This window comes from Mytilus trossulus, chromosome 9 (genome assembly GCF_036588685.1).
Source record: "Mytilus trossulus isolate FHL-02 chromosome 9, PNRI_Mtr1.1.1.hap1, whole genome shotgun sequence".
Classification (NCBI taxonomy): Eukaryota; Metazoa; Mollusca; class Bivalvia; order Mytilida; family Mytilidae; genus Mytilus; species Mytilus trossulus.
Genome location: NC_086381.1, coordinates 69,290,566 through 69,362,654, shown reverse-complemented (window position 1 = coordinate 69,362,654; position 72,089 = coordinate 69,290,566).

The following is a 72,089-nucleotide window of genomic DNA, read 5'->3' as shown; positions in this document are numbered from 1 at the left end:
TGTGACCTATAGACATAGTGTCAGAGTCAATCTATCACAGTCAGAGGATTTATCCTGTAACAAAAATGGTACTGTGGCCTATAGACATGGTGTCATAGTCAATCTATCACCATCAGAAAATTTATCCTGTAACAAAAATGGCACTGTGGCCTATACATGTGGTGTCAGAGTCAATCTATCACAGTCAGGTGATTTATTCTGTAGCAATAATGGTACTGTGGCCTATAGATATAGTGTCAGAGTCAATTTATCACAGTCAGATGATTAATCCCGTAATAATAATGATACTGTGACCTATAGACATCGTGTAAGAGTCAATCTATCACAGTCCGATGAATTATCCTGTAACAATAATGATATCTTGACCAAAAGAAATGGCGTCAGAGTAAACATATCACAATACTGTGAGCTATAGACATAGTGTCAGAATCAATCTATCACAGCCAGATGATTTATCCTGTAACAATAAGATACTTTGACGTATAGACATAGTATCAGAGTCCATCTATCACAGTCAGATGATTTAACCTGTAACAAAAATGGTACTGTGGCCTATAGACGTGGTGTCTGAGTCAATCTATCACTGTCAGTTGATTTATCCCGTAATAATAATGATACTGTGACCTATAGACATGGTTTCAGGGTGAATCTATCACAGTCAGATTATTTATCGCGTAACAATAATGATACTGTGACCAATATACATGGTGTTAGAGTCAATCTATCACAGTTAGATGATTTATCCTGTAACAATAATGATACCTTGACCAATAGAAATGGCGTCAGAGTAAATCTATCACAGTCAGATGATTTATCCTGTACCACTAGTTGTACTGTGGCCAATAGACATAGTGTCAGAGTCAATCTATCACAGTCAGATGATTTATCCCGTAACAATAATGATACTGTGACCTATAAAGATGGTGTCAGAGTCAATCTATCACTGTCAGATGATTTATCCCGTAATAATAATGATACTGTGACCTATAGACATTGTGTCAGAGTCAATCTATCACAGTCAGATTATTTATCCCGTAACAATAATGATACTCTGACCTATGGACATGGTGTCAGAGTCAATCTATCACAGTCAGATGATTTATCCTGTAACAATAATGATACCTTGACCAATAGAAATGGCGTCAGAGTAAATCTATCACAGTCAGATGATTTATCCTGTACCACTAGTTGTACTGTGGCCAATAGACACAGTGTCAGAGTCAATCTATCACAGTCATATGATTTATCTTGTAACAATAATGATACTGTCACCTATAGACATGATGTCAGAAACAATCTATCACAGCCAGATGATTTATCCTATAACAATAATGATACTGTGACCAATAGAAATGGTGTCAGAGTCAATCTATCACAGTCAGATGATTTATCCCGTAATAATAACGATACTGTGACCTATAGACATGGTGTCAGAGTCAATCTATCACAGTCAGATGATTTATCCTGTAACAATAATGATAATGTGACATATAGACATAGTGTCAGAATCAATCTATCACAGTCAGATGATTTATCCTATAACAATAATGATACTGTGATCTGTAGACATATTGTCAGAATCAATCTATCACAGTCCGATGATTTATCCTGTAACAATAGTGATACCTTGACCAAAAGAAATGGTGTCAGAGTCAATCTATCACAGTCAGATGATTTATCCCGTAATAATAATGACACTGTGACCTATAGACATGGTGTCAGAGTCGATCTATCAGTCAGATTATTTATCCCGTAACAATAATGATACTGTGACCTATAGACATGGTGTCAGAGTCAATCTATCACAGTCAGATGATTTATCCTATAACAATAATGATACCTTGACCAATAGAAATGGCGTCAGAGTAAATATGTCACAGTCAGATGATTTATCCTGTACCACTAGTGGTACTTTGGCCAATAGACATAGTGTCAGAGTCAATCTATCACAGTCAGATGATTTATCCCGTAACAATAATGATACTGTGACCTATAAACATGGTGTCAGAGTCAATCTATCACTGTCATATGATTTATCCCGTAATAATAATCATACTGTGACCTATAGACATTGTGTCAGAGTCAATCTATCACAGTCAGATTATTTATCCCGTAACAATAATGATACTCTGACCTATGGACATGGTGTCAGAGTCAGTCTATCACAGTCAGATGATTTATCCTGTAACAATAATGATACCTTGACCAATAGAAATGGCGTCAGAGTAAATCTATCACAGTAAGATGATTTATCCTGTACCACTAGTTGTACTGTGGCCAATAGACACAGTGTCAGAGTCAATCTATCACAGTCATATGATTTATCTTGTAACAATAATGATACTGTCACCTATAGACATGATGTCAGAAACTATCTATCACAGTCAGATGATTTATCCTATAACAATAATGATACTGTGACCAATAGAAATGGTGTCAGAGTCAATCTATCACAGTCAGATGATTTATCCCGTAATAATAACGATACTGTGACCTATAGACATGGTGTCAGAGTCAATATATCACAGTCAGATTATTTATCCCGTAACAATAATGATACTGTGACCTATAGACATGGTGTCAGAGTCAATCTATCACAGTCAGATGATTTATCCTGTAAAAATAATGATACTGTGACCTATAGACATAGTGTCAGAATCAATCTATCACAGTCAGATGATTTATCCTGTAACAATAATGATACTTTGACCTATAGACATAGTGTCAGAGTCAATCTATCACAGTCAGAGGATTTATCCTGTAACAAAAATGGTACTGTGGCCTATAGACATGGTGTCATAGTCAATCTATCACCATCAGAAAATTTATCCTGTAACAAAAATGGCACTGTGGCCTATACACGTGGTGTCAGAGTCAATCTATCACAGTCAGGTGATTTATTCTGTAGCAATAATGGTCTGTGGCCTATAGATATAGTGTCAGAGTCAATTTATCACAGACAGATGATTAATCCCGTAATAATAATGATACTGTGACCTATAGACATGGTGTAAGAGTCAATCTATCACAGTCAGATGATTTATCCCGTAACAATAATGATACTGTGACCTATAGACATGGTGTCAGAGTCAATCTATCACAGTCCGATGAATTATCCTGTAACAATAATGATACCTTGACCAAAAGAAATGGCGTCAGAGTAAACATATCACAATACTGTGCGCTATAGACATAGTGTCAGAATCAATCTATCACAGCCAGATGATTTATCCTGTAACAATAAGGATAATGTGACCTATAGACACAGTGTCAGAGTCAATCTATAACAGTCAGATGATTTATCCTGTAACAATAAGATACTTTGACGTATAGACATAGTGTCAGAGTCCATCTATCACAGTCAGATGATTTATCCTGTAACAAAAATGGTTCTGTGGCCTATAGACATCGTGCCATAGTCAATCTATCACTGTCAGATGATTTATCCTGTAACAAAAATGGCACTGTGGCCTATAGACGTGGTGTCAGAGTCAATCTATCACTGTCAGGTGATTTATCCCGTAATAATAATGATACTGTGACCTATAGACATTGTGTCAGAGTGAATCTATCACAGTCAGATTATTTATCGCGTAACAATAATGATACTGTGACCTATAGACATGGTGTCAGAGTCAATCTATCACAGTCAGATGATTTATCCTGTAACAATAATGATACCTTGACCAATAGAAAATGGCGTCAGAGTAAATCTATCACAGTCAGATGATTTATCCTGTACCACTAGTGGTACTGTGGCCAATAGACATAGTGTCAGAGTCATCCCATGACAGTCAGATGATTTATCCTGTAACAATAATGATACCGTCACCTATAAACATGATGTCAGAGTCAATCTATCACAGTCAGATGATTTATCCCGTAACAATAATGATACTGTGAACTATAGACATGGTGTCAGAGTCAATCTATCACAGTCAGATGATTTTTCCTGTAACAATAATGATACCTTGACCAAAAGAAATGGCGTCAGAGTAAATCTATCACAGTCAGATGATTTATCCTGTACTACTAGTGGTACTGTGGCCAATAGACATAGTGTCAGAGTCAATCTATCACAGTCAGATGATTTATCCTATAACAATAATGATACCTTGACCAATAGAAATGGCGTCAGAGTAAATATGTCACAGTCAGATGATTTATCCTGTACCACTAGTGGTACTTTGGCCAATAGACATAGTGTCAGAGTCAATCTATCACAGTCAGATGATTTATCCCTTAACAATAATGATACTGTGACCTATAAACATGGTGTCAGAGTCAATCTATCACTGTCATATGATTTATCCCGTAATAATAATCATACTGTGACCTATAGACATTTTGTCAGAGTCAATCTATCACAGTCAGATTATTTATCCCGTAACAATAATGATACTCTGACCTATGGACATGGTGTCAGAGTCAGTCTATCACAGTCAGATGATTTATCCTGTAACAATAATGATACCTTGACCAATAGAAATGGCGTCAGAGTAAATCTATCACAGTAAGATGATTTATCCTGTACCACTAGTTGTACTGTGGCCAATAGACACAGTGTCAGAGTCAATCTCTCACAGTCATATGATTTATCTTGTAACAATAATGATACTGTCACCTATAGACATGATGTCAGAAACTATCTATCACAGTCAGATGATTTATCCTATAACAATAATGATACTGTGACCAATAGAAATGGTGTCAGAGTCAATCTATCACAGTCAGATGATTTATCCCGTAATAATAACGATACTGTGACCTATAGACATGGTGTCAGAGTCAATATATCACAGTCAGATTATTTATCCCGTAACAATAATGATACTGTGACCTATAGACATGGTGTCAGAGTCAATCTATCACAGTCAGATGATTTATCCTGTAAAAATAATGATACTGTGACCTATAGACATAGTGTCAGAATCAATCTATCACAGTCAGATGATTTATCCTGTAACAATAATGATACTTTGACCTATAGACATGGTGTCAGAGTCAATCTATCACAGTCAGATGATTTTTCCTGTAACAATAATGATACCTTGACCAAAAGAAATGGCGTCAGAGTAAATCTATCACAGTCAGATGATTTATCCTGTACTACTAGTGGTACTGTGGCCAATAGACATAGTGTCAGAGTCAATCTATCACAGTCAGATGATTTATCCTATAACAATAATGATACCTTGACCAATAGAAATGGCGTCAGAGTAAATATGTCACAGTCAGATGATTTATCCTGTACCACTAGTGGTACTTTGGCCAATAGACATAGTGTCAGAGTCAATCTATCACAGTCAGATGATTTATCCCTTAACAATAATGATACTGTGACCTATAAACATGGTGTCAGAGTCAATCTATCACTGTCATATGATTTATCCCGTAATAATACTCATACTGTGACCTATAGACATTTTGTCAGAGTCAATCTATCACAGTCAGATTATTTATCCCGTAACAATAATGATACTCTGACCTATGGACATGGTGTCAGAGTCAGTCTATCACAGTCAGATGATTTATCCTGTAACAATAATGATACCTTGACCAATAGAAATGGCGTCAGAGTAAATCTATCACAGTAAGATGATTTATCCTGTACCACTAGTTGTACTGTGGCCAATAGACACAGTGTCAGAGTCAATCTCTCACAGTCATATGATTTATCTTGTAACAATAATGATACTGTCACCTATAGACATGATGTCAGAAACTATCTATCACAGTCAGATGATTTATCCTATAACAATAATGATACTGTGACCAATAGAAATGGTGTCAGAGTCAATCTATCACAGTCAGATGATTTATCCCGTAATAATAACGATACTGTGACCTATAGACATGGTGTCAGAGTCAATATATCACAGTCAGATTATTTATCCCGTAACAATAATGATACTGTGACCTATAGACATGGTGTCAGAGTCAATCTATCACAGTCAGATGATTTATCCTGTAAAAATAATGATACTGTGACCTATAGACATAGTGTCAGAATCAATCTATCACAGTCAGATGATTTATCCTGTAACAATAATGATACTTTGACCTATAGACATAGTGTCAGAGTCAATCTATCACAGTCAGAGGATTTATCCTGTAACAAAAATGGTACTGTGGCCTATAGACATGGTGTCATAGTCAATCTATCACCATCAGAAAATTTATCCTGTAACAAAAATGGCACTGTGGCCTATACACGTGGTGTCAGAGTCAATCTATCACAGTCAGGTGATTTATTCTGTAGCAATAATGGTACTGTGGCCTATAGATATAGTGTCAGAGTCAATTTATCACAGACAGATGATTAATCCCGTAATAATAATGATACTGTGACCTATAGACATGGTGTAAGAGTCAATCTATCACAGTCAGATGATTTATCCCGTAACAATAATGATACTGTGACCTATAGACATGGTGTCAGAGTCAATCTATCACAGTCCGATGAATTATCCTGTAACAATAATGATACCTTGACCAAAAGAAATGGCGTCAGAGTAAACATATCACAATACTGTGCGCTATAGACATAGTGTCAGAATCAATCTATCACAGCCAGATGATTTATCCTGTAACAATAAGGATAATGTGACCTATAGACACAGTGTCAGAGTCAATCTATAACAGTCAGATGATTTATCCTGTAACAATAAGATACTTTGACGTATAGACATAGTGTCAGAGTCCATCTATCACAGTCAGATGATTTATCCTGTAACAAAAATGGTACTGTGGCCTATAGACATCGTGCCATAGTCAATCTATCACAGTCAGATGATTTATCCTGTAACAAAAATGGCACTGTGGCCTATAGACGTGGTGTCAGAGTCAATCTATCACTGTCAGGTGATTTATCCCGTAATAATAATGATACTGTGACCTATAGACATTGTGTCAGAGTGAATCTATCACAGTCAGATTATTTATCGCGTAACAATAATGATACTGTGACCTATAGACATGGTGTCAGAGTCAATCTATCACAGTCAGATGATTTATCCTGTAACAATAATGATACCTTGACCAATAGAAAATGGCGTCAGAGTAAATCTATCACAGTCAGATGATTTATCCTGTACCACTAGTGGTACTGTGGCCAATAGACATAGTGTCAGAGTCATCCCATGACAGTCAGATGATTTATCCTGTAACAATAATGATACCGTCACCTATAAACATGATGTCAGAGTCAATCTATCACAGTCAGATGATTTATCCCGTAACAATAATGATACTGTGACCTATAGACATGGTGTCAGAGTCAATCTATCACAGTCAGATGATTTATCCTGTAAAAATAATGATACTGTGACCTATAGACATAGTGTCAGAATCAATCTATCACAGTCAGATGATTTATCCTGTAACAATAATGATACTTTGACCTATAGACATAGTGTCAGAGTCAATCTATCACAGTCAGAGGATTTATCCTGTAACAAAAATGGTACTGTGGCCTATAGACATGGTGTCATAGTCAATCTATCACCATCAGAAAATTTATCCTGTAACAAAAATGGCACTGTGGCCTATACACGTGGTGTCAGAGTCAATCTATCACAGTCAGGTGATTTATTCTGTAGCAATAATGGTACTGTGGCCTATAGATATAGTGTCAGAGTCAATTTATCACAGACAGATGATTAATCCCGTAATAATAATGATACTGTGACCTATAGACATGGTGTAAGAGTCAATCTATCACAGTCAGATGATTTATCCCGTAACAATAATGATACTGTGACCTATAGACATGGTGTCAGAGTCAATCTATCACAGTCCGATGAATTATCCTGTAACAATAATGATACCTTGACCAAAAGAAATGGCGTCAGAGTAAACATATCACAATACTGTGCGCTATAGACATAGTGTCAGAATCAATCTATCACAGCCAGATGATTTATCCTGTAACAATAAGGATAATGTGACCTATAGACACAGTGTCAGAGTCAATCTATAACAGTCAGATGATTTATCCTGTAACAATAAGATACTTTGACGTATAGACATAGTGTCAGAGTCCATCTATCACAGTCAGATGATTTATCCTGTAACAAAAATGGTACTGTGGCCTATAGACATCGTGCCATAGTCAATCTATCACAGTCAGATGATTTATCCTGTAACAAAAATGGCACTGTGGCCTATAGACGTGGTGTCAGAGTCAATCTATCACTGTCAGGTGATTTATCCCGTAATAATAATGATACTGTGACCTATAGACATTGTGTCAGAGTGAATCTATCACAGTCAGATTATTTATCGCGTAACAATAATGATACTGTGACCTATAGACATGGTGTCAGAGTCAATCTATCACAGTCAGATGATTTATCCTGTAACAATAATGATACCTTGACCAATAGAAAATGGCGTCAGAGTAAATCTATCACAGTCAGATGATTTATCCTGTACCACTAGTGGTACTGTGGCCAATAGACATAGTGTCAGAGTCATCCCATGACAGTCAGATGATTTATCCTGTAACAATAATGATACCGTCACCTATAAACATGATGTCAGAGTCAATCTATCACAGTCAGATGATTTATCCCGTAACAATAATGATACTGTGAACTATAGACATGGTGTCAGAGTCAATCTATCACAGTCAGATGATTTTTCCTGTAACAATAATGATACCTTGACCAAAAGAAATGGCGTCAGAGTAAATCTATCACAGTCAGATGATTTATCCTGTACTACTAGTGGTACTGTGGCCAATAGACATAGTGTCAGAGTCAATCTATCACAGTCAGATGATTTATCCTGTAACAATCAGGATACTGTGGCCTATAAACATGGTGTCATAGTCAATCTATCACAGTCAGATGATTTATCCTGTAACAAAAATGGCACTGTTGCCTACAGACGTGGTGTCAGAGTCAATCTATCACAATCAGGTGATTTATCCTGTAGCAATAATGCTACTGTGGCCTATAGACATAGTGTCAGTGTCAATTTATCACAGTCATATGATTTATCCCGTAATAATAATGATACTGTGGCCTATAGACATGGTGTAAGAGTCAATCTATGACAGTCAGATGATTTATCCCGTAACAATAATGATACTGTGACCTATAAACATGGTGTCAGAGTCAATCTATCACTGTCAGATTATTTATCCCGTAATAATAATGATACTCTGACCTATAGACATGGTGTCAGAGTCAATCTATCACAGTCAGTTTATTTATCCCGTAACAATAATGATACTCTGACCTATGGACGTGGTGTCAGAGTCAATCTGTCACAGTCAGATGATTTATCCTGTAACAATAATGATACCTTGACCAATAGAAATGGCGTCAGAGTAAATCTATCTCAGTCCGATGATTTATCCTGTACCACTAGTGGTACTGTTGCCAATAGACATAGTGTCAGAGTCAATCTATCACAGTCATATGATTTATCCTGTAACAATAATGATACTGTCACCTATAGACATAATGTCAGAGACAATCTATCACAGCCAGATGATTTATCCTGTAACAATAAGGATAATGTGACCTATAGACACAGTGTCAGAGTCAATCTATAACAGTCAGATGATTTATCCTGTAACAATAAGATACTTTGACGTATAGACATAGTGTCAGAGTCCATCTATCACAGTCAGATGATTTATCCTGTAACAAAAATGGTACTGTGGCCTATAGACATCGTGCCATAGTCAATCTATCACAGTCAGATGATTTATCCTGTAACAAAAATGGCACTGTGGCCTATAGACGTGGTGTCAGAGTCAATCTATCACTGTCAGGTGATTTATCCCGTAATAATAATGATACTGTGACCTATAGACATTGTGTCAGAGTGAATCTATCACAGTCAGATTATTTATCGCGTAACAATAATGATACTGTGACCTATAGACATGGTGTCAGAGTCAATCTATCACAGTCAGATGATTTATCCTGTAACAATAATGATACCTTGACCAATAGAAAATGGCGTCAGAGTAAATCTATCACAGTCAGATGATTTATCCTGTACCACTAGTGGTACTGTGGCCAATAGACATAGTGTCAGAGTCATCCCATGACAGTCAGATGATTTATCCTGTAACAATAATGATACCGTCACCTATAAACATGATGTCAGAGTCAATCTATCACAGTCAGATGATTTATCCCGTAACAATAATGATACTGTGACCTATAGACATGGTGTCAGAGTCAATCTATCACAGTCAGATGATTTATCCTGTAAAAATAATGATACTGTGACCTATAGACATAGTGTCAGAATCAATCTATCACAGTCAGATGATTTATCCTGTAACAATAATGATACTTTGACCTATAGACATAGTGTCAGAGTCAATCTATCACAGTCAGAGGATTTATCCTGTAACAAAAATGGTACTGTGGCCTATAGACATGGTGTCATAGTCAATCTATCACCATCAGAAAATTTATCCTGTAACAAAAATGGCACTGTGGCCTATACACGTGGTGTCAGAGTCAATCTATCACAGTCAGGTGATTTATTCTGTAGCAATAATGGTACTGTGGCCTATAGATATAGTGTCAGAGTCAATTTATCACAGACAGATGATTAATCCCGTAATAATAATGATACTGTGACCTATAGACATGGTGTAAGAGTCAATCTATCACAGTCAGATGATTTATCCCGTAACAATAATGATACTGTGACCTATAGACATGGTGTCAGAGTCAATCTATCACAGTCCGATGAATTATCCTGTAACAATAATGATACCTTGACCAAAAGAAATGGCGTCAGAGTAAACATATCACAATACTGTGCGCTATAGACATAGTGTCAGAATCAATCTATCACAGCCAGATGATTTATCCTGTAACAATAAGGATAATGTGACCTATAGACACAGTGTCAGAGTCAATCTATAACAGTCAGATGATTTATCCTGTAACAATAAGATACTTTGACGTATAGACATAGTGTCAGAGTCCATCTATCACAGTCAGATGATTTATCCTGTAACAAAAATGGTACTGTGGCCTATAGACATCGTGCCATAGTCAATCTATCACAGTCAGATGATTTATCCTGTAACAAAAATGGCACTGTGGCCTATAGACGTGGTGTCAGAGTCAATCTATCACTGTCAGGTGATTTATCCCGTAATAATAATGATACTGTGACCTATAGACATTGTGTCAGAGTGAATCTATCACAGTCAGATTATTTATCGCGTAACAATAATGATACTGTGACCTATAGACATGGTGTCAGAGTCAATCTATCACAGTCAGATGATTTATCCTGTAACAATAATGATACCTTGACCAATAGAAAATGGCGTCAGAGTAAATCTATCACAGTCAGATGATTTATCCTGTACCACTAGTGGTACTGTGGCCAATAGACATAGTGTCAGAGTCATCCCATGACAGTCAGATGATTTATCCTGTAACAATAATGATACCGTCACCTATAAACATGATGTCAGAGTCAATCTATCACAGTCAGATGATTTATCCCGTAACAATAATGATACTGTGAACTATAGACATGGTGTCAGAGTCAATCTATCACAGTCAGATGATTTTTCCTGTAACAATAATGATACCTTGACCAAAAGAAATGGCGTCAGAGTAAATCTATCACAGTCAGATGATTTATCCTGTACTACTAGTGGTACTGTGGCCAATAGACATAGTGTCAGAGTCAATCTATCACAGTCAGATGATTTATCCTGTAACAATCAGGATACTGTGGCCTATAAACATGGTGTCATAGTCAATCTATCACAGTCAGATGATTTATCCTGTAACAAAAATGGCACTGTTGCCTACAGACGTGGTGTCAGAGTCAATCTATCACAATCAGGTGATTTATCCTGTAGCAATAATGCTACTGTGGCCTATAGACATAGTGTCAGTGTCAATTTATCACAGTCATATGATTTATCCCGTAATAATAATGATACTGTGGCCTATAGACATGGTGTAAGAGTCAATCTATGACAGTCAGATGATTTATCCCGTAACAATAATGATACTGTGACCTATAAACATGGTGTCAGAGTCAATCTATCACTGTCAGATTATTTATCCCGTAATAATAATGATACTCTGACCTATAGACATGGTGTCAGAGTCAATCTATCACAGTCAGTTTATTTATCCCGTAACAATAATGATACTCTGACCTATGGACGTGGTGTCAGAGTCAATCTGTCACAGTCAGATGATTTGTCCTGTAACAATAATGATACCTTGACCAATAGAAATGGCGTCAGAGTAAATCTATCTCAGTCCGATGATTTATCCTGTACCACTAGTGGTACTGTTGCCAATAGACATAGTGTCAGAGTCAATCTATCACAGTCATATGATTTATCCTGTAACAATAATGATACTGTCACCTATAGACATAATGTCAGAGACAATCTATCACAGCCAGATGATTTATCCTGTAACAATAATGATACTGTGGCCTATAGACATAGTGTCAGAGTCAATCTATCACAGTCAAATGATATATCCTGTAACAATAATGATACTGTGACCTATAAACATGGTGTCAGAGTCAATCTATCACAGTCAGATGATTTATCTTGTAACAATAATGATACTGTCACCTATGGACATGATGTCAGAGTTAATCTATCACAGTCAGATGATTTATCCTATAACAATAATGATACTGTGACCAATAGAAATGGTGTCAGAGTCAATCTATCACAGTCAGATGATTTATCCCGTAATAATAACGATACTGTGACCTATAGACATGGTGTCACAGTCAATCTATCACAGTCAGATTATTTATCCCGTAACAATAATGATACTATGACCTATAGACATGGTGTCAGAGTCAATCTATCACAAGTCAGATGATTTATCCTGTAACAATAATGATACTGTGACCTATAGACATAGTGTCAGAATCAATCTATCACAGTCAGATGATTTATCCTGTAACAATAATGATACTTTGACCTATAGACATAGTGTTAGAGTCAATCTATCACAGTCAGATGATTTATCCTGTAACAAAAACGGTACTGTGGCCTATAGACATGGTGTCATAGTCAATCTATCACAGTCAGATGATTTATCCTGTTACAAAAATGGCACTGTGGCATATAGACGTGGTGTCAGAGTCAATCTATCACAGTCAGGTGATTTATTCTCTAGCAATACTGGTATTGTGGCCTATAGACATAGTGTCAGAATCAATTTATCATACAGATGATTTATCCCGTAATAATAATGATACTGTGACCTATAGACATCGTGTAAGAGTCAATCTATCACAGTCAGATGATTTATCCCGTAACAATAATGATACTGTGACCTATAGACATGGTGTCAGAGACAATCTATCACAGTCCGATGAATTATCCTGTAACAATAATGATATCTTGACCAAAAGAAATGGCGTCAGAGTAAACATATCACAATACTGTGAGCTATAGACATAGTGTCAGAATCAATCTATCACAGCAAGATGATTTATCCTGTAACAATAAGATACTTTGACGTATAGACATAGTATCAGAGTCCATCTATCACAGTCAGATGATTTATCCTGTAACAAAATTGGTACTGTGGCCTATAGACGTGGTGTCTGAGTCAATCTATCACTGTCAGTTGATTTATCCCGTAATAATAATGATACTGTGACCTATAGACATGGTTTCAGAGTGAATCTATCACAGTCAGATTATTTATCGCGTAACAATAATGATACTGTGACCAATAGACATGGTGTTAGAGTCAATGTATCACAGTTAGATGATTTATCCTGTAACAATAATGATACCTTGACCAATAGAAATGGCGTCAGAGTAAATCTATCACAGTCAGATGATTTATCCTGTACCACTAGTTGTACTGTGGCCAATAGACATAGTGTCAGAGTCAATCTATCACAGTCAGATGATTTATCCTGTAACAATAATGATACTGTCACCTATAGACATGATGTCAGAGTCAATCTATCACAGTCAGATGATTTATCCCGTAACAATAATGATACTGTGACCTATAGACATGTTGTCAGAGTCAATCTATCACAGTCAGATGATTTTTCCTGTAACCATTATGATACCTTGACCAAAAGAAATGGCGTCAGAGTAAATCTATCACAGTCAGATGATTTATCCTGTACCACTAGTGGTACTGTGGCCAATAGACATAGTGTCAGAGTCAATCTATCACAGTCAGATGATATATCCTGTAATAATAATGATACTGTGACTTATAAACATGGTGTCAGAGTAAATCTATCACAGTCAGATGATTTATCTTGTAACAATAATGATACTGTCACCTATAGACATGATGTCAGAGACAATCTATCACAGTCAGATGGTTTATCCTATAACAATAATGATACTGTGAGCTATAGACATAGTGTCAGAATCAATCTATCACAGCAAGATGATTTATCCTGTAACAATAAGATACTTTGACGTATAGACATAGTATCAGAGTCCATCTATCACAGTCAGATGATTTATCCTGTAACAAAAATGGTACTGTGGCCTATAGACGTGGTGTCAGAGTCAATCTATCACTGTCAGGTGATTTATCCCGTAACAATAATGATACTGTGACCTATAGACATGGTGTCAGAGTGAATCTATCACAGTCAGATTATTTATCGCGTGACAATAATGATACTGTGACCTATAGACATGGTGTCAGAGTCAATCTATCACAGTCAGATGATTTATCCTGTAACAATAATGATACCTTGACCAATAGAAATGGCGTCAGAGTAAATCTATCACAGTCAAATGATTTATCCTGTACCACTAGTTGTACTGTGGCCAATAGACATAGTATCAGAGTCAATCCATCACAGTCAGATGATTTATCCTGTAACAATAATGATACTGTCACCTATAGACATGATGTCAGAGTCAATATATCACAGTCATATGATTTATCCTGTAACAATAATGATACTGTGAATTATAGACATGATGTCAGAGTCAATCTATCACAGTCAGATGATTTATCTCGTACCAATAATGATACTGTGAACTATAGACATGGTGTCAGAGTCAATCTATCACAATCAGATGATTTTTCCTGTAACCATTATGATACCTTGACCAAAAGAAATGGATTCAGAGTAAATCTATCACAGTCAGATGATTTATCCTGTACCACTAGTGGTACTGTGGCCAATAGACATAGTGTCAGAGTCAATCTATCACAGTCAGATGATATATCCTGTAATAATAATGATACTGTGACTTATAAACATGGTGTCAGAAATAATCTATCACAGTCAGATGATTTATCTTGTAACAATAATGATACTGTCACCTATAGACATGATGTCAGAGACAATCTATCACAGTCAGATGGTTAATCCTATAGCATTAATGATACTGTGACCTGTAGACATAGTGTCACTGTGGCCTAAAGACGTGGTGTCAAAGTCAATCTATATCTGTCAGTTGATTTATCCCGTAATAATAATGATACTGTGACCTATAGACATGGTGTCAGAGTCAATCTATCACAGTCAGATTATTTATCCGTAACAATAATGATACTGTGACCTATAGACATGGTGTCAGAGTCAATCTATCACAGTCAGATGATTTATCCTGTAACAATAATGATACCATGACCAATAGAAATGGCGTCAGAGTAAATCTATCACAGTCAGATGATTTATCCTGTACCACTAGTGGTACTGTGGTCAATAGACATAGTGTCAGAGTCAATCCATCACAGTCAGATGATTTATCCTGTAACAATAATGATACTGTCACCTATAGACATGATGTCAGAGTCAATCTATCACAGTCAGTTGATTTATCCCGTAACAATAATGATACTGTGACCTATAGAAATGGTGTCAGAGTCAATCTATCACAGTCAGATGATTTTTCCTGTAACAATAATGATACCTTGACCAAAAGAAATGGCGTCAGAGTAAATCTATCACAGTCAGATGATTTATCCTGTACCACTAGTGGTACTGTGGCCAATAGACATAGTGTCAGAGTCAATCCATCACAGTCAGATGATTTATCCTGTAACAATAATGATACTGTCACCTATAGACATGATGTCAGAGTCAATCTATCACAGTCAGATTATTTATCCCGTAACAATAATGATACTGTGACCTATAGACATGGTGTCAGAGTCAATCTATCACAGTCAGATGATTTATCCTGTAACAAAAATGATACCTTGATCGATAGAAATGGTGTCACAGTCAATCTATCACAGTCAGATGATTTATCCCGTAATAATAATGATACTGTGACCTAAAGACATGGTGTCAGAGTCAATCTATCACAGTCAGATTGTTTATCCCGTAACAATAATGATACACTGACCTATAGACATGGTGTCAGAGTCAATTTATCACAGTCAGATGATTTCTCCTGTAACAATGATGATACTGTGACCTATAGACAAATTGTCAGAATCAATCTATCACAGTCAGATGATTTATCCTGTAACAATGATGATACTGTGACATATAGACATAGTGTAAGAATCAATCTATCACAGTCAGATGATTTATCCTGTAACAATAATGATACTTTGACCTATAGACATATTGTCAGAGTCAATCTATCACAGTCAGATGATTTATCCTTTATAAAAAATGGTACTGTGGCCTATAGACATGGTGTCATAGTCAATCTATCACAGTCAGATGATTTATCCTGTTACAAAAATGGCACTGTGGCCTATAGACGTGGTGTCAGAGTCAATCTATCACAGTCAGGTGATTTATTCTGTAGCAATAATGGTACTGTGGCCTATAGACATGGTGTCAGAGTCAATTTATCACAGTCAGATGATTTATCCCATAATAATAATGATACTGTGACCTATAGACATGGTGTAAGAGTCAATCTATCACAGTAAGATGATTTATCCAGTAACAATAATGATACTGTGACCTATAGACATGGTGTCAGAGTAAATCTATCACAGTCAGATGATTTTTCCTGTAACAATAATGACACCTTGACCAAAAGAAATGGCGTCAGAGTAAATATATCACAGTCAGATGATTTATCCTGTACCACTAGTGGTACTGTTGTCAATAGACATAGTGTCAGAGTCAATCTATTACAGTCAGATGATATCTCCTGTAACAATAATGATACTGTGACCTATAGACATGATGTCAGAGTTAATCTCTCACAGTCAGATGATTTATCCTGTAACAAAAATGTCAATGTGGCCTATAGACGTGGTGTCAGAGTCGATCTATCACAGTCAAGTGATTTATTCTGTAGCAATAATGGTACTGTGGCCTATAGACATAGTGTCAGAGTAAATTTATCACAGTGAAATGATTTATCCCGTAATAATAATGATACTGTCACCTATAGACATGGTGTAAGAGTCAATCTATCACAGTCAGATGATTTATCCCGTAATAATAATGATACTTTGACCTATAGACATGGTGTCAGAGTCAATCTATCACAGTCAGAATATTTATCCCGTAACAATAATGATACTATGACCTATAGACATGGTGTCAGAGTCAATCTATCACAGTCAGAATATTTATCCCGTAACAATAATGATACTATGACCTATAGACATGGTGTCAGAGTCAATCTATCACAGTCAGATGATTTATCCTGTAACAATAATGATACCTTCACCAATAGAAATGGATTCAGAGTCAATCTATCACAGTCAGATTATTTATCCCGTAACAATAATGATACTGTGACCTATAGACATGGTGTCAGAGTCAATTTATCAGAGTCAGATGATTTATCCTGTAACAATGATGATACTGTGACCTATAGACATAGTGTCAGAATCAATCTATCACAGTCAGATGATTTATCCTGTAACAATGATGATACTGTGAGTTATAGACATAGTGTAAGAATTAGTCTATCACAGTCAGATGATTTATCCTGTAACAATAATGATACTTTGACCTATAGACATATTGTCAGAGTCTATCTATCACACTCAGATGATTTATCCTTTATGAAAAATGGTACTGTGGCCTATAGACATGGTGTCATAGTCAATCTATCACAGTCGGGTGATTTATTCTGTAGCAATAATGGTACTGTGACCTATAGACATAGTGTCAGAGTCAATTTATCACAGTCAGATGATTTATCCCGTAATAATAATGATACTGTGACCTATAGACATGGTGTAAGAGTCAATCTATCACAGTCAGATGATTTATCCCGGAAAAATAATGATACTGTGACCTATAGACATGTTGTCTGAGTCAATCTATCACAGTCCGATGATTTATCCTGTAACAATAATGATACTGTGACCTATAGACATGATGTCAGAGTCAATCTATCACAGTCATATGATTTATCCTGTAACAATAATGATACTGTGAATTATAGACATGATGTCAGAGTCAATTTATCACAGTCAGATGATTTATCCCGTAATAATAATGATACTGTGACCTATAGACATGGTGTAAGAGTCAATCTATCACAGTCAGATGATTTATCCCGTAACAATAATGATACTGTGACCTATAGACATGGTGTCAGAGTCAATCTATCACAGTCAGATGAGTTTTCCTGTAACAATAATGATACCTTGACCAAAAGAAATGGCGTCAGAGTAAATATATCACAGTCAGATGATTTATCCTGTACCACTAGTGGTACTGTTGTCAATAGACATAGTGTCAGAGTCAATCTATTACAGTCAGATGATATCTCCTGTAACAATAATGATACTGTGACTATAGACATGATGTCAGAGATAATCTATCACAGTCAGATGATTTATCCTGTAACAAAAATGGCACTGTGGCCTATAGACGTGGTGTCGGAGTCGATCTATCACAGTCAAGTGATTTTTTTCCTTTAGCAATAATGGTACTGTGGCCTATAGACATAGTGTCAGAGTAAATTTATCACAGTGAAATGATTTATCCCGTAATAATAATGATACTGTCACCTATAGACATGGTGTAAGAGTCAATCTATCACAGTCAGATGATTTATCCCGTAACAATAATGATACTGTCACCTATACACATGATGTCAGAGACAATCTATCACAGTCAGATGATTTATCCTATAACAATAATGATACTGTGACCAATAGAAATGGTGTCAGAGTCAATCTATCACAGTCAGTTGATTTATCCCGTAACAATAATGATACTGTGACCTATAGACATGGTTTTAGAGTCAATCTATCACAGTCAGATGATTTTTCCTGTAAAAATAATGATACCTTGACCAAAAGAAATGGCGTCAGAGTAAATCTATCACAGTCAGATGATTTATCCTGTACCACTAGTGGTACTGTAGCCAATAGACATAGTGTCAGAGTCAATCCATCACAGTCAGATGATTTATCCTGTAACAATAATGATACTGTCACCTATAGACATGATGTCAGAGTCAATCTATCACAGTCAGATTATTTATCCCGTAACAATAATGATACTGTGACCTATAGACATGGTGTCAGAGTCAATCTATCACAGTCAGATGATTTATCCTGTAACAAAAATGATACCTTGATCGATAGAAATGGTGTCACAGTCAATCTATCACAGTCAGATGATTTATCCCGTAATAATAATGATACTGTGACCTAAAGACATGGTGTCAGAGTCAATCTATCACAGTCAGATTGTTTATCCCGTAACAATAATGATACACTGACCTATAGACATGGTGTCAGAGTCAATTTATCACAGTCAGATGATTTCTCCTGTAACAATGATGATACTGTGACCTATAGACAAATTGTCAGAATCAATCTATCACAGTCAGATGATTTATCCTGTAACAATGATGATACTGTGACATATAGACATAGTGTAAGAATCAATCTATCACAGTCAGATGATTTATCCTGTAACAATAATGATACTTTGACCTATAGACATATTGTCAGAGTCAATCTATCACAGTCAGATGATTTATCCTTTATAAAAAATGGTACTGTGGCCTATAGACATGGTGTCATAGTCAATCTATCACAGTCAGATGATTTATCCTGTTACAAAAATGGCACTGTGGCCTATAGACGTGGTGTCAGAGTCAATCTATCACAGTCAGGTGATTTATTCTGTAGCAATAATGGTACTGTGGCCTATAGACATGGTGTCAGAGTCAATTTATCACAGTCAGATGATTTATCCCATAATAATAATGATACTGTGACCTATAGACATGGTGTAAGAGTCAATCTATCACAGTAAGATGATTTATCCAGTAACAATAATGATACTGTGACCTATAGACATGGTGTCAGAGTAAATCTATCACAGTCAGATGATTTTTCCTGTAACAATAATGACACCTTGACCAAAAGAAATGGCGTCAGAGTAAATATATCACAGTCAGATGATTTGTCCTGTACCACTAGTGGTACTGTTGTCAATAGACATAGTGTCAGAGTCAATCTATTACAGTCAGATGATATCTCCTGTAACAATAATGATACTGTGACCTATAGACATGATGTCAGAGTTAATCTCTCACAGTCAGATGATTTATCCTGTAACAAAAATGTCAATGTGGCCTATAGACGTGGTGTCAGAGTCGATCTATCACAGTCAAGTGATTTATTCTGTAGCAATAATGGTACTGTGGCCTATAGACATAGTGTCAGAGTAAATTTATCACAGTGAAATGATTTATCCCGTAATAATAATGATACTGTCACCTATAGACATGGTGTAAGAGTCAATCTATCACAGTCAGATGATTTATCCCGTAATAATAATGATACTTTGACCTATAGACATGGTGTCAGAGTCAATCTATCACAGTCAGAATATTTATCCCGTAACAATAATGATACTATGACCTATAGACATGGTGTCAGAGTCAATCTATCACAGTCAGAATATTTATCCCGTAACAATAATGATACTATGACCTATAGACATGGTGTCAGAGTCAATCTATCACAGTCAGATGATTTATCCTGTAACAATAATGATACCTTCACCAATAGAAATGGATTCAGAGTCAATCTATCACAGTCAGATTATTTATCCCGTAACAATAATGATACTGTGACCTATAGACATGGTGTCAGAGTCAATTTATCAGAGTCAGATGATTTATCCTGTAACAATGATGATACTCTGACCTATAGACATAGTGTCAGAATCAATCTATCACAGTCAGATGATTTATCCTGTAACAATGATGATACTGTAAGTTATAGACATAGTGTAAGAATCAATCTATCACAGTCAGATGATTTATCCTGTAACAATAATGATACTTTGACCTATAGACATATTGTCAGAGTCTATCTATCACAGTCGGGTGATTTATTCTGTAGCAATAATGGTACTGTGACCTATAGACATAGTGTCAGAATCAATCTATCACAGTCAGATGATTTATCCTGTAACAATGATGATACTGTGAGTTATAGACATAGTGTAAGAATTAGTCTATCACAGTCAGATGATTTATCCTGTAACAATAATGATACTTTGACCTATAGACATATTGTCAGAGTCTATCTATCACACTCAGATGATTTATCCTTTATGAAAAATGGTACTGTGGCCTATAGACATGGTGTCATAGTCAATCTATCACAGTCGGGTGATTTATTCTGTAGCAATAATGGTACTGTGACCTATAGACATAGTGTCAGAGTCAATTTATCACAGTCAGATGATTTATCCCGTAATAATAATGATACTGTGACCTATAGACATGGTGTAAGAGTCAATCTATCACAGTCAGATGATTTATCCCGGAAAAATAATGATACTGTGACCTATAGACATGTTGTCTGAGTCAATCTATCACAGTCCGATGATTTATCCTGTAACAATAATGATACTGTGACCTATAGACATGATGTCAGAGTCAATCTATCACAGTCATATGATTTATCCTGTAACAATAATGATACTGTGAATTATAGACATGATGTCAGAGTCAATTTATCACAGTCAGATGATTTATCCCGTAATAATAATGATACTGTGACCTATAGACATGGTGTAAGAGTCAATCTATCACAGTCAGATGATTTATCCCGTAACAATAATGATACTGTGACCTATAGACATGGTGTCAGAGTCAATCTATCACAGTCAGATGAGTTTTCCTGTAACAATAATGATACCTTGACCAAAAGAAATGGCGTCAGAGTAAATATATCACAGTCAGATGATTTATCCTGTACCACTAGTGGTACTGTTGTCAATAGACATAGTGTCAGAGTCAATCTATTACAGTCAGATGATATCTCCTGTAACAATAATGATACTGTGACTATAGACATGATGTCAGAGATAATCTATCACAGTCAGATGATTTATCCTGTAACAAAAATGGCACTGTGGCCTATAGACGTGGTGTCGGAGTCGATCTATCACAGTCAAGTGATTTTTTCCTTTAGCAATAATGGTACTGTGGCCTATAGACATAGTGTCAGAGTAAATTTATCACAGTGAAATGATTTATCCCGTAATAATAATGATACTGTCACCTATAGACATGGTGTAAGAGTCAATCTATCACAGTCAGATGATTTATCCCGTAACAATAATGATACTGTCACCTATACACATGATGTCAGAGACAATCTATCACAGTCAGATGATTTATCCTATAACAATAATGATACTGTGACCAATAGAAATGGTGTCAGAGTCAATCTATCACAGTCAGTTGATTTATCCCGTAACAATAATGATACTGTGACCTATAGACATGGTTTTAGAGTCAATCTATCACAGTCAGATGATTTTTCCTGTAAAAATAATGATACCTTGACCAAAAGAAATGGCGTCAGAGTAAATCTATCACAGTCAGATGATTTATCCTGTACCACTAGTGGTACTGTAGCCAATAGACATAGTGTCAGAGTCAATCCATCACAGTCAGATGATTTATCCTGTAACAATAATGATACTGTCACCTATAGACATGATGTCAGAGTCAATCTATCACAGTCAGATTATTTATCCCGTAACAATAATGATACTGTGACCTATAGACATGGTGTCAGAGTCAATCTATCACAGTCAGATGATTTATCCTGTAACAAAAATGATACCTTGATCGATAGAAATGGTGTCACAGTCAATCTATCACAGTCAGATGATTTATCCCGTAATAATAATGATACTGTGACCTAAAGACATGGTGTCAGAGTCAATCTATCACAGTCAGATTGTTTATCCCGTAACAATAATGATACACTGACCTATAGACATGGTGTCAGAGTCAATTTATCACAGTCAGATGATTTCTCCTGTAACAATGATGATACTGTGACCTATAGACAAATTGTCAGAATCAATCTATCACAGTCAGATGATTTATCCTGTAACAATGATGATACTGTGACATATAGACATAGTGTAAGAATCAATCTATCACAGTCAGATGATTTATCCTGTAACAATAATGATACTTTGACCTATAGACATATTGTCAGAGTCAATCTATCACAGTCAGATGATTTATCCTTTATAAAAAATGGTACTGTGGCCTATAGACATGGTGTCATAGTCAATCTATCACAGTCAGATGATTTATCCTGTTACAAAAATGGCACTGTGGCCTATAGACGTGGTGTCAGAGTCAATCTATCACAGTCAGGTGATTTATTCTGTAGCAATAATGGTACTGTGGCCTATAGACATGGTGTCAGAGTCAATTTATCACAGTCAGATGATTTATCCCATAATAATAATGATACTGTGACCTATAGACATGGTGTAAGAGTCAATCTATCACAGTAAGATGATTTATCCAGTAACAATAATGATACTGTGACCTATAGACATGGTGTCAGAGTAAATCTATCACAGTCAGATGATTTTTCCTGTAACAATAATGACACCTTGACCAAAAGAAATGGCGTCAGAGTAAATATATCACAGTCAGATGATTTGTCCTGTACCACTAGTGGTACTGTTGTCAATAGACATAGTGTCAGAGTCAATCTATTACAGTCAGATGATATCTCCTGTAACAATAATGATACTGTGACCTATAGACATGATGTCAGAGTTAATCTCTCACAGTCAGATGATTTATCCTGTAACAAAAATGTCAATGTGGCCTATAGACGTGGTGTCAGAGTCGATCTATCACAGTCAAGTGATTTATTCTGTAGCAATAATGGTACTGTGGCCTATAGACATAGTGTCAGAGTAAATTTATCACAGTGAAATGATTTATCCCGTAATAATAATGATACTGTCACCTATAGACATGGTGTAAGAGTCAATCTATCACAGTCAGATGATTTATCCCGTAATAATAATGATACTTTGACCTATAGACATGGTGTCAGAGTCAATCTATCACAGTCAGAATATTTATCCCGTAACAATAATGATACTATGACCTATAGACATGGTGTCAGAGTCAATCTATCACAGTCAGAATATTTATCCCGTAACAATAATGATACTATGACCTATAGACATGGTGTCAGAGTCAATCTATCACAGTCAGATGATTTATCCTGTAACAATAATGATACCTTCACCAATAGAAATGGATTCAGAGTCAATCTATCACAGTCAGATTATTTATCCCGTAACAATAATGATACTGTGACCTATAGACATGGTGTCAGAGTCAATTTATCAGAGTCAGATGATTTATCCTGTAACAATGATGATACTCTGACCTATAGACATAGTGTCAGAATCAATCTATCACAGTCAGATGATTTATCCTGTAACAATGATGATACTGTAAGTTATAGACATAGTGTAAGAATCAATCTATCACAGTCAGATGATTTATCCTGTAACAATAATGATACTTTGACCTATAGACATATTGTCAGAGTCTATCTATCACAGTCGGGTGATTTATTCTGTAGCAATAATGGTACTGTGACCTATAGACATAGTGTCAGAGTCAATTTATCACAGTCAGATGATTTATCCCGTAATAATAATGATACTGTGACCTATAGACATGGTGTAAGAGTCAATCTATCACAGTCAGATGATTTATCCCGGAAAAATAATGATACTGTGACCTATAGACATGTTGTCTGAGTCAATCTATCACAGTCCGATGATTTATCCTGTAACAATAATGATACTGTGACCTATAGACATGATGTCAGAGTCAATCTATCACAGTCATATGATTTATCCTGTAACAATAATGATACTGTGAATTATAGACATGATGTCAGAGTCAATTTATCACAGTCAGATGATTTATCCCGTAATAATAATGATACTGTGACCTATAGACATGGTGTAAGAGTCAATCTATCACAGTCAGATGATTTATCCCGTAACAATAATGATACTGTGACCTATAGACATGGTGTCAGAGTCAATCTATCACAGTCAGATGAGTTTTCCTGTAACAATAATGATACCTTGACCAAAAGAAATGGCGTCAGAGTAAATATATCACAGTCAGATGATTTATCCTGTACCACTGGTGGTACTGTTGTCAATAGACATAGTGTCAGAGTCAATCTATTACAGTCAGATGATATCTCCTGTAACAATAATGATACTGTGACTATAGACATGATGTCAGAGATAATCTATCACAGTCAGATGATTTATCCTGTAACAAAAATGGCACTGTGGCCTATAGACGTGGTGTCGGAGTCGATCTATCACAGTCAAGTGATTTTTTCCTTTAGCAATAATGGTACTGTGGCCTATACACATGATGTCAGAGACAATCTATCACAGTCAGATGATTTATCCTATAACAATAATGATACTGTGACCAATAGAAATGGTGTCAGAGTCAATATATCACAGTCAGATGATTTATCCCGGAAAAATAATGATACTGTGACCTATAGACATGTTGTCTGAGTCAATCTATCACAGTGAAATGATTTATCCCGTAATAATAATGATACTGTCACCTATAGACATGGTTTTAGAGTCAATCTATCACAGTCAGATGATTTTTCCTGTAAAAATAATGATACCTTGACCAAAAGAAATGGCGTCAGAGTAAATCTATCACAGTCAGATGATTTATCCTGTACCACTAGTGGTACTGTAGCCAATAGACATAGTGTCAGAGTCAATCCATCACAGTCAGATGATTTATCCTGTAACAATAATGATACTGTCACCTATAGACATGGTGTCAGAGTCAATTTATCAGAGTCAGATGATTTATCCTGTAACAATGATGATACTGTGACCTATAGACATAGTGTCAGAATCAATCTATCACAGTCAGATGATTTATCCTGTAACAATGATGATACTGTGAGTTATAGACATAGTGTAAGAATTAGTCTATCACAGTCAGATGATTTATCCTGTAACAATAATGATACTTTGACCTATAGACATATTGTCAGAGTCTATCTATCACAGTCAGATAATTTATCCTTTATGAAAAATGGTACTGTGGCCTATAGACATGGTGTCATAGTCAATCTATCACAGTCGGGTGATTTATTCTGTAGCAATAATGGTACTGTGACCTATAGACATAGTGTCAGAGTCAATTTATCACAGTCAGATGATTTATCCCGTAATAATAATGATACTGTGACCTATAGACATGGTGTAAGAGTCAATCTATCACAGTCAGATGAATTATCCCGGAAAAATAATGATACTGTGACCTATAGACATGTTGTCTGAGTCAATCTATCACAGTCCGATGATTTATCCTGTAACAATAATGATACTGTGACCTATAGACATGATGTCAGAGTCAATCTATCACAGTCATATGATTTATCCTGTAACAATAATGATACTGTGAATTATAGACATGATGTCAGAGTCAATTTATCACAGTCAGATGATTTATCCCGTAATAATAATGATACTGTGACCTATAGACATGGTGTAAGAGTCAATCTATCACAGTCAGATGATTTATCCCGTAACAATAATGATACTGTGACCTATAGACATGGTGTCAGAGTCAATCTATCACAGTCAGATGAGTTTTCCTGTAACAATAATGATACCTTGACCAAAAGAAATGGCGTCAGAGTAAATATATCACAGTCAGATGATTTATCCTGTACCACTAGTGGTACTGTTGTCAATAGACATAGTGTCAGAGTCAATCTATTACAGTCAGATGATATCTCCTGTAACAATAATGATACTGTGACTATAGACATGATGTCAGAGATAATCTATCACAGTCAGATGATTTATCCTGTAACAAAAATGGCACTGTGGCCTATAGACGTGGTGTCGGAGTCGATCTATCACAGTCAAGTGATTTTTTCCTTTAGCAATAATGGTACTGTGGCCTATAGACATAGTGTCAGAGTAAATTTATCACAGTGAAATGATTTATCCCGTAATAATAATGATACTGTCACCTATAGACATGGTGTAAGAGTCAATCTATCACAGTCAGATGATTTATCCCGTAACAATAATGATACTGTCACCTATACACATGATGTCAGAGACAATCTATCACAGTCAGATGATTTATCCTATAACAATAATGATACTGTGACCAATAGAAATGGTGTCAGAGTCAATCTATCACAGTCAGATGATTTATCCCGTAATAATAACGATACTGTGACCTATAGACATGGTGTCAGAGTCAATATATCACAGTCAGATTATTTATCCCGTAACAATAATGATACTGTGACCTATAGACATGGTGTTAGAGTCAATCTATCACAGTCAGATGATTTATCCTGTAAAAATAATGATACTGTGACCTATAGACATAGTGTCAGAATCAATCTATCACAGTCAGATGATTTATCCTGTAACAATAATGATACTTTGACCTATAGACATAGTGTCAGAGTCAATCTATCATAGTCAGAGGATTTATCCTGTAACAAAAATGGTACTGTGGCCTATAGACATGGTGTCATAGTCAATCTATCACCATCAGAAAATTTATCCTGTAACAAAAATGGCACTGTGGCCTATACACGTGGTGTCAGAGTCAATCTATCACAGTCAGGTGATTTATTCTGTAGCAATAATGGTACTGTGGCCTATAGATATAGTGTCAGAGTCAATTTATCACAGACAGATGATTAATCCCGTAATAATAATGATACTGTGACCTATAGACATGGTGTAAGAGTCAATCTATCACAGTCAGATGATTTATCCCGTAACAATAATGATACTGTGACCTATAGACATGGTGTCAGAGTCAATCTATCACAGTCCGATGAATTATCCTGTAACAATAATGATACCTTGACCAAAAGAAATGGCGTCAGAGTAAACATATCACAATACTGTGAGCTATAGACATAGTGTCAGAATCAATCTATCACAGCCAGATGATTTATCCTGTTACAATAAGGATAATGTGACCTATAGACACAGTGTCAGAGTCAATCTATAACAGTCAGATGATTTATCCTGTAACAATAAGATACTTTGACGTATAGACATAGTGTCAGAGTCCATCTATCACAGTCAGATGATTTATCCTGTAACAAAAATGGTACTGTGGCCTATAGACATCGTGCCATAGTCAATCTATCACAGTCAGATGATTTATCCTGTAACAAAAATGGCACTGTGGCCTATAGACGTGGTGTCAGAGTCAATATATCACTGTCAGGTGATTTATCCCGTAATAATAATGATACTGTGACCTATAGACATTGTGTCAGAGTGAATCTATCACAGTCAGATTATTTATCGCGTAACAATAATGATACTGTGACCTACAGACATGGTGTCAGAGTCAATCTATCACAGTCAGATGATTTATCCTGTAACAATAATGATACCTTGACCAATAGAAAATGGCGTCAGAGTAAATCTATCACAGTCAGATGATTTATCCTGTACCACTAGTGGTACTGTGGACAATAGACATAGTGTCAGAGTCATCCCATGACAGTCAGATGATTTATCCTGTAACAATAATGATACCGTCACCTATAAACATGATGTCAGAGTCAATCTATCACAGTCAGATGATTTATTCCGTAACAATAATTATACTGTGAACTATAGACATGGTGTCAGAGTCAATCTATCACAGTCAGATGATTTTTCCTGTAACAATAATGATACCTTGACCAAAAGAAATGGCGTCAGAGTAAATCTATCACAGTCAGATGATTTATCCTGTACCACTAGTGGTACTGTGGCCAATAGACATAGTGTCAGAGTCAATCTATCACAGTCAGATGATTTATCCTGTAACAATCAGGATACTGTGGCCTATAAACATGGTGTCATAGTCAATCTATCACAGTCAGATGATTTATCCTGTAACAAAAATGGCACTGTTGCCTACAGACGTGGTGTCAGAGTCAATCTATCACAATCAGGTGATTTATCCTGTAGAAATAATGCTACTGTGGCCTATAGACATAGTGTCAGTGTCATTTTATCACAGTCAGATGATTTATCCCGTAATAATAATGATACTGTGGCCTATAGACAAGGTGTAAGAGTCAATCTATGACAGTCAGATGATTTATCCCGTAACAATAATGATACTGTGACCTATAAACATGGTGTCAGAGTCAATCTATCACTGTCAGATGATTTATCCCGTAATAATAATGATACTCTGACCTATAGACATGGTGTCAGAGTCAATCTATCACAGTCAGTTTATTTATCCCGTAACAATAATGATACTCTGACCTATGGACATGGTGTCAGAGTCAATCTGTCACAGTCAGATGATTTATCCTGTAACAATAATGATACCTTGACCAATAGAAATGGCGTCAGAGTAAATCTATCTCAGTCAGATGATTTATCCTGTACCACTAGTGGTACTGTGGCCAATAGACATAGTGTCAGAGTCAATCTATCACAGTCATATGATTTATCCTGTAACAATAATGATACTGTCACCTATAGACATAATGTCAGAGACAATCTATCACAGTCAGATGATTTATCCTGTAACAATAATGATACTGTGGCCTATAGACATAGTGTCAGAGTCAATCTATCACAGTCAAATGATATATTCTGTAACAATAATGATACTGTGACCTATAAACATGGTGTCAGAGTCAATCTATCACAGTCAGATGATTTATCTTGTAACAATAATGATACTGTCACCTATGGACATGATGTCAGAGTTAATCTATCACAGTCAGATGATTTATCCTATAACAATAATGATACTGTGACCAATAGAAATGGTGTCAGAGTCAATCTATCACAGTCAGATGATTTATCCCGTAATAATAACGATACTGTGACCTATAGACATGGTGTCACAGTCAATCTATCACAGTCAGATTATTTATCCCGTAACAATAATGATACTATGACCTATAGACATGATGTCAGGGTCAATCTATCACAAGTCAGATGATTTATCCTGTAACAATAATGATACTGTGACCTATAGACATAGTGTCAGAATCAATCTATCACAGTCAGATAATTTATCCTGTAACAATAATGATACTTTGACCTATAGACATAGTGTTAGAGTCAATCTATCACAGTCAGATGATTTATCCTGTAACAAAAACGGTACTGTGGCCTATAGACATGGTGTCATAGTCAATCTATCACAGTCAGATGATTTATCCTGTTACAAAAATGGCACTGTGGCATATAGACGTGGTGTCAGAGTCAATCTATCACAGTCAGGTGATTTATTCTCTAGCAATACTGGTACTGTGGCCTATAGACATAGTGTCAGAATCAATTTATCACAGTCAGACGATTTATCCCGTAATAATAATGATACTGTGACCTATAGACATCGTGTAAGAGTCAATCTATCACAGTCAGATGATTTATCCCGTAACAATAATGATACTGTGACCTATAGACATGGTGTCAGAGACAATCTATCACAGTCCGATGAATTATCCTGTAACAATAATGATATCTTGACCAAAAGAAATGGCGTCAGAGTAAACATATCACAATACTGTGAGCTATAGACATAGTGTCAGAATCAATCTATCACAGCCAGATGATTTATCCTGTAACAATAAGATACTTTGACGTATAGACATAGTATCAGAGTCCATCTATCACAGTCAGATGATTTATCCTGTAACAAAAATGGTACTGTGGCCTATAGACGTGGTGTCTGAGTCAATCTATCACTGTCAGTTGATTTATCCCGTAATAATAATGATACTGTGACCTATAGACATGGTTGCAGAGTGAATCTATCACAGTCAGATTATTTATCGCGTAACATTAATGATACTGTGACCAATAGACATGGTGTTAGAGTCAATCTATCACAGTTAGATGATTTATCCTGTAACAATAATGATACCTTGACCAATAGAAATGGCGTCAGAGTAAATCTATCACAGTCAGATGATTTATCCTGTACCACTAGTTGTACTGTGGCCAATAGACATAGTGTCAGAGTCAATCTATCACAGTCAGATGATTTATCCTGTAACCATTATGATACCTTGACCAAAAGAAATGGCGTCAGAGTAAATCTATCACAGTCAGATGATTTATCCTGTACCACTAGTGGTACTGTGGCCAATAGACACAGTGTCAGAGTCAATCTATCACAGTCAGATGATATATCCTGTAATAATAATGATACTGTGACTTATAAACATGGTGTCAGAGTTAATCTATCACAGTCAGATGATTTATCTTGTAACAATAATAATACTGTCACCTATAGACATGATGTCAGAGACAATCTATCACAGTCAGATGGTTTATCCTGTAACAATAATGATACTGTGAGCTATAGACATAGTGTCAGAATCAATCTATCACAGCAAGATGATTTATCCTGTAACAATAAGATACTTTGACGTATAGACATAGTATCAGAGTCCATCTATCACAGTCAGATGATTTATCCTGTAACAAAAATGGTACTGTGGCCTATAGACGTGGTGTCAGAGTCAATCTATCACTGTCAGGTGATTTATCCCGTAACAATAATGATACTGTGACCTATAGACATGGTGTCAGAGTGAATCTATCACAGTCAGATTATTTATCGCGTAACAATAATGATACTGTGACCTATAGACATGGTGTCAGAGTCAATCTATCACAGTCAGATGATTTATCATGTAACAATAATGATACCTTGACCAATAGAAATGGCGTCAGAGTAAATCTATCACAGTCAAATGATTTATCCTGTACCACTAGTTGTACTGTGGCCAATAGACATAGTATCAGAGTCAATCCATCACAGTCAGATGATTTATCCTGTAACAATAATGATACTGTCACCTATAGACATGATGTCAGAGTCAATATATCACAGTCATATGATTTATCCTGTAACAATAATGATACTGTGAATTATAGACATGATGTCAGAGTCAATCTATCACAGTCAGATGATTTATCTCGTACCAATAATGATACTGTGAACTATAGACATGGTGTCAGAGTCAATCTATCACAATCAGATGATTTTTCCTGTAACCATTATGATACCTTGACCAAAAGAAATGGATTCAAAGTAAATCTATCACAGTCAGATGATTTATCCTGTACCACTAGTGGTACTGTGGCCAATAGACATAGTGTCAGAGTCAATCTATCACAGTCAGATGATATATCCTGTAATAATAATGATACTGTGACTTATAAACATGGTGTCAGAATTAATCTATCACAGTCAGATGATTTATCTTGTAACAATAATGATACTGTCACCTATAGACATGATGTCAGAGACAATCTATCACAGTCAGATGGTTAATCCTATAGCATTAATGATACTGTGACCTGTAGACATAGTGTCACTGTGGCCTAAAGACGTGGTGTCAAAGTCAATCTATATCTGTCAGTTGATTTATCCCGTAATAATAATGATACTGTGACCTATAGACATGGTGTCAGAGTCAATCTATCACAGTCAGATTATTTATCCGTAACAATAATGATACTGTGACCTATAGACATGGTGTCAGAGTCAATCTATCACAGTCAGATGATTTATCCTGTAACAATAATGATACCATGACAAATAGAAATGGCGTCAGAGTAAATCTATCACAGTCAGATGATTTATCCTGTACCACTAGTGGTACTGTGGTCAATAGACATAGTGTCAGAGTCAATCCATCACAGTCAGATGATTTATCCTGTAACAATAATGATACTGTCACCTATAGACATGATGTCAGAGTCAATCTATCACAGTCAGGTGATTTATCCCGTAACAATAATGATACTGTGACCTATAGACATGGTGTCAGAGTCAATCTATCACAGTCATATGATTTTTCCTGTAACAATAATGATACCTTGACCAAAAGAAATGGCGTCAGAGTAAATCTATCACAGTCAGATGATTTATCCTGTACCACTAGTGGTACTGTGGCCAATAGACATAGTGTCAGAGTCAATCCATCACAGTCAGATGATTTATCCTGTAACAATAATGATACTGTCACCTATAGACATGATGTCAGAGTCAATCTATCACAGTCAGATTATTTATCCCGTAACAATAATGATACTGTGACCTATAGACATGGTGTCAGAGTCAATCTATCACAGTCAGATGATTTATCCTGTAACAAAAATGATACCTTGACCGATAGAAATGGTGTCACAGTCAATCTATCACAGTCAGATGATTTATCCCGTAATAATAATGATACTGTGACCTAAAGACATGGTGTCAGAGTCAATCTATCACAGTCAGATTATTTATCCCGTAACAATAATGATACACTGACCTATAGACATGGTGTCAGAGTCAATTTATCACAGTCAGATGATTTCTCCTGTAACAATGATGATACTGTGACCTATAGACAAATTGTCAGAATCAATCTATCACAGTCAGATGATTTATCCTGTAACAATGATGATACTGTGACATATAGACATAGTGTAAGAATCAATCTATCACAGTCAGATGATTTATCCTGTAACAATAATGATACTTTGACCTATAGACATATTGTCAGAGTCAATCTATCACAGTCAGATGATTTATCCTTTATAAAAAATGGTACTGTGGCCTATAGACATGGTGTCATAGTCAATCTATCACAGTCAGATGATTTATCCTGTTACAAAAATGGCACTGTGGCCTATAGACGTGGTGTCAGAGTCAATCTATCACAGTCAGGTGATTTATTCTGTAGCAATAATGGTACTGTGGCCTATAGACATGGTGTCAGAGTCAATTTATCACAGTCAGATGATTTATCCCGTAATAATAATGATACTGTGACCTATAGACATGGTGTAAGAGTCAATCTATCACAGCCAGATGATTTATACAGTAACAATAATGATACTGTGACCTATGGACATGGTGTCAGAGTAAATCTATCACAGTCAGATGATTTTTCCTGTAACAATAATGATACCTTGACCAAAAGAAATGGCGTCAGAGTAAATATATCACAGTCAGATGATTTATCCTGTACCACTAGTGGTACTGTTGTCAATAGACATAGTGTCAGAGTCAATCTATTACAGTCAGATGATATCTCCTGTAACAATAATGATACTGTGACCTATAGACATGATGTCAGAGTCTATCTATCACAGTCAGATGATTTATCCTGTAACAAAAATGTCAATGTGCCCTATAGACGTGGTGTCAGAGTCGATCTATCACAGTCAAGTGATTTACTCTGTAGGAATAATGGTACTGTGGCCTATAGACATAGTGTCAGAGTAAATTTATCACAGTGAAATGATTTATCCCGTAATAATAATGATACTGTCACCTATAGACATGGTGTAAGAGTCAATCTATCACAGTCAGATGATTTATCCCGTAATAATAATGATACTTTGACCTATAGACATGGTGTCAGAGTCAATCTATCACAGTCAGAATATTTATCCCGTAACAATAATGATACTATGACCTATAGACATGGTGTCAGAGTCAATCTATCACAGTCAGAATATTTATCCCGTAACAATAATGATACTATGACCTATAGACATGGTGTCAGAGTCAATCTATCACAGTCAGATGATTTATCCTGTAACAATAATGATACCTTCACCAATAGAAATGGATTCAGAGTCAATCTATCACAGTCAGATTATTTATCCCGTAACAATAATGATACTGTGACCTATAGAAGGCGAAGTCAATAATAAAAGTAGTTTCTTCATCGGAGTTATTTCTTTCCAATATTCTATTTAATTATTAGTATTGTATCAAAAAAGGACAATAATATGTTTTTCATTTGTCACTTGTTATTTAAGGTAACTTTGTGTCTTTATTTTTCGAACACCACTTTCATATGACCTTTCTTCTTAAAAGGGTAAGGCGTAAGGCAAATTTCTTGATTCATTATTCCGCTTTTAAGATGGTGAGTTTTCCTTTATTAGCAATCTCTGCATGTCTTTCATTACTGATTGGATATGCCTTGTTATTCAAATAAACATTTTTGTGTAAATAACTAAAGAACAATCTATGCTTCAATATGAAAATATATGCTAGTGCGTATAAGCAATTAATTATCTATATACTACACTATTATATTAGTAAAATCCTTATCATTAATGGCAGCATTATGCTTTATATGAATGAAGGTTAAAATTCATGCAACTAAAATTGATAAACATAAGTTGGTCTTTGCCTTAAGGTTGATAATTTTTTGATAAATAAAAGGGACCTTTGGGTGAATAAAATAAGTAAATATGGGACCTTTGGGCGAATTCAAAAATAAAAAATAGTTTCTTCATCGGAACTATTTCTTTCCAATATTCTATTTAATTATTAGTATTGTTTCAAAAATGGACAATAATATGTTCTTCATTTGTCACTTGTTATTTAAGGTAACGTTGTGTCTTTATTTTTCGAACACCACCTTCATATTTTCTTTCTTTTTTAAAAGGGTAAGGCGTAATGCAAATTTCTTGATTCATTGTTCCGCTTTCAAGATGGTGAGTTTTCCTTTATTAGCAAATTCTCCAGGTCTTCCATTTCTGATCGGATATGCCTTTGTATTTAAATAAAAACATTTTGGTGTAAACAACTTAAGAACAATCTGTGCTTAAATATGAAAATATATTCTAGTGCGTATAAGAAATTAATTATCTATATACCACACTATAATATTAGTAAAATGCTTATCATTAATGACAGCATTATGCTTTATATGAAAGAAGGTTAAAATTCATGCAACTAAAATTGATAAACATAAGTTGGTCTTTGCCTTAAGGTTGATAATTTTTTAATAAATAAAAGGGACCTTTGGGTGAATAAAATAAGTAAATATTAGACCTTTGGGCGAATTCAAAAATAAAAAATCGTTTCTTCATCGGAGTTATTTTTTTTCAATATTCTATTTAATTATTAGTATTGTATCAAAAAAGGACAATAATATGTTCTTCATTTGTCACATGTTATTTAAGGTAACTTTGTGTCTTTATTTTTCGAACACCACTTTCATATGACCTTTCTTCTTAAAAGGGTAAGGCGTAAAGCAAATTTCTTGATTGATTGTTCCGCTTTCAAGATGGTGAGTTTTCCTTTATTAGGAAACTCTGCATGTCTTTCATTACTGATTAGATATGCCTTGTTATTCAAATAAACATTTTTGTGTAAATAACTAAAGAACAATATATGCTTTAATATGAAAATATATTCTAGTGCGTATAAGCAATTAATCATCTATATACTACACTATTATATTAGTAAAATCCTTATCATTAATGGCAGCATTATGCTTTATATGATAGAAGGTTAAAATGCATGCAACTAAAATTGATAAACCTAAGTTGGTCTTTGCCTTAAGGTTGATAATTTTTGATAAATAAAAGGGACCTTTGGGTGAATAAAATAAGTAAATATGGGTCCTTTGGGCGAATTCAAAAATAAAAAATAGTTTCTTCATCGGAACTATTTCTTTCCAATATTCTATTTAATTATTAGTATTGTTTCAAAAATGGACAAATATATGTTTTTCATTTGTCACTTGTTAGTTAAGGTAACTTTGTGTCTTTATTTTTCGAACACCACTTTCATATGACCTTTCTTCTTAAAAGGGTAAGGCGTAAAGCAAATTTCTTGATTGATTGTTCCGCTTTCAAGATGGTGAGTTTTCCTTTATTAGGAAACTCTGCATGTCTTTCATTACTGATTGGATATGCCTTGTTATTCAAATAAACATTTTTGTGTAAATAACTAAAGAACAATCTATGCTTCAATATGAAAATATATTCTAGTGCGTATAAGCAATTAATTATCTATATACTACACTATTATATTAGTAAAATCCTTATCATTAATGGCAGCATTATGCTTTATATGAAAGAAGGTTAAAATTCATGCAACTAAAATTGATAAACCTAAGTTGGTCTTTGCCTTAAGGTTGATAATTTTTGATAAATAAAAGGGACCTTTGGGTGTATAAAATAAGTAAATATGGGACCTTTGGGCGAATTCAAAAATAAAAAATAGTTTCTTCATCGGAACTATTTCTTTCCAATATTCTATTTAATTATTAGTATTGTTTCAAAAATGGACAAATATATGTTCTTCATTTGTCACTTGTTATTTAAGGTAACGTTGTGTCTTTATTTTTCGAACACCACCTTCATGTTTTCTTTCTTTTTTAAAAGGGTAAAGCGTAATGCAAATTTCTTGTTTCATTATTCCGCTTTCAAGATGGTGAGTTTTCCTTTATTAGCAAATTCTCCAGGTCTTCCATTTCTGATCGGATATGCCTTTGTATTTAATTAAAAACATTTTGGTGTAAACAATTAAGAACAATCTGTGCTTCAATATAAAAATATATTATAGTGCGTATAAGCAATTAATTATCTATATACTACACTATAATATTAGTAAAATGCTTATCATTAATGGCAGCATTATGCTTTATATGAAAGAAGGCTAAAATTCATGCAACTAAAATTGATAAACATAAGTTGGTCTTTGCCTTAAGGTTGATAATTTTTTGATAAATAAAAGGGACCTTTGGGTGAATAAAATAAGTAAATATGGGACCTTTGGGCGAATTCAAAAATAAAAAATCGTTTCTTGATCGGAGTTATTTCTTTCCAATATTCTATTCAATTATTAGTATTGTATCAAAAAATTCTTAAGGGTTCCGCGGAACCCAGTGTCTCGCCTACTTATGCTGTTAATCGCAGGCTCAACAAAAGAGGAATAAATCAATAAAAATATTCCTCTTGATACTATCTTATGATTCTAAGAATCTTCTGTCCAAGTTTGGTGAAAATACAGTATGTTTTAAAAACTTTAACTGCAGACTGTCTGTAATGTAAACTGGAAGAAAAACTAAGTCCATTTATAGGTAAAATACAGATGCACAGGTACAAAATTTTAACAAAATTTTCTTATAGATACTAGCTTTTGATCATAAACAAGCTTCTGTCCAAGTTTGGTACAGGTCCAAAATACATATTTGTTTTTCGTTCATTTTTTTTGTGCATAAATGAGGCCGCTAGTTTTCTGGTTTGAATTGTTTTACATTGTCATTTCGGGGCCTTTTAAAGCTGCGTATGCGGTATGGGCTTTGCTCGTTGTTGAAGGTCGTACGGTAATCTATAATTGTTAATATCTGTGTCATATTGGTCTCTTGTTGAGAATGACTGGAGAATTTCAGCAAAAGTATCTGATAAGTCATAGGTTATTGGGGACAGGAAAATGCTTTTTAGCTCACCTGCCCCGAAGGGACAAGTGAGCTTATGCCATCACTTGGCGTCCTTCGTCGTCCGTCGTCTGTCGTCCGTCGTCTGTCGTCGTCTGTCGTCGTAAACTATTTCAAGAATCTTCTCCTCTGAAACTACTGGGCCAAATACTTTCAAACTTTAACTGAATGTTCCTTAGGGTATCTAATTTATAAATTGTATCCGAAGTTTTGATCTATCAACAAACATGGTCGCCATTGCTAAAAATAGAACATAGGGGTCAAATGCAGTTTTTGGCTTATAACTCCAAAACCAAAGCAATTAGAGCAAATCTGACATGGGGTAATATTGTTTATCAGGTCAAGATCTATCTGCCCTGAAATTTTCAGATGAATCAGACAACCCGTTGTTGGGTTGCTGCCCCTGAATTGATAATTTTTAAGGAAATTTTGCTGTTTTTGTTTATTATCTTGAATATAATTATAGATAGAAATAAACTGTAAACAGCAATAATGTTTAGCAAAGTAAGATCTTCAATTAAGTCAATTTGACCAAAATTGTCAATTGACCCCTTAAGGAGTTATTGCCCTTTAAAGACTTTTTTCACAATTTGTTCATCATGTTGACTTTAAAAAATCTTCTCCTTTGAAACTGTTGTATCAATTTCAGCCAAACTTAGGCTAAATGAGTTTCAGAGTATCTAGTATAAATTTTATATTTTATTTCCTTGTATGTCAAGAAACATAGCTACTATGGCTAAAATAGAACATAGGAGAAATGATTATTTTTTTTGGCTTTTGAAGAAAATAGGACGATCCAAAAAACATTTAAATAAATTGAAAAGCCAAAATAATCATTGATGAGAGATTTAACCAAAAGAATTAAGGTGAGCGATTCAGGCTCTTTAGAGCCTCTTGTTTTTTTATCCCTCCTCCTTTATTTCCAATATTCCCATTTTTTGGTTTTCTATCAATTTAATATGAACATACTTTTAGTATGTTATGAACATTCAAGTAAGGAGCCTGTAATTCAGTGGTTGTTGTTTGTTTATCTGTTACATATTTGTTTTTCGTTCATTTTTTTTTGTACATAAATGAGGCCGCTAGTTTTCTGGTTTGAATAGTTTTACATTGTCATTTCGGGACCTTTTAAAGCTGAGTATGCGGTATGGGCTTTGCTCGGTGTTGAAGGTCGTAAGGTAACCTATACATTTTTTTGTAATTGTTAATATCTGTGTCATATTGGTTTCATGTGGAGAGTTGTCTCAATATGGCAATCATACCACATCTTCTTTTTTTGTAATCAATGAATTTTGTAAAAGATTTAATGACTGGAGAATTTCAGAAAAGGTATCCAAAGTTCACATGAATATTTTTATCGGTTATCTGTATATTATAAACATTCATTACCAGTGGCGTATCCAGGAATTTTCATAAGTGGGGGCCCACTGACTGACCTAAGAGTGGGCCCGCTTCAGTCACGCTTCATTGATTCCCTATATAAGCAACCAATTTTTTTTCCAAAAAGGGGGGGCCCGGTCCCCCTAGCCCCCCCCCCTAAATCTGCCTCTGATTACTATATAAATATGGTGTATTTACTTTCAATTCTAAGTTTACTAATCGATCGGATCCATAGTGGTCATTGATATAGTATACAGACCCTCTCTATTTAATAAACTCTGTGACTGTCGTGGATAGTTAACATGAAAATGATAGCAGATAGAATTCTGAAAATACATTTTATTCTGTGTGTTCAAAGTATACAGAAAAACGCAAACCGGAAGTCTAATCTGACTTAAAATTTCGTCCAATGACGGGACAATATCCAGATGACTTTTTTCTTGTTTTTCTCCAAAAATAACTCAATCTGAATAATCATATGAATGGATGATAAATGGCACTATGCACTGTACCTATAGGACACAGAGGCGTGTTGATCAATTAATTGTGGAAAGAAGAGAAGCGACACTCAAAATGAGGTCTTCACATTTAATAGTATAGATTTGTCATAAATTTGATTGATAATCTAACTTTACTCAAACTTTCAGTGGTGGATCCTGAAATTTCATAATCGAAACCCACTGACTGCCTAAAAAGGGGCCAACTCCAGTCATGCATGCTTCAGTGATTCCCTATAAAAACAAGAAAATTTTTCCTACAAAAGTGTTGCCCAGGCCCCAGAATAACCCTCTAACTCAAACTCTGACTTTAATTTAATATGACAAGTGTTTCATTTACCAAAATACTGGTGCGTTTCTGTGACAAATATGCACAATTTTATAAATGAGAGGGGAAAGGAGATCCACATGTGGTATATCTGCACATGACAACTGCCCAATTTTTTTTATCACAACTAATCATGCTGATACTGACATTACCAGAGATTACCGGTACACATCAAATGAAAAATCACAAATAACTGATACATATTATCAGATATTACAGAATTAAATATGTTTTAAATCTATTACAAAAAAATGTGTTCTCAATCTTGTAGATAGGTATTACTGGATCTCATATACATGTAAGTACCAAAGACAACTGTATATCATGTCTATCCATTAGTCACAATTTATAAAAGTAAACTATTAAAGGTTGTAGTTTGGTCTTCAACGCAAAGCTTGGTTCACACCAAACAGCAATTTTATATAGTCCATATCAATCATGACAATGGAGTTTGGGGTTAAACATGTTTTCGTAGGTAAATAATATTGCCATGGAACTTTTTTCATGAGAGTGTTATAGTCTATAGAGTATAACTTCCTGTTTGGTGGAATAGTGAAATAGAAGTCAATATGTTCTTGCTCAAACCTATGTCGCTTTGAATGTGTCATGATTGTCATCCTCAGCATAAGCAATGTGTTACTGTAATTTGAATTTCAAAATGACTGAGCGACGTTTTTCGAAAGCACTGGTCAACTCCACCATAGCGAATCACAAGACTTTGACAATCAGTAAATTATGGCAAAAAATATCTTCTTAAGTAAAGAATTGTCGCATAAAAATTAAATAATAAAATGCACAGGAAATGGCGAAGTTCACATAGTCTAGTACATGTATGATTAATCATTTAAAAAAAAAATAAGCAAAAAGGGGGGGGGGGGGTAGGGCGTTCGCCCTCTACGTCCCCCTCTGGATCCGCCACTGCCTTCTGTTGTCCATTTTGTCAAGTAGTAATCCTCAAAAGTATGTTTACGTTATATGCTATTTTTATCAAGTTGATTATACACACAGAATACATTTTATTATAATATCATTCCCCATTTCCATTCTCAATTTTATTAAGTCTCCTTCCATTATAACACGGGTCCACCAATAATACAACAAAAACGACATATTAGTAGAAAAAAGCGCTATGTTTTCATATTGCTTGAAGTGCAATATTCCAATAAAAATAAACTACTCACAAACCACTGATCTCAATATAATCAGCTAAAATACGGCAAGCTTTTTAGAAAAGCTATTACTTGTAATTTAAAGTGTTTGTAATTTCCGGTCTCACTAATTGGCGACAACAAGAATGTTAGCGACAAGAAGCGTCGACAAGCGACAAGAAGCGACAAGAAGAATTATTTTAGCGACAAGAAGCGACAAGAAGAATTATTTTAGCGACAAGAAGCGACAAGAAACTATTTAGCGACAAGAAAACATATTTTTTTAATTAAAATTAATTATTGCAATAAATATTAAAAGAATATGCAAAAGAAAATAACTTTCAAATTTATGCTAGATTGACTGTACTAAACATGGAGACTTTAAGTTAAGCTCATCAGTAAGCCATTTTCAATGCACAAAAGCTCTATGGTAGATTAAATCGGAGAAAGAAAAGGCTTTTGCATTGCAAAAATTCTTGACTCATGGGAGAAAGTTAAACGCAATCCCAGAGTCCACCACTTCAACAGATGGTGGGCTGACAATCCCCAAAACAAGTGCATGTGCACGTAAACCTTGCCAACGGAAACGTATTAAAAATGCTAAAACTACAACTTCAAAAAGGGCAAAAATACAATGAACCTTAGTGGTAAAAATCTACGGCTTATCAAAATGTGAAACTCAGCTAATATCATTTATTCAAGATCTTGCAAATTCAAATAATAAAAACATCCAAAAAGACATCATAATAATGGATTTTGCAAAAGCATTTGATAAAGTTTCACACCACCACCTCATGTATAAAATTGGTTTCTATGGTATTAATTGTAATGCATATTATTGGATTCAAGATTTCTTAACAAACAGAACACAGACAGTAGTACTTGAAGGTGAAACATCAAATAAAATTCCTGTAATATCTGGGGTACCTCAAGGCACAGTGCTTGGTCCAATTTTATTTTTAATCTTCATTAATGATTTGGCAGAATATATTGAACACAGTACATTAAGATTGTTTGCAGATGACAGCATTATTTATAGGGAAATTAAAAAAAACCAGATGACACACTTAAATTACAGTCTGACTTAGAAGCGGCTGGCAGTTGGGAGCAGGACTGGCTCATGCATTTTCACCCTGATAAGTGCAACATCCTCAGTGTAACTCAAAAACGCAAACCTTTAGACTTTACCTATAAATTACACAATCACTCTTTAGAAAAAGTTGACTCTATAAAATATTTAGGCATAACTCTTCAATCAAATTTAAAATGGGACAAACATATAGATAACATGACATCAAAAGCAAACCAGTCCCTTGGATTTATTCGTAGAAACCTAAAAATAGCATCACCGAAAGTTAAAGCTCATGCATATAAAGCTCTTGTCCGACCAAAATTAGAGTACTGCTCAACAATTTGGGACCCACATCAAAAACAACAAACTCTACAAATTGAAAAAGTTCAGAGAAGAGCAGCACGCTTCTCATGCAACCGCTTCCATAACACCAGCTCAATTACTGAAATGATGACAGACCTAAATTGGTACCCACTCGAAATTAGGCGTTTACGATACAGACTTGTTTTCTTTTACAAAATTATTCATGAAATTGTTGCAGTTCCTACACATAATCTTTTGATCCCACTTGACAATAGAACCAGACATAGCAATCCACACTCATTTAGGCAAATACAAACATCTAAAGACAGTTATAAATATTCATTTTATCCACGAACAGTTATAAGTTGGAATCATCTGCCACAACAAATAGTATCATGCAGTACAGTAGAGGGATTCAAGAGTATTGTATGAGAAAGGGACAATAATATGTTCTCCATTTGTCGTTTGTTATTTAAGGTAACTTTGTGTCTTTATTTTTCGAACACTACCTTCATATTAACTTTCTTCTTAAAAGGGTAAGGCGCGAGGCAAATGTCTTGATTCATTGTTCCGCTTTCAAGATGATGAGTTTTCTTTTATTGGCAAACACTGCACGTCTTTCATTACTGGTCGGATATGCCTTGTTATTTCAATTAATCAATTTTGTGTGAAATACTTAAGAACAATATATGCATCAATATGACAATATATTCTAGTGCGTAAAAGCAATTAATTATCTATATACTACACTATTATATAAGTAAAATACTTATCATTAATGACAGCATTATGTTTTATTTGAAATGAGGTTAAAGTTCATGCAACTTAAATCCATAAACATAAGTTGGTATCTGCCTTAAGGTTGATAGTTTTTTGATAAATAAAATGGATCTTTGGACGAATAAAATAAGTAAATATGGGACCTTTGGACGAATTCAAAAAGAAAAAAAAATAGTTTCTTCATCGGAGTTCTTTTTTTCCAATATTCTCTCCAATTGTTGTTATTGTATCAAAAAAGGACAATAATATGTACTCCATTTGTCGTTTGTTATTTAAGGTAACTTTGTGTCTTTATTTTTCGAACACTACCTTCATATAAACTTTCTTCTTAAAAGGGTAAGGCGCGAAGTTTCTAGTGCGTATAAGCAATTAAGTATCTATATACTACACTGTTATATTAGTAAAATGCTTATCATTGAAGGCAGCATTATGTTTTATATTAAAGAAGGTTAAAGTTATTGCAACTAAAATTGATCAACATAAGTTGGTATTTGCGTTAAGGTTGATAATGTTTTGATCAATTAAAGGGACCTTTGGGTGAATAAAATGAGTAAATATGGGACCTTTGGGCGAATTCAAAAATAAAAAAAAGTTTCTTCATCGGAATTATTTCTTTCCAATATTCTATTTAATTATTAGTATTGTATCAAAAAAGGACAATAAATATTTTCTTCATTTGTCACCTGTTTTTTAAGGTAACTTTGTGTCTTTATTTTCCGAACACCACTTTCATATCAACTTTCTTCTTCAAAGGATACGGCGTAAGGCAAATATATTGATTCATTTTTCCGCTTTCAAGACGGTGAGTTTTCCTTTATTAGCAAACTCTGCATGTCTTTCATTACTGATTGGGTATGCCTTTTTATTTAAATAAAACATTTTTGTGTAAATAAATAAAGAACAATCTATGCTTCAATATGAAAATATAATTATTCTAATGCGTATAAGCAAGTAATTATCTATGAACTTCACTATTATATTCTTAAAATGCTTGTCATTAATGACAGCATTATGCTTTATATCAAAGAAGGTTAAATGTCATGCTACAAAAATTCATAAACGTAAGTTGGGCATTACCTTAAGGTTTGCATTTTTTTTTATAAATAAAAGGGACCTTTGGGTGAATAAAATAGGTAAATATGGGACCTTTGGGCGAATTCAAAAATAAAAAAAAGTTTCTTCATCGGAATTATTTCTTTCCAATATTCTATTTAATTATTAGTATTGTATCAAAAAAGGACAATAATTTTTTCTTAATGTGTCACTTGTTATTTAAGGTAACTTTGTGTCTTTATTTTTCGAACACCACTTTCAGATGACCTTTCTTCTTAAAAGGGTAAGGCGTGATGCAAATGTCTTGATTCATTGTTCCGCTTTCAAGATGGTGAGTTTTCCTTTATGAGCAAACTCCCCATATTTTCTATTTCTAATCGGATATGATTTTGTATTTAAATACAACATTTTTGTGTAAATAACTAAAGAACAATTTATGCTTCAATATGAAAATATTTACTAGTGCGTATAAGCAATTAAGTATCTATATATTCTCTCCTCCTCATTGACTTCGAAAAAGCTTTTGATACAATATCCTGGATTTTCATAGAACAAGTTCTTGACTTTTTCAACTTTGGAAATTCCATAAAACATTGGGTTAAAACTTTTTTTACCAATACTAAATCAGCAATAACGCAGAATAATTTTCTATCAGATTTTTTTACAATTGAAAGAGGTTGCAGACAAGGGGATCCTTTATCTCCTTACATTTTCTTGTTATGTGCAGAAATTTTAGGAATATTACTTAGAAAAAACGAAAACATAAAAGGTATTACTATTGAAGACTCTGAATTTTTGATATCACAATATGCTGATGACACCACACTTATTTTAGATGGTTCACCAGAATCCTTAGATGCATCTCTTTGTGTTTTAGAACTATATGCTGAATGGTCTGGTCTCAAGATGAATTTAGAGAAAACAAAGGTAGTCTGGATTGGGAAAAAGAAATATAGCCAAGATACAATGTGTGTAAAGTGGGGATTGGAGTGGGGTTCCAACAGATTTACGCTCTTGGGTATTAAATATTCAGTAGACTTACAAGAAATGGAAACACTAAATTTTGAACCCAAATTTAAAGAGATAGAAAGAACAATGAAAAGTTGGTCTAACAAATACTTATCCCCAATTGGAAAAATTACAATAATTAAAAGTCTTATAATTTCAAAGCTCAATCACCTATTTTTAACTTTACCAAATCTTAATAATGGATTACTAAATCAATTCATAAAAAAATTATTTGATTTTATTTGGGATGGTAAACCAGACAAAATTAAAAGGGAAACAATTGCTCAAATATATGAACTGGGTGGACTTAACATGTTAAATCTAAAACAATACATCAAAGGATTAAAACTAACTTGGATAAGAAGAATAATCAAACAAACTAATAACTATTGTAAATTACTAACTTGTACTGAAAAAATTGAATTAAATGAATTATTCTTGGTAGGTCCAAGAACACAAGTTAAAAATCCTTTTTGGCTGGAGGTTTTTAATGCTTGGACTGAACTACAAACCAAAGTAACTATTAAGAACGAATATGATTTTATCGCATCTAATCTTTGGAATAATAAAGAAATTAAAATTGGTAATCAAACCCCTCTGTATAAAAAATGGACTGAAAAGGGCGTCTGGTTAATAAATGATTTAATTGATAATGATGGACATTTAATGAATTGGCAGGAATTTAAAAAAACATATGATGTTGATACCAACTTTCTTATATTTCAAGGAGTAATGTCAGCTGTTTATTCCTATATGAAAAGTCTTAATATTAAAAATAATCAGCTTATGAAGCCTTATGGGCCAATTATACCAACTACTATTTCTATATTTATGAAATCTACAAAAGGATCAAAAGACATGTATAATGTTTTAAATAAAAAAATAACCAATATCACATCACAGGAAAAGTGGTCTTTAATCCTAAATAGACATAATATTATTTGGAATAAAATATACAGACTTCCATTTTACATTACTAAAAACTCAAAATTACAGTGGCTCCAATACAGAATTAATCACAGAATTTTGGGAACAAATAAATTTCTCTACAAAATTAAAATCTCACAAAACAATAAATGCACTTTCTGTTCAGACTCAATAGAAACTATTGAACACATATTCTGGACATGTCCAAAAGTTTTTGATGTTTGGGAAGAACTTAATAAATGGATATTTGCAAAAGTCCAAATTGAACTACCACTTAATTTAGATATTGTCTTATTTGGGATATTAGAAAAAACAGAAAAAAACTACATAAGAAATCTCATAATACTATTAACCAAATATTATATATACAAAACAAAAATGCAATGTGGACAAGTAAATAGTGTAGCCTTAAAAAATTACCTTAAAGAAAATTTGTTCATTGAAAAAATAATATTTTATAAAAATAAACCATTGCAAAGGGCGTACGCCTGCTGGAACCCCTGGCTCCAACTAATAGAATGATTTTATAAGCAAACTCTCATGTAATAAAAATATCTACCCAATCCATGCTACCTTAGATTTAGATTTTCTATTCCTTTTTAAAATTATTAATAATATCAATATACGTTTATAGAAGGATTCAAAATATCAACTTTATGTACTTGTCTCGATTTTGCTGATGTACTATGAATTTATTTACTATAATTATATTGCATATATGAAGTTCTTTGCCAATAAACACATTACAAAAAAAAAAATTAAGTATCTATATACTACACTGTTATATTAGTAAAATGCTTATCATTGAAGGCAACATTATGTTTTGTATTAAAGCAGGTTAAAGTTATTTCAACTAAAATTGATAAACATAAGTTCGTCTTTGCCTTAAGGATGATATTTTTTTTTATAAATAAAAGGGACCTTTCGGTGAATAAAAAAGGTAAATATGGGACCTTTGGGCGAATTCAAAAATTAAAAAATGTTTCTTCATCGGAATTATTTCTTTCTAATATTCTATTTAATTATTAGTATTGTATCAAAAAAGGACAATAATATTTTCTTAATTTGTCACTTGTTATTTAAGGTAACTTTGTGTCTTTATTTTTCGAACACCACTTTCATATGAACTTTCTTCTTAAAAGGGTACGGCGTAAGGCAAATATCTAGATTCATTGTTCCGCTTTCAAGATGGTGAGTTTTCCTTTATTAGCAAACTCTGCATGTCTTTCGTTAGTAATTGGATATGCCTTCTTATTTAAATAAAACATTTTTGTGTAAATAACTAAAGAAAAATATATGCTTCAATATGAAAATATATTCTATTGCGTATAAGCAATTAATTATCTATTTACCACACAATTAAATTAGTTAAATGCTAATCATTAATGGCAGCATTATGTTTTATATTAAAGAATGTTAAAGTTATTGCAACTAAAATTGATAAACATTAGTTGGTCTTTGCCTGAAGGATGATATTTTTTTGATAAATAAAAGGGACCTTTGGGTGAATAAAAAAGGTAAATATGGGACCTTTGGGCGAATTCAAAAATAAAAAATAGTGTCTTCATCGGAATTATTTCTTTCCAATATTCTATTTATTATTAGTATTGTATCAAAAAAGGACAATACTATGTTCTACATTTGTTACTTGTTATTTAAGGTAACTTTGTGTCTTTATTTTCCGAACACCACTTTCATATCAACTTTCTTCTTAAAAGGGTACAGCGTAAGGCAAATATCTTGATTCATTTTTCCGCTTTCAAGATAGTGAGTTTTCCTTTATTAGCAAACTATACATGTCTATCACTACTGATTGGATATGCCTTGTTATTTAAATAAAACATTTTTGAGTAAATAACTAAAGAACAATCTATGCTTCAATATGAAAATATTTTCTAGTGCGTATAAGCAATTAATTATCTATATACTACACTGTTATATTAGTAAAATGCTTATCATTGAAGGCAGCATTATGTTTCATATTAAAGAAGGTTTAAGTTATTGCAACTAAAATTGATAAACATAAGTTGGTATTTGCCTTAAGGTTGATAATTTTTTGATAAATAAAAGGGATCTTTGGGTGAATTAAATAAGTAAATATGGGACCTTTGGGCGAATTCAAAAATAAAAATATTTTCTTCATCGGAGTTATTTCTTTCCAATATTCTATTTAATTATTAGTATTGTATCAAAAAAGGACAATAATATGTTCGTCATTAGTCATTTGTTATTTAAGGTAACTTTGTGTCTTTATTTTTCGAACACCACCTTCATATGACCCTTCGTCTTTAAAGGGTATGGCGTGAGGCAAATATTTTGTTTCATTGTTCCGCTTTCAAGATGGTCAGTTTTCCTTAATTGGCAAACTCCCCATATTTTCTATTTCTAATCGGATATGATTTTGTATTTAAATACAACATTTTTGTGTAAATAACTTAAGAACAATATATGCTTCAATATGAAAACATATTATAGTGCGTTTAAGCAATTAATTATCTGTTTACTACACAATTATATTAGTTAAATGCTTATCATTAATGACAGCATTATGTTTTATATTAAAGAAGGTTAAACTTCATGCAACTAAAACTGTTAAACATAAGTTGGTCTTTGCCTTAAGGATGATAATTTTTTGATAAATAAAAGGGACCTTTGGATGATTAAAATAGGTAAATATGGGACCTTTGGGCGAATTCAAAAATAAAAAGTAGTTTCTTCATCGGAATTATTTCTTTCCAATATTCTATTTAATCATTAGTATTGTATCAAAAAAGGACAATACATATTTTCTTCATTTGTCACCTGTTATTTAAGACAACTTTGTGTCTTAATTTTCCGAACACCACTTTCATATCAACTTTCTTCTTAAAAGGGTACGGCGTAAGGCAAATATCTTGATTCATTTTTCCGCTTTCAAGATGGTGAATTTTCCTTTATTAGCAAACTCTGCATGTCTTTCATTACTGATTGGGTATGCCTTTTTATTTAAATAAAACATTTTTGTGTAAATAAATAAAGAACAATCTATGCTTCAATATGAAAATATATTCTAATGCGTATAAGCAATTAATTATCTATGAACTTCACTATTATATTCGTAAAATGCTTATCATTAATGACAGCATTATGCTTTATATCAAAGAAGGTTAAATGTCATGCTTCTAAAATTCATAAACGTAAGTTGGGCATTACCTTAAGGTTTGCATTTTTTTCATAAATAAAAGGGACCTTTGGGTGAATAAAATAAGTAAATATGGACCCTTTGGGCGAATTCAAAAAATAAAAATAGTTTCTTCATCGGAGTTATTTCTTTCCGATATTCTGTTAATTATTAATGTTGTATCAAAAAAGGACAATAATATGTTCTTCATTTGTCACTTGTTATTTAAGGTAACTTTGTGTCTCTTTTTTTCGAACACCACCTTCATATGACCTTTCTTCTTAAAAGGGTAAGGCGTGAGGCAAATGTCTTGATTCATTGTTCCGTTTTCAAGAATGTGAGTTTTCCTTCAATAGCAAACTCTGCATGTCTTTCATTATTGATTGGATATGCCTTGTTATTTAGATAAAACATTTTTGTGTAAATAACTAAAGAACAATTTATGCTTCAATATGAAAATGTTTTCTAGTACGTATAAGCAATTAATTATCTAACAACACGAAAAACCATCATAAAAGCCTAGAAAATCAACATAAAGGCAAACATCAATTATAGTGAAAATCTTCCCCCAGCACCGCCCAGACATGCCATTGAGGTATATTATAACTCAAACTAATGCTTAGGGTGTCTACTACATACCTGAATCTTCATTTATACTGAAATATGCGAACATAAGCCAACAAAATATTTAATCGACCCCTACTCCCAATTTGGATCGCCAGACGCCAATATAGACCATACCTACCCCGGATCTTTTCACCCTAGAGACAAAACTGAGCATGTCATTGGTCTATACAAGGTGTCATTTTTACCTTGAAGGCATTGGCTAACTTTAACATGTGTTTTCCAACATAAATATGTGCCTCATTAAGCGGGAAACACGAAAAACCATCATAAAAGCCAAGAAAACCAACATAAATGCAAATATCAATTATAGTGAAAATCTTCCCCCAGCACCGCCCAGACATGCCATTGAGGTATATTATATCTCAAACTAATGCTTAGGGTGTCTACTACATGCCTGAACCTTAATTTATACTGAAATATGTAAACGTAAGCCAACAAAATTTTTAATCGACCCCTACTCCCAATTTGGATCGCCAGACGCCAATATAGACCATACCTACCCCGGATCTTTTCACCCTAGAGACAAAACTGAGCATGTCATTGGTCTATACAAGGTGTCACTTTTACCGTGAAGGCCTTGTCTAACTTTGACATGTGTTTTCCAACATAAATAGGTGCCTCATTTAGCAGAAAACACGAAAAACCATCATTAAAGCCAAGAAAACCAACATAAAGGCAAATATCAATTATAGTGAAAATCTTCCCCCAGAACCGCCCATACATGCCATTGAGGTATATTATAACTCAAACTAATGCTTAGGGTGTGTACTACATGCCTGAATCTTTATTTTACTGAAATATGTGAACGTAAGCCAACAAATTATTTAATCGACCCCTACTTCCAACTTGGATCGCCAGACGCAAATATTGACCATGCCTACCCCGGATCTTTTCACCCTAAAGACCAAACTGAGCATGTCATTGGTCTATACAAGGTGTCATTTTACCGTAAAGGCCTTGTCTAACTTTAACATGTGTTTTCCAACATAAATAGGTGCCTCATTAAGCGGGAAACACGAAAAACCATCATAAAAGCCAAGAAAAACAACATAAAGGCAAATATCAATTATAGTGAAAATCTCCCCCAGCACCGCCCAGACATGCCATTGAGGTTTATTATAGCTCAAACTAATGTTTAGGGTGTCTACTACATGCCTGAATTTTTATTTATACTGAAATATGTGAACGTAAGCCAAAAAATTATTTCGTCGACCCCTACTCCCAATTTGGATCGCCAGACGCCAATATTAACCATACCTACCCCGGTTCTTTTCACCCTAGAGACCAAAGTGAGCATGTCATTGGTCTATACAAGGTGTCATTTTTACCGTTAAGGCCTTGGCTAACTTTAACATGTGTTTTCCAACATAAATAGGTGCTTCATTAGGCGGGAAACACGAAAAACCATAAAAAAGGCAAGAAACCAACATAAAGGCAAATATCAATTATAATGAAAATCTTCCCCCAGCTCCGCCGAGACATGCCATTGAGGTATGTTATAGCCCAAACTAATGCTTAGGGTGTCTACTACATGCCTGAATTTTTATTTATACTGAAACATGTGAATGTAAGCCAAAAAAATATTTCATCGACCCCTACTCCCAATTTGGATCGCCAGACGCCAATATTGACCATACCTACCCCGGATCTTTTCCCCCTAGAGACCAAACTGAGCATTTTTTTGTCTAAACAAGGTGTCGTTTTTACCGTAAAGGCCTTGACTAACTTTAACATGTGTTTTCCAACATAAATAGGTTCCTCATTAGGCGGAAACACTAAAAACCGTCAGAAAAGCCTAGAAAACAACATAAAGGCAAATATCAATGATAGTAAAAATCTTCCCCTAGCACCGCCCAGACATACCATTGAGGTATATTATAGCTCAAACTAATGCTTAGGGTGTCTACTACATGCCTGAACCTTTATTTATACTATAATATGTGAATGTAAGCCAAGACAATATTTAGTCGACCCCCACCCCCAATTTGGATAGCCAGACGCCAATATTGATCATATCTACCCCTTATCTTTTCACCCTAGAGACAAAACTGAGCATGACATTGGTCTATACAAGGTGTCATTTTTACCGTAAAGACTTTGTCTAACTTTAACATGTGTTTTCCAACATAATTAGGTGCCTCATTAAGCGGACAACACGAAAAACCATCATAAAAGCCAAGAAAACCAACATAAAGGCAAATATCAATTATAGTGAAAATCTTCCCCCAGCACCGCCCAGACATGCCATTGAGTTATAGTATCACTCACACTAATGTTAAGGGTGTTTACTACATGCCTGGATCTTTATTTATACTGAAATATGTGAACGTAAGCCAACAAATTATTTAATCGACCCCTACTCCCAACTTGGATCGCCAGACGCAAATATTGACCATGCCTACCCCGGATCTTTTCACCCTAGAGACCAAACTGAGCATGTCATTGGTCTATACAAGGTGTCATTTTTACCGTAAAGGCCTTGTCTAACTTTAACATGTGTTTTCCAACATAAATAGGTGCCTCATTAAGCGGGAAACACGAAAAACCATCATAAAAGCCAAGAAAACCAACATAAAGGCGAATATCAATTATAGTGAAAATCTCCCACCAGCACCGCCCAGACATGCCATTGAGGTTTATTATAGCTCCAACTAATGCTTAGGGTGTCTACTACCTGCCTGAATCTTTATATATATTGAAATAAGTAAAAGTAAGCCAAGAAAATATTTCATCGACCCCTAACCCGAATTTGGATAGCCAGACGCAAATATTGACCATACCTACCCCGGATCTTTTCACCCTAGAGACCAAACTGAGCATGTCATTGGTCTATACAAGGTGTCATTTTTACCGTAAAGGCCTTGTATAACTTTAACACGTGTTTTTCAACATAAATAGGTGCCTCATTAAGCGGGAAACACGAAAAACCATCATAAAAGCCAAATAAACAACATAAAGGCGAATATCAATTATAGTGAAAATCTCCCCCCAGCACCGCCCAAACATGCCATTGAGGTTTATTATAGCTCAAACTAATGTTTAGGGTGCTTACTACATGCCTGAATTTTTATTTATACTGAAATATGTGAACGTAAGCAAAAAAAATATTTCGTCGACCCCTACTCCCAATTTGGATCGCCAGACGCCAATATTAACCATACCTACCCCGGATCTTTTCACCCTAGAGACCAAAGTGAGCATGTCTTTGGTCTATAAAAGGTGTCATTTTTACCGTAAAGGCCTTGGCCAACTTTAACATGTGTTTTCCAACATAAATAAGTGCCACATTAAGCGGGAAACACGAAAAACCATCATAAAAGCCAGGAAAACCAACATAAAGGCAAATATCAATTATAGTGAAAATCTTCCCCCAGTACCGCCCAGACATGCCATTGAGGTATAGTATAGCTCAAACTAATGCTTAGGGTGTATACTACATGCCTGAATCTTTATTTATACTAAAATATGCGATTGTAAGCCAAAAAATATTTCATTGACCAACATTGACCATACCTACCCCGGATCTTTTCACTCTAGAGACAAAACTGAGCATGTCATTGGTCTATACAAGGTGTCATTTTTACCGTTAAGGCCTTGGCTAACTTTAACATGTGTTTTCCAACATAAATAGGTGCTTCATTAGGCGGGAAACACGAAAAACCATAAAAAAGGCAAGAAACCAACATAAAGGCAAATATCAATTATAGTGAAAATCTTCCCCCAGCACCGCCAAGACATGCCATTGAGGTATGTTATAGCTCAAACTAATGCTTAGGGTGTCTACTACATGCCTGATTTTTTATTTATACTGAAACATGTGAACGTAAGCCAAAAAAATATTTCATCGACCCCTACTCCCAATTTGGATCGCCAGACGCCAATATTGAGATCTTTTCACCCTAGAGACCAAAGTTGCTAACTTTGTGTCTTTATTTGTCGAACACCACTTTCATATGACCTTTTTTCTTAAAAGGGTAAGGCGTAAGGCAAATTTCTTGATTCATTGTTCCGCTTTCAAGATGGTGAGTTTTCTTTTATTAGCAAACTCTGCATGTCTTTCATTACTGATTGGATATGCCTTGAAATTCAAATAAACATTTTTGTGTAAATAACTAAAGAACAATCTATGCTTCAATATGAAAATATATTCTAGTGCGTATAAGCAATTAATTATCTATATACTACACTATTATATTAGTAAAATCCTTATCATTAATGGCAGCATTATGCTTTATATGAAAGAAGGTTAAAATTCATGCAACTAAAATTGATAAACATAAGTTGGTCTTTGCCTTAAGGTTGATAATTTTTTGATAAATAAAAGGGATCTTTGGGTGAATAAAATAAGTAAATATGGGACCTTTGGGCGAATTCAAAAATAAAAAATATTTTCTTCATCGGAGTTATTTCTTTCCAATATTCTTTTCAGTTATTAGTATTGTATCAAAAAATTCTTAAGGGTTCCGCGGAACCCAGTGTCTCGCCTACTTATGCTGTTAATCGCAGGCTCAACAAAAGAGGAATAAAATCAATAAAAATATTCCTCTTGATACTATCTTATGATTCTAAGAATCTTCTCTCCAAGTTTGGTAAAAATACAGTATGTTTTAAAAACTTTAACTGCAGACTGTCTGTAATGTAAACTGGAAGAAAAACTAAGTCCATTTATAGGTAAAATACAGATACACAGGTACAAAATTTTAACAAAATTTTCTTATAGATACTAGCTTTTGATCATAAACAAGCTTCTGTCCAAGTTTGGTACAGGTTCAAAATAGTATAAGAAAGTTATTAAAATTTTAAAAACTTTAACCACAGAGTGAATGCGTTGTTTCCTGGCTGAAAAACTAAGTCCATTTTTGAGTAAAATATGGAAAAAATGGAATTTTATTTTTCCAAAGTTTCCTTCTGGATACTATCTTATGATCATAAATAAGCTTCTGTCCTAGTTTGGTACAAATACAGTATAGTTTAAGAAAGTTATTAAAATTTCAAAAACTTTAACCACAGAGTGAATGTAATGTTTCCTGGCAGAAAAACTAAGTCCATTTATAAGTAAAATACGGAAAAAATGGAATTTTATTTTTACAAAATTAACTTCTGCATACTATGTTACTGTAATTTGAATTTCAAAATGACTGAGCGACGTTTTTCGAAAGCACTGGTCAACTCCACCATAGGGAATCACAAGACTTTGACAATCAGTAAATTATGGCAAAAAATATCTTCTTAAGTAAAGAATTGTCGCATAAAAATTAAATAATAAAGTTCACAGGAAATGGCGAAGTTCACATAGTCTAGTATGATTAATCATTTAAAAAAAAAATAAGCAAAAAGGGGGGGATAGGGCGTTCGCCCTCTACGTCCCCCTCTGGATCCGCCACTGCCTTCTGTTGTCCATTTTGTCAAGTAGTAATCCTCAAAAGTATGTTTACGTTATATGCTATTTTTATCAAGTTGGTTATACACACAGAATACATTTTATTATAATATCATTCCCCATTTCCATTCTCAATTTTATTAAGTCTCCTTCCATTATAACACGGGTCCACCAATAATACAACAAAAACGACTTATTAGTAGAAAAAAGCGCTATGTTTTCATATTGCTTGAAGTGCAATATTCCAATAAAAATAAACTACTCACAAACCACTGATCTCAATATAATCAGCTAAAATACGGCAAGCTTTTTAGAAAAGCTATTACTTGTCATTTAAAGTGTTTGTAATTTCCGGTCTCACTAATTAGCGACAACAAGAATGTTAGCGACAAGAAGCGTCGACAAGCGACAAGAAGCGACAAGAAGAATTATTTTAGCGACAAGAAGCGACAAGAAACTATTTAGCGACAAGAAAACATATTTTTTTAATTAAAATTAATTATTGCAATAAATATTAAAAGAATATGCAAAAGAAAATAACTTTCAAATTTATGCTAGATTGACTGTACTAAACATGGATACTTTAAGTTAAGCTCCTCAGTAAGCCATTTTCAATGCACAAAAGCTCTATGGTAGATTAAATCGGAGAAAGAAAAGGCTTTTGCATTGCAAAAATTCTTGACTCATGGGAGAAAGTTAAACGCAATCCCAGAGTCCACCACTTCAACAGATGGTGGGCTGACAATCCCCAAAACAAGTGCATGTGCACGTAAACCTTGCCAACGGAAACGTATTAAAAATGCTTAAACTACAACTTCAAAAAGGGCAAAAATACAATGAACCTTAGTGGTAAAAATCTACGGCTTATCAAAATGTGAAACTCAGCTAATATCATTTATTCAAGATCTTGCAAATTCAAATAATGAAAACATCATAATAATGGATTTTGCAAAAGCATTTGATAAAGTTTCACACCACCACCTCATGTATAAAATTGGTTGCTATGGTATTAATTGTAATGCATATTATTGGATTCAAGATTTCTTAACAAACAGAACACAGACAGTAGTACTTGAAGGTGAAACATCAAATAAAATTCCTGTAACATCTGGGGTACCTCAAGGCACAGTGCTTGGTCCAATTTTATTTTTAATCTTCATTAATGATTTGGAAGAATATATTGAACACAGTACATTAAGATTGTTTGCAGATGACAGCATTATTTATAGGGAAATTAAAAAAACAGATGACACACTTAAATTACAGTCTGACTTAGAAGCGGCTGGCAGGATGGAGCAGGACTGGCTCATGCATTTTCACCCTGATAAGTGCAACATCCTCAGTGTAACTCAAAAACGCAAACCTTTAGACTTTACCTATAAATTACACAATCACTCTTTAGAAAAAGTTTAGGCATAACTCTTCAATCAAATTTAAAATGGGACAAACATATAGATAACATGACATCAAAAGCAAACCAGTCCCTTGGATTTATTCGTAAAAACCTAAATATAGCATCACCGAAAGTTAAAGCTCATGCATATAAAGCTCTTGTCCGACCAAAATTAGAGTACTGCTCAACAATTTGGGACCCACATCAAAAACAACAAACTCTTCAAATTGAAAAAGTTCAGAGAAGAGCAGCACGCTTCTCATGCAACCGCTTCCATAACACCAGCTCAGTTACTGAAATGATGACAGACCTAAATTGGTACCCACTCGAAATTAGGCGTTTACGATACAGACTTGTTATCTTTTACAAAATTATTCATGAAATTGTTGCAGTTCCTACACATAATCTTTTGATCCCACTTGACAATAGAACCAGACATAGCAATCCACACTCATTTAGGCAAATACAAACATCTAAAGACAGTTATAAATATTCATTTTATCCACGAACAGTTATAAGTTGGAATCATCTGCCACAACAAATAGTATCATGCAGTACAGTAGAGGGATTCAAGAGTATTGTATGAGAAAAGGACAATAATATGTTCTCCATTTGTCGTTTGTTATTTAAGGTAACTTTGTGTCTTTATTTTTCGAACACTACCTTCATATAAACTTTTGTCTTAAAAAGGTAAGACATGAGGCAAATGCCTTGATTCATTGTTCCGCTTTCAATATGGTGAGTCTTCTTTTATTGGCAAACACTGCACGTCTTTCATTACTGGTCGGATATGCCTTGTTATTTCAATTAATCATTTTTGTGTGAAATATTTAAGAACAATATATGCATCAATATGAAAATATATTCTGGTGCGTAAAAGCAATTAATTATCTATATACTTCACTATTATATTATTAAAATACTTATCATTAATGACAGCATTATGTTTTATTTGAAATGAGGTTAAAGTTCATGTAACTTAAATTCATAAACATAAGTTGGTATCTGCCTTAAGGTTGATAGTTTTTTGATAAATAAAATGGATCTTTGGGCGAATAAAATAAGTAAATTTGGGACCTTTGGGCGAATTCAAAAAGAAAAAAATAGTTTCTTCATCGGAGTTCTTTTTTTCCAATATTCTCTCCAATTATTGTTATTGCATCAAAAAAGGACAATGATATGTACTCCATTTGTCGTTTGTTATTTAAGGTAACTTTGTGTCTTTATTTTTCGAACACTACCTTCATATAAACTTTCGTCTTAAAAGGGTAAGGCGTGAGGCAAATGTCTTGATTTATTGTTCCGCTTTCAAGATGGTGAGTTTTCTTTTATAAGCAATCTCTTCATGTTTTCCATAAGGTTTGTACTTTTTAGATAAATAAAACGGACCTTTGGGTGAATAAAGTAAGTAAATATGGGACCTTTGAGCGAATTCAAAAATAAAAAAAAGTTTCTTCAGGTGTGATACCACCAAATCATGGTAAGTCACATCCGGTTGAAAAATATTCCCTTGAATTTGACCGTTGTAGGTAATTAATCCTACATTTTATTGCAGTAAAACTATTTCTGTGTCATAAACATATGTCTTGGGTATTTCAAAACGCCATTATTTTTTATTTGTGATTTCTATAGAAAATTTTGTAATCTTGAGGTTACATGGTGACTAAACCTTGTACACAGATAGAATAAGGGGAGAAATTTGATGGGTTAACTTCCAATGATGGTTATTTTCTTATATGCAATGAAATGTTATGTTAAACTTTTTCTATAGAAGTGGACAGGATAAAACTTTACTCATACCAAGTATTTCTTTATTTGAAACAAAGATAAATTCTGCACAATTTTTTGAAAAGTGCAAATTTAACAAAGACTAATAGGGGAAAATCAATGGTGGTATTACACCTTCATCGGCGTTATTTCATTTTAATATTCTCTCCAATTATTAGTATTGTATCGAAAAAGGTCAATAATATGTTCTTCATTTGTCACTTGTTATTTAAGGTAACTTTGTGTCTTTATTTTTTAAACACCACCTTCATATGAACTTTCTTCTTTAAAGGGTAAGGAATGAGGCACATTTCTTGATTCATTGTATTAGTAAACTCTCCATGTCTTCCGTTTCTGATCGGATATGTCTTTGTATTTAGATAAACATTTTTGTGTTAATAACTTAAGAACAGTCTATGCTTCAATATGAAAATATATTCTAGTGCGTATAAGTAATTAATTATCTATACAATACACTATTGTATAAGTAAAATGCTTATCATTAATGGCAGCGTTATGTTTTATTTGAACGAAGTTTAAATTCATGCAACTTAAATTCATAAACATAAGTTGATATCTACCTTACGGTTGATATTTTTTTATATAAATATAAGGGACCTTTGGGTATATAAAAAAAAGTTAATATGGGACCCTTGGGCAAATTCAAAAATAAAAAAAAACAGTTTCTTCATCGGAGTTATAACTTTCCATTATTCTATTAATTTTTTAGTAATGTATCAAGATAGGACAATAATATGTTCTTCATTTGTCACTAGTTATTTAAGGGAACTGTGTGTCTTTTTTTTTTCTCGAAAACTGCCTTCATATGACCTTTCTTCTTAAACGGTTAAGGCGTAAGGCAAATATCTTGATTCATTGTTCCGCTTTCAAGATGGTGAATTTTCCTTTACTGTCAAACACTGCACGTCTTTCATAAAACCCCATAATACCAAGCATGTGTCAATAGATAGACCATCTGACATCATAGTAATATCTTTCAACACAATAAAAACCAATTATACCAAACTTGTTTCAATAGGTAGACAATATAACATCATAGTACTATCTTACTTTACCATAAAAGTCAAATATACCAAACATGTTTCAATAGATCGACCCTCTTACATCATAGTACTATCTTACTATACCATAAAAACAAGTTATACCAAGTATGTTTTATAAGAGAGACCATTTCACATCATAGTGCTATCTTACTACACCATAAAACCATTGTACCAAGCAACTAACTTTACCAAGCATGTTTCTATTCAAAGACCATCTAACATCATAGTACTTTTATACTACACAATAAAATACAATTATATCAATATTACACCTTAAAAACCTTTGTAACAAGTATCTTTCAATCGATAGACCATCTAACATTAAAGTACTATATTACTAAACCATAAAAACGATTTATATCAAGCATGCTTCTATTTATAGATCATCTAAAATCATAGTACTATCTTACTATGCAATAAAAACCAATTATACCAAACATGTTTTAATAGATAGACAATTTCACATCATAGTACTATCTTACTACACCATGAAAACCATTGTACCAAGCATCTTTCAATCGATAGACCATCTAACATCATAATACTATCTTACTACACAATAAAAACCAATTATACCAAGCATGTTTCAATAGATAGACCATTTAACATCATAGTACTATTATACTATGCAATAAAAACCAATTATACCAAGCATTGTTCAATGGATAGACCATCTAACATTACAGTACTATCTTACTACACACAAAAAATCAATTATACCAAGCATGTTTCAATAGATAGAACATCTATCATTATAGTACTATCTTACTACACAATAAAAACCAATTATACCAAGCATGTTTAAAAGATAGAACATCTTACATCATAGTACTATCTTACTACACAATAAAAACCAATTATACCAAGCATGTTTCAAAAGATAGAACATCTAACATCATAGAACTATCTTACTACACAATAAAAACCAATTATACCAAGCATGTTTCTATTGAAAATTAGTATGGCGTTCATTATCACTGAACTAGTATATATTTGTTTAGGGGCCAGCTGAAGGACGCCTCCGGGTGCGGGAATTTCTCGCTACATTGAAGACCTGTTGGTGACCTTCTGCTGTTGTTTTTTATTTGGTCGGGTTGTTGTCTCTTTGACACATTCCCCATTTCCATTCTCAATTTTATTCTATAGATAGACCATCTAACATCATAGTACTATCTTACTACACAATAAAAACCAATTATACCAAGCATGTTTCTATAGATAGACCATCTAACATCATAGTACTATCTTACTACACAATAAAAATCAATTATACCAAACATGTTTCAATAGATACACCATCTAACATTATAGTACTATCTTACTACACAATAAAAACCAATTATACCAAGCATGTTTCAATAGATAGACCATATAACATTATAGTACAATCTTACTACTAACATTATAGTACTATCTTACTACACAATAAAAACAAATTATACCAAGCAGGTTTCAATAGATAGAACACCTAACATTATAGTACTATCTTACTACACCATAAAAACCAATTATACCAAGCATGTTTCAATAGATAGACCATATAACATTATAGTACTATCTTACTACACAATAAAAACCAATTATACCAAACATGTTCCAATAGATAGACCATCTAACATTATAGTACTATCTTACTACACAAGAAAAACCAATTATACCAAGCATGTTTCAACAGATAAAACATCTAACATTATAGTACTATCTTACTACACAATAAAAACCAAATAAAACCAAGCATGTTTCTATAGATAGACCATCTAACATCATAGTACTATCTTATTACACAATAAAAACTAATTATACCAAACATGTTTCAATAGATAGACCATCTAACATTATAGTACTATCTTACTACACAATAAAAACCAATTATACCAAGCATGTTTCAATAAATAGAACATATAACATTACAGAACTTTTTTACTACATCATAAAAACCAATTATACCAAGCGTGTTTCAATAGATAGTACATCTAACATCATAGTACTATCTTACTACACAATAAAAACAAATTATACCAATCATGATTCTATAGATAGACCATCTAACATTATAGTACTATCTTACTACACAATAAAAACCAATTATACCAAGCATGTTTAAAAGATAGAACATCTAACATCATAGTACTATCTTACTACACAATAAAAACCAATTATACCAAGCATGTTTCAAAAGATAGAACATCTAACATCATAGTACTATCTTACTACACAATAAAAAACAATTATACCAAGCATGTTTCTATAGATAGACCATCTAACATCATAGTACTATCTTACTACACAATAAAAACCAATTATACCAAGCATGTTTCTATAGATAGACCATCTAACATCATAGTACTATCTTACTACACAATAAAAATCAATTATACCAAACATGTTTCAATAGATAGACCATCTAACATTATAGTACTATCTTACTACACAATAAAAACCAATTATACCAAGCATGTTTCAATAGATAGACCATATAGCATTATAGTACAATCTTACTACTAACATCATAGTACTATATTACTACACAATAAAAACCAATTATACCAATCATGTTTCAATAGATAGACCATATAACATTATAGTACTATCTTACTACACAATAAAAACCAATTATACCAAGCATGTTTAAAAGATAGACCATCTAACATCATAGTACTATCTTACTACACAATAAAAACCAATTATACCAAGCATGTTTCAAAAGATAGAACATCTTACATCATAGTACTATCTTACTACACAATAAAAACCAATCATACCAAGCATCTTTCTATAGATAGACCATCTAACATCATAGTACTATCTTACTACACAATAAAAATCAATTATACCAAACATGTTTCAATAGATAGACCATCTAACATTATAGTACTATCTTACTACACAATAAAAACCAATTATACCAAGCATGTTTCAATAGATAGACCATATAACATTATAGTACAATCTTACTACTAACATTATAGTACTATCTTACTACACAATAAAAACAAATTATACCAAGCAGGTTTCAATAGATAGAACACCTAACATTATAGTACTATCTTACTACACCATAAAAACCAATTATACCAAGCATGTTTCAATAGATAGACCATATAACATTATAGTACTATCTTACTACACAATAAAAACCAATTATACCAAACATGTTCCAATAGATAGACCATGTAACATTGTAGTACTATCTTACTACACAATAAAAACCAATTATACCAAGCGTGTTTCAATAGATAGTACATCTAACATCATAGTACTATCTTACTACACAATAAAAACAAATTATACCAATCATGTTTCTATAGATAGACCATCTAACATTATAGTACTATCTTACTACACAATAAAAACCAATTATACCAAGCATGTTTAAAAGATAGACCATCTAACATCATAGTACTATCTTACTACACAATAAAAACCAATTATACCAAGCATGTTTCAAAAGATAGAACATCTTACATCATAGTACTATCTTACTACACAATAAAAACCAATTATACCAAGCATGTTTCTATAGATAGACCATCTAACATCATAGTACTATCTTACTACACAATAAAAATCAATTATACCAAACATGTTTCAATAGATAGACCATCTAACATTATAGTACTATCTTACTACACAATAAAAACCAATTATACCAAGCATGTTTCAATAGATAGACCATATAACATTATAGTACAATCTTACTACTAACATTATAGTACTATCTTACTACACAATAAAAACAAATTATACCAAGCAGGTTTCAATAGATAGAACACCTAACATTATAGTACTATCTTACTACACCATAAAAACCAATTATACCAAGCATGTTTCAATAGATAGACCATATAACATTATAGTACTATCTTACTACACAATAAAAACCAATTATACCAAACATGTTCCAATAGATAGACCATCTAACATTATAGTACTATCTTACTACACAATAAAAACCAATTATACCAAGCGTGTTTCAATAGATAGTACATCTAACATCATAGTACTATCTTACTACACAATAAAAACAAATTATACCAATCATGTTTCTATAGATAGACCATCTAACATTATAGTACTATCTTACTACACAATAAAAACCAATTATACCAAGCGTGTTTCAATAGATAGTACATCTAACATCATAGTACTATCTTACTACACAATAAAAATCAATTATACCAAACATGTTTCAATAGATAGACCATCTAACATTATAGTACTATCTTACTACACAATAAAAACCAATTATACCAAGCATGTTTCAATAGATAGACCATATAGCATTATAGTACAATCTTACTACTAACATCATAGTACTATATTACTACACAATAAAAACCAATTATACCAATCATGTTTCAATAGATAGACCATATAACATTATAGTACTATCTTACTACACAATAAAAACCAATTATACCAAGCATGTTTAAAAGATAGACCATCTAACATCATAGTACTATCTTACTACACAATAAAAACCAATTATACCAAGCATGTTTCAAAAGATAGAACATCTTACATCATAGTACTATCTTACTACACAATAAAAACAAATTATACCAATCATGTTTCTATAGATAGACCATCTAACATTATAGTACTATCTTACTATGCAATAAAAACCAATTATACCAAGCGTGTTTCAATAGATAGTACATCTAACATCATAGTACTATATTACTACACAATAAAAACCAATTATACCAATCATGTTTCAATAGATAGACCATATAACATTATAGTACTATCTTACTACACAATAAAAACCAATTATACCAAGCATGTTTAAAAGATAGACCATCTAACATCATAGTACTATCTTACTACACAATAAAAACCAATTATACCAAGCATGTTTCAAAAGATAGAACATCTTACATCATAGTACTATCTTACTACACAATAAAAACCAATTATACCAAGCATGTTTCTATAGATAGACCATCTAACATCATAGTACTATCTTACTACACAATAAAAATCAATTATACCAAACATGTTTCAATAGATAGACCATCTAACATTATAGTACTATCTTACTACACAATAAAAACCAATTATACCAAGCAGGTTTCAATAGATAGAACACCTAACATTATAGTACTATCTTACTACACCATAAAAACCAATTATACCAAGCATGTTTCAATAGATAGACCATATAACATTATAGTACTATCTTACTACACAATAAAAACCAATTATACCAAACATGTTCCAATAGATAGACCATCTAACATTATAGTACTATCTTACTACACAATAAAAACCAATTATACCAAGCGTGTTTCAATAGATAGTACATCTAACATCATAGTACTATCTTACTACACAATAAAAACAAATTATACCAATCATGTTTCTATAGATAGACCATCTAACATTATAGTACTATCTTACTACACAATAAAAACCAATTATACCAAGCGTGTTTCAATAGATAGTACATCTAACATCATAGTACTATCTTACTACACAATAAAAACAAATTATACCAATCATGTTTCTATAGATAGACCATCTAACATTATAGTACTATCTTACTATGCAATAAAAACCAATTATACCAAGCGTGTTTCAATAGATAGTACATCTAACATCATAGTACTATCTTACTACACAATAAACACAAATTATACCAATCATGTTTCTATAGATAGACCATCTAACATTATAGTACTATCTTACTACACAATAAAAACCAATTATACCAAGCAGGTTTAAAAGATAGAACATCTAACATCATAGTACTATCTTACTACACCATAAAAACCAATTATACCAAGCATGTTTCAATAGATAGACCATATAACATTATAGTACTATCTTACTACACAATAAAAACCAATTATACCAAACATGTTCCAATAGATAGACCATCTAACATTATAGTACTATCTTACTACACAAGAAAAACCAATTATACCAAGCGTGTTTCAACAGATAAAACGTCTAACATTATAGTACTATCTTACTACACAATAAAAACCAATTATACCAAGCATGTTTCTATAGATAGACCATCTAACATCATAGTACTATCTTATTACACAATAAAAACTAATTATACCAAACATGTTTCAATAGATAGACCATCTAACATTATAGTACTATCTTACTACACAATAAAAATCAATTATACCAAACATGTTTCAATAGATAGACCATCTAACATTATAGTACTATCTTACTACACAATAAAAACCAATTATACCAATCATGTTTCAATAAATAGAACATATAACATTACAGAACTTTTTTACTACATCATAAAAACCAATTATACCAAGCGTGTTTCAATAGATAGTACATCTAACATCATAGTACTATCTTACTACACAATAAAAACAAATTATACCAATCATGTTTCTATAGATAGACCATCTAACATTATAGTACTATCTTACTACACAATAAAAACCAATTATACCAAGCATGTTTAAAAGATAGAACATCTAACATCATAGTACTATCTTACTACACAATAAAAACCAATTATACCAAGCATGTTTCAAAAGATAGAACATCTAACATCATAGTACTATCTTACTACACAATAAAAACCAATTATACCAAGCATGTTTCTATAGATGGACCATCTAACATCATAGTACTATCTTACTACACAATAAAAACCAATTATACCATGCATGTTTCTATGGATAGACCATTTAACATCATAGTACTATCTTACTACACAATAAAAATCAATTATACCAAACATGTTTCAATAGATAGACCATCTAACATTATAGTACTATCTTACTACACAATAAAAACCAATTATACCAAGCATGTTTCAATAGATAGACCATATAGCATTATAGTACAATCTTACTACTAACATCATAGTACTATATTACTACACAATAAAAACCAATTATACCAATCATGTTTCAATAGATAGACCATATAACATTATAGTACTATCTTACTACACAATAAAAACCAATTATACCAAGCATGTTTAAAAGATAGAACATCTAACATCATAGTACTATCTTACTACACAATAAAAACCAATTATACCAAGCATGTTTCAAAAGATAGAACATCTTACATCATAGTACTATCTTACTACACAATAAAAACCAATTATACCAAGCATGTTTCTATAGATAGACCATCTAACATCATAGTACTATCTTACTACACAATAAAAATCAATTATACCAAACATGTTTCAATAGATAGACCATCTAACATTATAGTACTATCTTACTACACAATAAAAACCAATTATACCAAGCATGTTTCAATAGATAGACCATATAACATTATAGTACAATCTTACTACTAACATTATAGTACTATCTTACTACACAATAAAAACAAATTATACCAAGCAGGTTTCAATAGATAGAACACCTAACATTATAGTACTATCTTACTACACCATAAAAACCAATTATACCAAGCATGTTTCAATAGATAGACCATATAACATTATAGTACTATCTTACTACACAATAAAAACCAATTATACCAAATATGTTCCAATAGATAGACCATCTAACATTATAGTACTATCTTACTACACAAGAAAAACCAATTATACCAAGCATGTTTCAACAGATAAACCATCTAACAATATAGTACTATCTTACTACACAATAAAAACTAATTATACCAAACATGTTTCAATAGATAGACCATCTAACATTATAGTACTATCTTACTACACAATAAAAACCAATTATACCAAGCATGTTCCTATAGATAGACCATCTAACATTATAGTACTATCTTACTACACAATAAAAACCAATTATACCAAGCATGTTTCTGTAGATAGATCATCTAACATCATAGTACTATCTTATTACACAATAAAAACTAATTATACCAAACATGTTTCAATAGATAGACCATCTAACATTATAGTACTATCTTACTACACAATAAAAACCAATTATACCAAGCATGTTTCAATAAATAGAACATATAACATTATAGAACTTTTTTACTACATCATAAAAACCAATTATACCAAGCGTGTTTCAATAGATAGTACATCTAACATCATAGTACTATCTTACTACACAATAAAAACCAATTATACCAATCATGTTTCTATAGATAGACCATCTAACATTATAGTACTATCTTACTACACAATAAAAACCAATTATACCAAGCATGTTTCAATAGATAGACCATCTAACATTATAGTACTATCTTACTACACAACAAAAACCAATTATACCAATCATGTTTCTATAGATAGAACATCTAACATTATAGTACTATCTTACTACACCATCAAACCAATTATACCAAGCATGTTTCAATAGATAGAACATCTAACATCATAGTACTATCTTACTACACAATAAAAATCAATTATACCAATCATGTTTCTATAGATAGACCATCTAACATTACAGTACTATCTTACTACACAATAAAAACCAATTATACCAAACATGTTTCAATAGATAGACCATCTTACATTATAGTACTATCTTACTACACAATAAAAACCAATTATACCAAGCATGTTTCAATGGATAGACCATCTAACATTATAGTACTATCTTACTATGCAATAAAAACCAATTATACCAAGCAAGTTTCAATAGATAGAACATCTAATATCATAGTACTATCTTACTATGCAATAAAAAACAATTATACCAAACATGTTTCAATGGATAGACCATATAACATTATAGTACTATCTTACTTTGCAATACAAACCAATTATACCAAGCATGTTTTAATAGATAGAACATCTAACATTATAGTACTATCTTACTACACAATAAAAACCAATTATACCAAGCATGTTTCAATGGATAGACCATCTAACATTATAGTACTATCTTACTATGCAATAAAAACCAATTATACCAAGCAAGTTTCAATAGATAGAACATCTAATATCATAGTACTATCTTACTATGCAATAAAAAACAATTATACCAAACATGTTTCAATGGATAGACCATATAATATTATAGTACTATCTTACTTTGCAATACAAACCAATTATACCAAGCATGTTTTAATAGATAGAACATCTAACATTATAGTACTATCTTACTACACAATAAAAACTAATTATAACAAGCATGTTTCAATAGATAAAAAATCTAACATTAAAGTTCTATCTTACTACACAATAAAAACCAATTATACCAAGCATGTTTCTATAGATAGACCATCTAACATCATAGTACTATCTTACTACACAATAAAAACTAATTATACCAAACATGTTTCAATAGATAGACCATCTAACATTATAGTACTATCTTACTACACAATAAAAACAAATTATACCAAGCATGTTTCAATAAATAGAACATCTAACATTATAGAACTTTCTTACTACATCATAAAAACCAATTATACCAAGCGTGTTTCAATAGATAGTACATCTAACATTATAGTACTATCTTACTACACAATAAAAACTAATTATACCAAACATGTTTCAATAGATAGACCATCTAACATTATAGTACTATCTTACTACACCATAAAAACCAATTATACCAAGCATGTTTCTATAGATAGACCATCTAACATCATAGTACTATCTTACTACACAATAAAAACTAATTATACCAAACATGTTTCAATAGATAGACCATCTAACATTATAGTACTATCTTACTACACAATAAAAACAAATTATACCAAGCATGTTTCAATAAATAGAACATCTAACATTATAGTACTATCTTACTATGCAAGAAAAACCAATTATACCAAGCATGTTTCAATAGATAGAACATCTAATATTATAGTACTATCTTACTACACCATAAAACCATTGTACCAACCAGCTTTCAATCGATAGACCATCTAACATCATAATACTATCTTACTACACAATAAAAACCAATTATATCAAAAATGTTTCAATAGATAGACCATCTAACATCACAGTACTATCTTACTATGCAATAAAAACCAATTATACCAAGCATGTTTCAATAGATAGACCATCTAACATTATAGTACTATCTTACTACACAATAAAAACAAATTATACCAATCATGTTTCTATAGATAGAACATCTAACATTATAGTACTATCTTACTACACAATAAAAATCAATTATACCAAGCATGCTTCTATTTATAGATCATCTAACATCATAGTACTATCTTACTATGCAATAAAAACCAATTATACCAAACATGTTTTAATAGATAGACACTTTCACATCATAGTACTATCTTACTACACCATGAAAACCATTGTACCAAGCATCTTTCAACCGATAGACCATTTAACATCATAATACTATCTTACTACACAATAAAAACCAATTATACCAAGCATGTTTCAATAGATAGACCATCTAACGTTATAGTACTATTATACTATGCAATAAAAACCAATTATACCGAGCATTGATCAATGGATAGACCATCTAACATTACAGTACTATCTTACTACACAGAAAAAAACCAATTATACCAAGCATGTTTCAATAGATAGAACATCTAACATTATGGTACTATCTTACTACACAATAAAAACCAATTATACAAAGCATGTTTAAAAGATAGAACATCTAACATCATAGTACTATCTTACTACACAATAAAAACCAATTATACCAAGCATGTTTCAAAAGATAGAACATCTAACATCATAGTACTATCTTACTACACAATAAAAACCAATTATACCAAGCATGTTTCTATAGATAGACCATCTAACATCATAGTACTATCTTACTACACAATAAAAATCAATTATACCAAGCATGTTTCTATAGATAGACCATATAACATCATAGTACTATCTTACTTCACAATAAAAACCAATTATAACAAGCATGTTTCTATAGAAAGACCATCTAACATCATAGTACTATCTTACTACACAATAAAAATCAATTATACCAAACATGTTTCAATAGATAGACCATCTAACATTATAGTACTATCTTACTACACAATAAAAACCAATTATACCAACATGTTTCAATAGATAGACCATCTAACATTATAGTACTATCTTACTACACAAGAAAAACCAATTATACCAAGCATGTTTAAATAGATAAAACATCTAACATTATAGTACTATCTTACTACACAATAAAAACCAATTATACCAAGCATGTTTCTATAGATAGACCATCTAACATCATAGTACTATCTTACTACACAATGAAAACCAATTATACCAAACATGTTTCAATAGATAGACCATCTAACATTATAGTACTATCTTACTACACAATAAAAACCAATTATACCAAGCATGTTTCAATAAATAGAACAGATAACATTATAGAACTTTTTTACTACATCATAAAAACCAATTATACCAAGCGTGTTTCAATAGATAGTACATCTAACATCATAGTACTATCTTACTACACAATAAAAACCAATTATACCAATCATGTTTCTGTAGTCAGACCATCTAACATTATAGTACTATCTTACTACACAATAAAAACCAATTATACCAAGCATGTTTCTATAGATAGACCATCTAACATTATAGTACTATCTTACTACACAATAAAAACCAATTATACCAATCATGTTTCTATCGATAGAACATCTAACATTATAGTTCTATCTTACTACACCATAAAAACCAATTATACCAAGCATGTTTCAATAGATAGACCATCTAACATTATAGTACTATCTTACTATGCAATAAAAACCAATTATACCAAGCAAGTTAAATAGATAGAACATCTAATATCATAGTACT